The 57,106-nt window shown below is 36.6% G+C and overlaps 3 protein-coding genes across 3 annotated transcripts; 1 reads left to right on the plus strand and 2 right to left on the minus strand.

Moving 5' to 3' along the window:
• Window positions 1-1,286: 1,286 nt before the first annotated feature.
• LOC125666343 (uncharacterized) lies at window positions 1,287-3,473 on the minus strand. Its single transcript, XM_048899517.2, has one exon. It carries the CDS (start codon window positions 3,471-3,473, stop codon window positions 1,287-1,289), a length of 2,187 nt encoding a protein of 728 aa, XP_048755474.2.
• Window positions 3,474-10,236: 6,763 nt separating this feature from the next.
• On the minus strand, window positions 10,237-25,972 carry LOC130047370 (probable transport accessory protein MmpS3). The gene is made up of 4 exons (XM_056142133.1): window positions 25,945-25,972; window positions 23,270-23,419; window positions 15,955-16,193; window positions 10,237-14,947 (listed from the first exon to the last, which is right to left on the minus strand). Exons 1-4 carry the CDS (start codon window positions 25,970-25,972, stop codon window positions 14,684-14,686), a joined length of 681 nt encoding a protein of 226 aa, XP_055998108.1. The 3' UTR covers window positions 10,237-14,683.
• A 12,937-nt stretch (window positions 25,973-38,909) lies between these two features.
• LOC130051191 (tripartite motif-containing protein 3-like) lies at window positions 38,910-41,587 on the plus strand. The gene is made up of 2 exons (XM_056152601.1): window positions 38,910-39,153; window positions 39,433-41,587. Exon 2 carries the CDS (start codon window positions 39,463-39,465, stop codon window positions 41,125-41,127), a length of 1,665 nt encoding a protein of 554 aa, XP_056008576.1. The 5' UTR covers window positions 38,910-39,153; window positions 39,433-39,462; the 3' UTR covers window positions 41,128-41,587.
• The last annotated feature ends 15,519 nt before the right edge of the window (window positions 41,588-57,106 follow it).

Raw genomic sequence — 57,106 nt, forward strand, 5'->3', positions numbered from 1 at the left:
CATTAATCTAACAAAACGCGTACACATGTTCGACTACACATGTATACTGGGTGCAAAAGCTTTCCTATGTGTAAAAGCCAATAACTGAATGAAATGAAATGGTAGGAAAACCAACATAAGATAAAACTAACAAAATGATAAAAACGTGAACAAATGGTTTTACTCCAAACTGCTTTTGTGTCTACAAATAATAAATAATGTAGTTTTCTCGCGTTTCGAAGAATAACGGGAAAACGTTGTACATGTATGATAGGAACGTGTTCGAATGCCTAGATGCGTAGTAATACAAGGCGTGGTCATAGGAAGGCCTATATAAAGTGTCGATACATGTACATGTATCATGAGTAATGTCATTCTAAGCCAGTCTCACGAAGTGCACGTAGCACAATTCTTTTTATTATATTTAATTATGGATAAGGTCTGATATTAACCCTTAGACGTTACTTAATTAACACTTGCTTTCGGAAAGATGTTTCCATAGTTTTTTCAAATATTCTATCTATATAGTTTTCCCTGGGCGGTTTTTAACGTCAATGATGAGAGGTTTCTTGACACTTTGTTATTTAATCCAGTTATTCTGCCATTACTTTTGCAGATAGTATAACCAAAGACACAATAGGACGGTGCGTAGTCTTTATTATGTACTTCATGTGTGGTAAAAGACTGAAACAAGCAAATGGAGTAATAAATATACTGTTAAATTACAAATGAATAAATAAATAATCAAAAATAAACTTAAGAAATGTTACAAAAAGAAAATAGTCAAAATTTGGATTTAATTTTATCACAAACTTGTTTCCGTAGAAAAATTTCTTATGTACGTACACTTATGTGAAAGATACATATGACACTAACGGCGTTCCATAGAAAATATTCAGATGTATGCCACTTCTAAATATAATATACAAGAATAGCTAACGAACCAAAATAAAGTAAATATGTATTCAAAGGCTAAGAGAATCATGATAATGAACTGCAAAAGACTACTTACAGTGTGTGCTATCTCTAAGTAGAAAATGAATGATTGGAACAGTCGACCGATGCGTGAAACACACTCACAGGTAAACAGGAAGTACGTGCTCGAATTAAGAATGGTAACTCTAAACGGGTTTGAAGTCCAAGTCGTAAAGAAAGATAATTCAATATAAAAAAAGGGAAATATTTTAACAAATAACGATAACTCTTCACACTCCCCGTCTGATATCGGGAGATATCACTATATGTCTCTTGTAAAGAATTTCAATAATTCAAAGGAAATACATATGCAAATCAAAATGTCATGATGTTCACACGGGTAACAAAAGAACCAGTTCTGTAACAGGACGAGTATAATACACAGCTTGTCCATCTCGAATCACACGTAACTCCACGGTACGTACTCTTTTGTCTGAATGGCTAGGAAATGTACGTTCAACTACAGCCATTTTCCAGTCGCAACGATGAGCACCGTCATCTTTCAGAAGAACAACATCACGAACAGTTATGTTTCTCTGGTTTGTTGGCCATCGTTTCCGATTTTGTAGGGTTACGAGATATTCTTTTCTCCAACGTTGCCAAAATATATCAGCTAAATGTTGAGCTCTTTTCCATTGGGCCGTGTATGCATCTTTTTCACTGAAAGGTCCAAGAGGTTCCCCTCCCTTGTCTGTTTGAAGGGTAAGAAGTGTATAGGGTGTAAGGATCAGAGGGTATTCAGGATCTGATGAGGTAGGTACCAGTGGTCGCGAGTTGATGATTGCGCTAGCCTCTGCAAGAAAGGTGGTGAGTATTTCATGGGTTAATGCCTTGACTGCTTTGTCCATCGACATGGTATCCAGTATGCGTCGTGTCAGGCATATCATGCGTTCCCATGCTCCGCCCATGTGCGAAGCATGAGGTGGATTGAAGATCCATACTGATCTTTGATCGAGGAGAAATATCTTGATAGGTCCATCTTCAATGTTGATGACATCTACCCCTAGGTGTTCTGTTGATCCGATAAAATTTGTCCCTCGATCGGATCGAAATCCCTTTACATGTCCTCTGATGGCAATGAACCTCCTTAAAGCGTTGATGAATGAAGATGAGGTCATATATTCGATCACTTCCATGTGTACAGCACGAGAGGTAAGGCATGAAAACATAATTGCCCAACGTTTTCCATGGGCTTGACCTCCTCTGGTGCGACGGGTGACTATTTGCCATGGTCCAAATGTGTCGACACCAACGCTTGAAAATGGAGGACCTGGTGTTAAACGGTCCTTTGGCAAATCTGCCATTATCTGATGCTCTACACACCGTCTCAGCTTTCTACAGATCACACAGTGAAAATTGATGGATGACACTTGGCGCTTTCCACCAATTATCCAAAAACCTGCAGCTCGTACCGCCCCCTCTGTGTAATGACGTCCTTGATGTTTCATGAGGTCATGGTAGTGTCGTATAATCAATTTTGCAATGTGATGTTTACCCGATATGATGATTGGATTCTTTGCTGTAACATCAAGGGAAGCCTTGTTGAGCCTGCCTCCAATACGCAAGATACCATCCGAATCGATGAAAGGATTGAGTTTCAATATGGTACTCCCTTTTTTGATTGGTTGTCCTGTTTGTAATTGTTCAATTTCTTCAGTAAAACTTTCCTTCTGGACTTCCCTGGTGATCACTTTTTCAGCTTCCTGTAGAAGATGTATATCTTTAGCTTTAGAACAAGCATGCCAGCCTTTACATGGCGGTTGCCCACTCCAGCTTCTGGCGATGTGTTTCAGATGAGCTATTCCTCCAACCAAGCCTTTCCAAGTTGAGTAATTTTTGAATCCAGATACAAAAGTTGTCAGATCTACGCATGATTTGATGTCTGATATCACTGGTCTAATTTCTTTATCCAACTCTGAATTCACAAGTTTATAATTTGGACCAAGGTTCTCTGGTTCAGAATATTCCGTATCATCTGGATCTAAACGTTTGGTAAACCAGCGGGTTGGTCCTTTGAGCCATGTGGTGTCTGTCAGAATTCTGTTTGATGATGACCTGGTTGCTTCATCAGCTGGGTTATATTCAGATGGAACATAATTCCATTGTTCTGGGACAGAAGCTTTACGAATTTTTTCCACTCTGTTGCTTACGTAAGTGTAAAACCGTCTAGTGTTGTTACAGATGTAGCCGAGTACCACTTTGCTATCTGTATGGAAGTGAAATTCGTCTGTTGGGATACTCATTTGTTTCTTTATGATATTGGCGATTTCAATGCCAAGAACTGCTGCACATAAATCTAAGCGTGGTATTGTCACAGCACTCTTAGGAGCAACTTTAGCCTTTCCAAGTAAGAAACCTTGTTGTTGGTTGCCATCGGCGTCCGTTAATTTGATATAGGCAACTGCAGCAATCGCTTCCTCAGAAGCATCAGTAAAAAGATGCACTTCTCGTCTGATGGAACAGGTTAACGGCAAAGTAGTATACTGTCGAGGAATATACAAAGTCTCAAGGCTTTGCATCTGTTCTTTCCAATCAGTCCATTGTTTTTCATATTCTTTGGGTAAGACCTGGTCCCAATCAGTTGTTTCAGCATTCAGTTTTCTCCAAAGCAACTTGCTTTTGATAAGAACAGGAGCTAAAAATCCTAGAGGATCGTAGAAGCTATTCAAGGTTGAAAGTTACCCACGACGTGTAAATGGTTTTTCATCAGCTGAGATTCTGAATGTAAACGAATCGGATTTTAAATCCCAACTCATCCCCAAACGTCGCTGGATAGGGAGCACATCTGTTGTGAGATCTAAAGACATTAGATCTTTTGCAAGGTCTTCTAAAGGAAAACTGTTCATTACGTCGCTGTTGTTTGATACAATTTTGTGTAATCGTAGTCCACCTTCTTGAATCAAGGCTTGTTGTGTCCTCTTCATCAAACTCACTGCTTGCTTGACTGATGGTAGGGAGACAAGGCCATCATCCACGTAGAAATTATGCTCTACAAAGCTACGAGCATCATGTCAAAATGTAGTTTCGCATTTTGTGCAGTTCTTCGCAAGCCATATGTGGCAACAGCAGGTGAGGGGCTGTTACCAAACACATGAACGCACATCCTATAGTCCACTAACTCTTTTTGAGGGTTGTTATCTTCATACCACAGAAATCGCAAGTAGTTCCTATGGTCTTCCTTTACTTTGAAGCAATGGAACATCTGCTGGATGTCCGCCATGATACCTATTTTTTCAACTCTAAATCGCATCAACACTCCAAGTAAGCTATTTGTAAGATCGGGTCCAGAGAGCAAGACATTGTTCAATGAAACACCATTAAACTGAGCGGACGAGTCAAAAACCATTCTGATCTGATTTGGCTTTTTGGAATGGTACACACTGAAAATAGGTAAGTACCAGAACTCCTCCCTTTCATTGACTGGTGGTGCACGTTCAGCATGACCAGAATCAATTATCTGCTGCATAAATGTGGTGGCATGCAGACATTTTTCTGGGTTTCTCTTTAGATTCACGTCCAAAATATGAGCTCTTTTAACAGCTAGTTGCTTGTTATCTGGGAGTCTCCGTCTTGGTTCCTTGAACGGTAACGGTGCAACCCATTGTCCACTGTCATTTCGATAGAGCTCTCGATCCATCATAGACAAAAACAATCTATCATCTATGGATAGTCCAGGTTGGTCATCGTATTCAGTTGTATGAAATACAGAGTCTCCAATAAGATCTGTTTCAGGAATGCATGGTATTTCCTTAACAGCGATGTTACTTGTACACGGATCACATACAGTAGTTCTACCGTTTGGTAAAATAGTTACTTTGTTTGCGATAACAATCTCTGGTCTGTGAGTTCTGCCTAGACACACCTCTCCGATGGCAAACCATCCAAGACCAAGTTTCTGCGCATATGGTGACTTTGATGGGCCTATTCTTTGCTCAATAATATGGTGCGCATCTCCAAGATCACGTCCAATTAAGAGAAGAATTTCCATATCGATCTCAAGAGGGTGTAGTTCACTAGCAATTTCTGACAAATGAGGATATGCATTTGCCACTTCTGGTGTTGGAATTTCCTGTCTGTTGTTCGGTATATCATCGCATTCTATGACAGTTGGAAGGTTTAGCTGATAGATGCCATCAATAGTAACAAAACCACATGCTCTTCTTCACTACAGATAGAACGTCCGCTGCATGAGAACAATGTGTACGTTTGGGTTTCATTGTGCGTGTCGAAAAGATTGAAGAATTCTGATCTGGCTAGTGTTCTATTGCTCTGCTCGTCTATAATGGCGTACATCCGGACAGCGCTATCTTTATTTCCTAAAGGATACACTCGTACGGGAACAACTTTTGCACAAGAGCGTCCACTGAGTGTTTGTTCACAGAGTTTAGTACATTTACTATCCACTGTTGATTTTGTTGGTAATTTCCTCTCCTCGCCATCTGCAACTGTGCTGACGCTGATTGTCGCATTGCTGGGCCCTTGATTGGGGTGCATGGCTGTCGCATGACGCTTATTTCCACATATATCACATTTAATGGTCGCCTTACAATTTCTAGAAAGGTGCTTGGACATACAGCACTTGTAACAAAATCCATGCTCACGAAGAATATCCTTTCGTTCTTGGAGCGGTTTCGCACGGAAAGCTCTGCATGCATGCAATGTATGATCCGCTTTGTGTATTGGACATCTTGAATTAGTGTTAGTTTTGTTTTCTTCGTCTTTCCCTGCTAACTCCGTTTTACGGCTATGAACAGAAAGAGATCCTGTAGTTCCTTTACTTTCTTGTTGTCGTTTTTTCGATGTAGAAGATGATTCTGAACATTCATATTGAAGAGCTGGATCATTTTTCATCGTGCTGAGCTCTCGGATGAAGTTGACTAAGAATCCAAAAGGTGGAAAAGGAACATTAAACTGTTTCTTGTATCTGGCAGCTTGGGAAACCCACTTCTCTTGCAGTCCATGAGGGAGCTTATTGATGATGGGAATAACTCCAGACGATGAGTCGAAATATGAGAGAAGAATCGCATATGTCGGATTTTCTTTGACAGACTCAATTTCTGTAAGAATATCTAAGAGATCGTACAGTTTCTTTGGCTTTTTGGATGAAATTTTGGGGGAAACTATCCAGTTTTTGCTTCAAGGCAGTTTCTATCATTTCGGGTCTGCCATATCTCTCTTCAAGGCGATCCCATATTCGACGTAATCCTGTGAATGGGTTGTTGATATTTGAAGCTCTCATACTGCTGGCAAACTTTCGTGATTCGGGTCCCAACCATTTCACCAATAAATCCATTTCTTCAAATGGCGTCACATTCAGCTCTTTAGTGATGTTTTTAATGGTGGCTTTCCAGGTTTCATATGTTTCTGGTCGATCATTGAAGGAACTAAAACGGGAAAGAAGAAGATCTTTCTTCAGAAGAAATTGCGTTAAGTCTGTGAACATGGTCTGAATTCGGATGCATACGGATTCAACGGTTCACGTCTAGGTGGTGATAGGATGTTATCATGAATGTCAATTTTCTTTTCTTGTTTACTTTCAACATCACTGAAACGTGTTTGTCCATTTACAAAGTCAGCTGTAAATTTCTCTTTTGAAGACACCTTTAGTTCTGTATATCTCGATGGAGAGTATTCTAGCCCACGCGACGAATCATTATCTTCTAGCACCTGGATCTCCGCCTCCAAGGTAGCTACTTCCTTTTGTTGCTCAAGAAGATCTAATTTTGCTTCAAGTAAATTCTTTTCCTTTTGTAGTTCTGTTTGTTTTTCGGCAAAGGCGAGTCGTGTCTGTTGAGCTTTGGCTTGCATGCGTTTTTTCCTCAATTCCGATTTTATACTGCTGTGTCGGTTAGAAATGGTAGCTTCGGATCTAGTTTCATATCTTTCGGAAAGTAATTCAGCCGCATCAAGAAGTAGATTTTTAATCTTTTCCCTGAAATTATCCATCACTGTATGACATCTTTCATTTTTCACTAAATGTTTCTCCATTTCCACTTCACTCTCTTCCGTGTGAGAACGATTAAAAAAGGAAAACAGTACATCTGTATCTATGACATAATGCTTTTTTGCCTTCTCTAGATCTGTCTAAATTTTTCGGAGGTATTTAATGTATGTGGAAGATTCATCGAAATTCACTAGAATGTCTTCAAACTCCTTCCAGGACTTATCGACTTCCCAAACGTAAGACTCTAGTTTACTGTAGAAAAACTCTCGTCCTTTCTTTGTTAGAGTTCTCATTCTGCTTAGCCGGTCTTCTGCGTCAGACATCTTGATAAGAACACTTCTTTTACTATTCTGCCATTACTTTTGCAGATAGTATAACCAAAGACACAATAGGACGGTGCGTAGTCTTTATTATGTACTTCATGTGTGGCAAAAGACTGAAACAAGCAAATGGAGTAATAAATATACTGTTAAATTACAAATGAATAAATAAATAATCAAAAATAAACTTAAGAAATGTTACAAAAAGAAAATAGTCAAAATTTGGATTTAATTTTATCACAAACTTGTTTCCGTAGAAAAAATTGTTAAGTGCGTATATTTATGTGAAAGATACATATGACACTAACGGCGTTCCATAGAAAATATTCAGATGTATGCCACTTCTAAATATAATATACAAGAATAGCTAACAAACCAAAATAAAGTAAATATGTATTCAAAAGCTAAGAGAATCATGATAATGAACTGCAAAAGACTACTTACAGTGTGTGCTATCTCTAACTAGAAAATGAATGATTGGAACAATCGACCGATGCGTGAAACACACTCACAGGTAAACAGGAAGTACGTGCTCGAATTAAGAATGGTAACTCTAAACGGGTTTGAAGTCTAAGTCGTAAAGAAAGATAATGCAATATAAAAAAAAAGGGAAATATTTTAACAAATAACGATAACTCTTCACACCAGTTCTTGCATAAAACTTGTTCAAGTCATTTACCATGTAGTATAGTTGTTGTAAAGTTATTAAACGCCGGCTGCCCGACAAGCTTGCATGCCTTAATTACACCATAGCTGTGTATGTTATCTTGTACGCTAAAGGATTGCATTCACAGAAGCGTATATTATACGTGGTATTTGAATGCGTTTACTTGTGACCACATAGCAGCTAAGAAGCTCGTGCGCATGCGCTCAGAAAAATCGGTGTCAAAAGATTGAAGGTGGCTCACTACACTCAGATATAGTTTCTCAAATCAGTACGAATTGATTTAATTATAAAAGATATGATGATATACAATAAGTATATATGCCAAAATATTCAAATTTGGATAAAACATGATTTTCAAATAGAAAATATTTCAACACATATGAATAAAGACTCTGGAAGATTTGAAATCGAGATCTGTGGTCCACTAGTCCAGTGCTTTAACCACTGAACTACGATCGATACAAATTATTTCACAAAACATTTAAATCGCCATCTGTGACGTGGTGTCATACAGAGTATAAGCTTTAGTGTAGTGAGCTACCTTAAAATGCCAATAAAACGACGTCCATAATTTTTAGCTGCTGAGATATCAGTATTGTTTGAAGAGGTGGAGAAAACAAAACTACAGTTCCAATGCTATGAAATCACTTCTAGAGTCATTGCTGTAAATTTAATAGATTATGTCCGGTCGAGGGGGAAAAAATGAAGAAAAAGTGGACCTTTCTAAGCTGTGACAGTAGGAAAAGGTTGTCTATGGGATATTCTAAACAAATATTAAATTCATCATAAAGATCACATGTCGTGGTATACGAAGCTCATCACTGATATCCACATCCTCCATAGTCTAATAATTCAAGTCCATTTTACTTGTAACGCGCAATTTGATTGGCTGAGACTGATGGAGGAACATACATTATTAATATAACTTGCTATGGGAACATGATAAAGGTGTGATATTAATGCGCGGGTATTTTAAACTGTCATTTGCAAAAGGGGTCGTTTCCAATTAAAACAAATTGGAAACTTTACAAATGAGTTAGTTTTGTGTTTTTGCATTAAATTATAAGAAATGAAGCTAATTTTGACCTATGTTATACGATATATTGTAACTTGGTGCAGTTTACACTTCTTATAACCCGCCTCCTATAACATAGGTCAAAATTAGCTTCATTTCTTAAATACTTTGTTTCAGTCCCCGAAACCACGTTCCCCCGAATAAGCTACCTACCTCTTAGCAAAACATACTTCACTATAGACTTGAGACAAGTATCTGGATGTCTTAAGATTTCTAACAATCTTTTGACAGTTTTGTGAAACATCTATGATGGATCTTATGATAAATTTTGGTCTTACGACAGATCTTATTCGAAGGATAGTTTTGTGAAACTGTCCCCAGATTAAAATAAGATCCGCTCATGTAGATCACTACACTAGGATCCGAAGTAACCCAATAGAGGGTCACATCTGTATGGCTTACTTTCTATCCCATCAAATACATGTCAGATTTTCGCCAGCAATGTCTTGACTGCGTCTAATGATCGGAGGCTTCACACCTGTCAAAACGTGCAATGTAAACAATATCTGAATTCCACGGAAGCAAATTAGGGCCGCAGCAGTATCTTTTTTAGTAATTGTTATAACAAATTAATATTTTTTTCATAACAGATTGATAATTTGTTAGAACAAATTACTAATTTGTTATTTCAAATTACTAACTTGTTATAACAAATTACTAACTGTTGCAACAAACTATTAATTTGTTAAAACAAATTATCAATCTGTTATAACAAATTATTAATTTGTTATAAAAGATCAGCATTTTGTTATTTCAAATTATTATTTAAAATCGTTGATTTCACATTCATTTTAACACAAACCATACTTACTCCTAGTGCACCTCAGTTCAGGTTGGATTTTTCCCCTCATCATTTTTTATCACATTCGTAAAGAACTTTTCTGCGATTTTTCGACCCAATGTTCAGACCATATACAGCTAGGATTACTTATGGATTTGTATTTTGAAAAAAAAAAAACCACCTTTGTGCCGCTGTCAAAAAATCCTTACTATCTATGTTTTGTCAAATATCAATTATTATCAATATTTTTCTATCCTTCCACGGGCGGATCCAGGGATTTTTGACAGGGGGAGTTCTATCATTAATTTTTGGTTTTCAAAGCGACGACCTTACCCTCAAAATGCGTTATCTTTACCTTCTTTTAGTAAACTTTTCTGATGAAAGGGGGGGGGGTGTTTCCAACCCCGAAACTCCCACCCCTCTGGATCCGCAATTGCCTTCCAAGGGTATTGATAACTTGAAAAAAATCTTTAAAATGAAAAACAGTAACGTGAATTGAATTAAAAAGTTTATTGAGTAAAAAGCATGCTAAAGAATATAATCAAATAATTCAACTTAATGTAATCCAACAAGAGGCTTCCAAGAGCCTGAACTGCTCACCTGGATGCACATGGTAAACACTGTATTTGTCAGGTGAGAAATGACTGGTGATGTCTGATAGAGTAGATATAAGCAATTAATAGGTTAGCCTAATTATGCTAAAAAAATTCACCCAAATTAATATAAATATGATAATCTTTGCCACTCCCCCTTTAATCTGGGTTAGCCTAATTATGCTAAAAACATTTCACTCAAATATAAATACGTTAATCTTTGCCCCTCCCCCTTTAATCTGGGTTAGCCTAATTATGCTACAAAAACATTTCACCCAAAAATAAATACGATAATATTTGCCCCTCCCCTAGCTATAATATAGCAACATATATTTTGTAATGACTATCATCTTAAATGGTCAAAATGCTTCAGTACACATTTTCTAAAGACACTAAACGTACTAGATGACTATTCACCAATATTGTTTTAGCCTACATTCTACAGAACTATGTTTGTTGGATAGAGAAGTCTAAATTTTTACTTCATGAAAGACAAAAAATGTTGATTCCAGTGGTTTATGATGAAGAACATTTTTAAAAGTAGGAAATGTACAACAAATCACAACAAACACCTCGTGATGGCAGACATGTTTAAATCACACTAGTGCTATCCAAATACTACCCCCACCCCTGGGTTTTTTTTCCAGAGAAGATTAAATTGCTACCACATCACTAACAAACAACGCGAAGTACAGTGTATACAAATGCCAGACCTGCTACACTTAGGGGAAATGTGTGATGGCTTTGTTTTGATACAGATCTACGATATTGAGTATTCTCTATACCTCTGGAATGAGTTCACAATGTTAACATTAACAGTCAAACACAAGTAAAATGCAGAAATCTCCAATTATGATAAAAATATCAGTTATGCATCTTTATATGGTGGAGAAAGAGTGTATGAGATTTAAGAAAACTCTCTACAGACAGATAGGCATGCTGTGTACAATATACAATATGTACCCTGCCATAACTTTGTTTGCGGAGGCCATAATAAACACATACACTGAAAAACACAAAGATTCATGTATAACAACAAAATAACTAAACTTTATGAATACACTGACAACATCTTCCAGAGTACCACAATGCATCTACATTAACATGTGTTGTACCACAATACATTTACATTAGCATGTGTTGTACCACAATACATTTACATTAGGTGTTGTACCACAATACATTCACATTAGGTATTGTACCACAATACATTTACATTAATTAGCTCCACAGCATGTGTTGAAAAGATACAAGAAAGTTCGATTTCATTTACTTTGCCAAAGGGTTACAACATTCACTTCCTCGGAATATTGATTCCTTAGAACATTTTTGTAGCCCAAACATTTTTTAACAATACAAAACAAATACATTTAACATATATTATTATTTGCAATATTTCAGATAAAAATGACAGATAGTTTCATAAATTTAGAGAAATTCCCATCAGTCTTTCACAGTTTCCCTATCTAGTGAGTGTATTCCCCCAGGGTTTATACATTCCCTAGGGGAAACACAATAGAAACTAAATGTACCAAATAAAAAAGTGGACTATGTCAGTGACATCAGTATTTCTGTTGCTTTTTGATTTGTTCCTTAAAAGTCTTGTCCTGGAAAATTTTAAAATTTCAGTTTTGTAGAAGCAAAGGTGGGGTTGTTCACCATGCTTTGTCTCCTCTTTTAAGGAGATACATCATCAACTTAATTTCTAGGAACCTTCTTACCTGTAATATATTGGGGAGGGGGGGGGGGGAGTAGATTTAGAAAAATGTTTATTGAAGAAAATTTTCAACCAATCCAAACTGTATATATTATCCTTATATCAACCTTTAGAACTGACAGGTAGTGTAACAAGACCAATTGTTTATAGGATACAATTCCTATCATGGCTACTCACCGGTAGTTAAACAAGACATTTCAAACTTCTGATTAATGGTGGTACATAAATACACGTAATTAAAGTGAATCACTGCTCAAAGATTCAAATGCAAACATTGTTTTTGTTTATGACAAATCAGATAAAAGTTGTGTATAAGCTTTCCCAATCTGAATCCATCAATATATTCATCCTATAAAACAAACCTTCAAAATATCAAATATAATTCTGACAATTCTCAAAGTTTAAAAAACACACAACCTGCAAGTGGATTTGAATCCAAACATTATAGAGGAATAAAGAAAACGTAAATTGTAGAAAAAGCCACGTACTTACACAAGGTAATCTATAAATGGGGGTGGGAGTCAACATTTAAAGAAGCACAGAAATAATTAAAAATATCTACTGAATATAAATGTACAGGTACTATCAAACTGTCAGTGGAAATTATAAATCTTAAATTTTAACTATGCTTTTACTATTACTGACAATGTTATTACAACAAATTCAATGTCAAAGTACATGTAATAAACAGAATATATCATCATATTATAACAACTAGAATTACAGGGCGCAATAACACGGAAAGCTGTAGTACTACAGGAACATATCTATATATAGTTTTTGATGACCAACATATCTATATATAGTTTTTGATGACCAACATATCTATATATAGTTTTTGATGACCAACATATCTATATATAGTTTTTGATTCAACTTTCACCATTTCAATATACCCTTTAACAACAAAAAAAGCAACACATTAAAATTAAACATGCCTAGTATAAAATGTCAGTCAATACAAAACATGTATATGTAAACATCTCACAAGTGAACACAGTGAAACGGAAATCAAAATGTTTTCTTATACACATATTTATCACAACACACTCGGCTACTTGCAAAGATGAAAGACAATCAATTTTCGCTGTATAAATACATAACATAAGTTTCCAAAGCATCAATATTCATTGCAGATGTGCAACTTATACGACTTGTATCAGAACATGTTGTGATGATTCTAAAGCCATTCCTGTAAAAGGAAGAAACGGAATAGAATGGGAGGTTTTCTTTGGAATCACAGCATGGATACAATACACTATTTATTCTTTAGTTCACTTTTCTTCGTTGAAAACTTTTGAATGAAACAATCTGAACGTAATCTCAATGTGTTATCTGACACTGAACATCACACCTGCAGTTATACGATAGATTAAATATCATAAATAACCCAAAACTAACTAAGAGTACCTGTCAATCATCTCCTGTTTTGATGTACATACTCTGATAATTTGTGTGAGAATCATATCAAGAATGATTTGTATATAAATACTAATTTTTGAAATAAATTTCTGTGAGCTATTGAGTGTCCACCGACGTAAATACTGGATGTATGCTGTTTTCCTCCTGATCATGCTTTGTGTGGAGACAATTTACATCTGACAATCACCAATATTTTGTGTGGAACTGCCTGAAGGGAGATAATTTATATCTGACAATCACCGATATCTGCCGAGTGAAGATCTTTGATACTCACTTAATTTAGAAAACCAACTGCAGTCATATTCAACAATATCAACAACAAAAATCAACATGGTGGGTTTTCTAAAATTCCCTTTCTGTAAACATTGCAATCATATTCACACTCCCTGGATTAATCTTATTCATATTCCCCTGGATTAATCATATTCACATTCCCTGGGTTAATCATATTCATATTCCCTGGGTCAATCATATCCACACTCTCTGGGTTAATCATACATCACACTTCCTGGGTCATTCTCAAACAAGACTGGTAATAGGATCCTTATTTTCCATTATAATACCAGCTTTTCCTGACCTTGATTACTGGGCTTATGGACAAACAGATGGAGATAATGTGTCTACCATCAATGTCCTCATCAAATCATTCATTGTAAATGATCAACTCTGATGAATATCAATAGTTATCATAAAATAAACAACCATTTAGAACCATTCAAAGTAAGCCATGTGATCGGTGACAACTATAAGCCACTCTTGACCACAATCAGACTACACTTTAGACTGTACTCTGTATTATGATGTAGTCCATAAAATCTATTTCTAATATCTCTATCAATTTTTGGAAATGCTTGAAAAGATATCAGTGAATAGAAACACATTGCTGTAATACATCACTAAATGAATTTGAATAATGACATCCTATATTGAATTCAGACAAATATTGCATGTGTTTGAGGGCTCACATACAGAGAGAGGCTTACACAAGCCGTGTAACAAAAACATTATATAAACTCCCCCGTGCAAAAATAATCATGAACCAATCAAATTGATTCAAAAAGATCACAAAGATATAGTTCTCTTCAGCAGGCTAAACAGGCAAGAATAAATCAGATCTTTTTTCTTCATATAACCAATGAACATCTAAAAACAAAAGACTTTAAGACATCCGAGATGTCTATCAACAGAGACCTCAAAAACTACAACTTCATTATTGCGCAGTAGGGGCTCCATAGGGATAGGGATTTGTAGCTGGAGGGTAACCAGGCTGTTGTTGCTCAGGATAGGGTGGTGGGTAAGCGGTATTCTGTGGGGGGTAGCCTTGGGGAGGTGGTGCTGGCCCCTGGGGGTAATACCCAGGAGCGGTGCCCGGCTGTTGGTAGGGAGGGTTCACCACCGGCTGTGGGTAGGGCGTATTCACCCCTGGTTGTTGGTATGTAGGTACTGATGTTACCTGCTGTGGTGGAGAAGAGTACTGAAAAACATACAGTTCATAAATTACTTACAGATAAAGATGCAAGCATTAACATTCATTACAATACAAAAAACAATTCATTATCATAGGTGGCATGATGTACAAAATAGTATCACGCTTAAATATTCAATCAACGACTACTGAAGTTTGGAAATTTTATACAATGCAAAAGAAAATAATTAATTTTAGAAAATGAGATGCAATAATGTAGCCCCACTCCTACTTGGCGAGGGGGGGGGGATAAAGAGGGCTACATTACAATAATTGCAACTACAACAAGAGGTACTGTGAGCAATGCTCACTAAGAATACCCCCCGCTTACCCCAATCTCCCAAAGGATGTTGGTAATAGGTATAAACTACCTCTTTCTGAGTGTAAAAAACAAATGGCATGACACACCGAACCGCATTGCTACTTCGATGTCCAGTGTGCGTGACCTTTGACCTTTTGACCCCAAAATCGATAGGGAACATCTTCATCCCATGGGTAGTGCATATGTATGATATGGTGACTGTAGGTGGAAAGGATAACGCTTTAGAGCCCAGAAACCATATTGCTACTTCGATGTCCAGTGCGCTTGACCTTTGACCCCAAAATCGATAGGGAACATCTTCATCCCATGGGTAGTCCATATATATGATATGGTGACGGTAGGTGGAAAGGATAACGCTTTAGAGCCCAGAAACCATATTGCTACTTCGATGTCCAGTGCGCTTGACCTTTGACCCCAAAATCGATAGGGAACATCTTCATCCCATGGGTAGTCCATATATATGATATGGTGACGGTAGGTGGAAAGGATAATGCTTTAAAGCCCGGAAACCATTGCGTCTACAGACGGACGGACAGACAGATGGACAACCCGATTCCAGTATACCCCCACAACTTGTTGAGGGGGGTAAAAAATGTGTTTGTGACGTGTCTGTTTTGAAGTTGGAACAATTAGTCACTGAAGTCAATAAAGATAACACCCACAATAATGATAAATGATCTTTCATCCCCTTTACCTTGACCACGCCCCCAGAACTCCGGCGATTAATAAAGTGTCTCCTGATGCAGAAAACAGCTATGCCGATTACAGCTATAACTGCAATGACACCCACAACTACGCCAGCAATCCAGGAGGTGGTTCTGGTGATCTTGCACTCGTCTGCATACTCTCCGCACTGTCGGTAACCGTCACATTTCTTTCTACTGTTTATACACTGCCCAGCATTACAGCGATATTCAGAGCTTGTGCATGTTCCTGTATAATAAATATTTTCAAGGTTAAGATGATATTTTCAAGGTTGGTTAAGACAATATTTTCATGATTTATGCAATACTTTTCAAGGTCAAGATGATTTTCTATCCATCAAAGTAAATGTGTAGTGACATCATGAAAAAACACTGCGATTTTGGTTTTTTCCCTTTGAAATGTCAACAGTCAGTGTTCATATGCTGCTTGTAAACCACAGAATTACGAGATTAACGGTGTACAATTACTGCTCATTAATTACATAAAGGACACAGAGCAGCTGAGGTCTACACAGAATCACATACAATCTGTATCTCTGACAGATACACAAAATCACATACAATCTGTATCTCTGACAAATATACAAAATCACATACAATCTGTATCTCTGACAGATCTCCACAAAATCACATACAATCTGTATCTCTGACAGATCTCCACAAAATCACATACAATCTGTATCTCTGACAAATCTCCACAAAATCACATACAATCTGTATCTTTGACAAATACACAAAATCACATACAATTGTATCTCTGACAGATACACAAAATCACATACAATCTGTATCTCTGACAGATCTCCACAAAATCACATACAATCTGTATCTCTGACAGATCTCCACAAAATCACATACAATCTGTATCTCTGACAGATACACAAAATTTTATACCCATAAAAACTGGATTGATTGATTGATGTTTTCCGCCACACTCAACAATTTTTCAGTTATCTGGTGGCGCCCAGTTTTTATTGGTGGAAGAGAGAACCCAGATACAATGTACCTGGGAAGAGACCACCGACCTTCCGAAAGTAAACTGTGAAACTTTCTCACTTCCCGGCATGAGCGGGATTCGAACCCGCGCCGACAGAAGTAAGAGGCCGTGTGATTTTGAGCGCGATGTTCTAACCACTTGGCCAAGGAGGCCCCCTGAAAACTGGAAGTAAGAACACAGTAATACCAATCACAACTTTACAGGTTTTTCCAGCAGGCTTAGGAGAGGTTCCTTACATGTACAACACTCATTAGAAGTACAAAATTAGTACAAAATGGATTCTTCCAACCATTCTGTGCATGGTGACAAATTAGTGATTATTAACATGTTTTAGATGTACCATGAGGAGATTTCATCATTTCTAGGGAATATTTACTGAAAAAAACCTAATAAATATTTTTTTTATTATTGCATTTTGATTTGATATAAAAATGGAGGTTAATATACTACACGTGAAATTGTTTTTCTGCTTTCCATGAAGTCCAGAGAATGTACAACTGACAGTAACACTGTATGTGTGGCAACTAGCAATGGAATGGTGTGATTTAAAGAAAGAATTCTTAAAAAATATCAACTGATTAACAATTGAAGTGTTAGTAAACATTCATACAAAACAATACTCCCCATGGTGACCGATTCAGTCCCCATTACTCTAGAGTCCATCACGCAAAATGTAAAATCCCAACTACTCCAGAATCCATTATACACAAGAACTATGTCCATATGAATGCCCCGCCCAATCTAACGTTTGTAATGCAATATGGAAACAAGAGGCTCATGGGCCATATCGCTCACCTGAGTCATCTTGGACCATATTTAAAAATTTTCCCTATATGTTTGCATGCAAAATTTTGATCCCCTATTGGGGCTCAAATCTATCCCCTGGGGCCATGATTGTTTACAAACATGAATCTGCACCATGTCAGAAAGCTGCCATGCAAAGAACTAAGTTCGTTTGGTATCATATTTGGCCCCCTGAATTATTCAAAAATGAAGTACATGTTGAATCAAACTTCTACATTGCAAAATACTGACGGAGATACACACACACTTGTCTCAAAAATAAAACGAAACTTTGAAAATGTGTCACATTTCTACTACATTGACGTAGCCAAAATACGTACGGAACACAAATTTCCGGAAAATTTCATAAAATTTAACCACTTTTAAAGATATATGAATAGGTCCGCATAATATCACCACTTTAAAATTTTCACACATGAAACATTTATGGTTAAGCATTTCATATATACAAAAAATTACAATGGTGATATTGTGCGGACCATACTTATTTCTTATTTTAACGTTCATATTTTTAGCGTTTTTACAGCATGGAAATACATGTCATATTTATGGATGTTGTTATATATGTGTTGTTACATAAGTTTACCTATATTTTGTTTACAAAAGAAAATACTCGCCTAACACCGCATCAAATGATAAAATTCCTAACACCAATTTAACGGGGCAATGTCACGATACGATATTTACATGTCTTCCTTTGTCAGGCTTGTGTTGTGTATTATATATTAATCATGCCATCTTACTTCCGTGTCCTGTAACTAAGCGAAATGTACACTAGTTAGGAATACTTTGATATCAATTACTTTTAATCAATGGAAAATGCATTATATGAAATATTTTGCCAAACACAAAATGCTACTATTTCTTATTAATCTATATGGCTAAATGCTTGGCAGAGCACGAGGCCGATTTATACATGTACAATGCATTTCGGTATATAGACGTCACTTTTCAAAAGTGACGTCATGATGGGTTGATAGATCATTTTGTCAACTTACATACTACGTTACCTCAGCCGGTAGAGTGTAGTATGAAGATATTTTTCTTTTTTCATTTAAAGTAGAGCTATTTCAATGTAATTCTTATCTACTTTTTATTTAACTTTACAGTGCATATACCGTCGTGCTATACGACTATATTTAGCCCTAGGCCTATATCTGCAGGATTTGTATTGTTATAATTTTTTAATTACCCCAGGATTCGTAACGTGTTACCCTTTCGTGAATATTAGTATATTACCTATTTTATTACAGACATGTAGGATCGTTTTTTCAAGGGGGAGCGGGAAGCCGGAAAAGTTGACTTCACTATGTCTAAAAATAATACTTGTAAAATTCAGTGAAACAAAAAGCCAACATGTTCTTCAAAATCCTAATTTGTGGGGTGGGGGAGGGTTAGGGTTGACATACATCAAATATATTTTCATTAAATATAATATTGATTAAAGTTTACGTTTTCCCTAACTTCTAGTTCTTCATTCCGGGGGTTGGGGTTGGGGGGGGGGGGTGCTCCCTTCTATATATGAATTCATTTCATAACTCCTATTAGTACTACTTCGAAACTGCATTCTTACCATTCACTATTATTTTTTAAAAAGTGGCCAAGGGAAGTCACCAAATATATCTTTACTACAAAAATATACGTTGTTAAGAAAGCACTCCCTATTCTATGTGCCTGTATCATACATCGCTTTGTGTTATACACGGATAAATATTATAAATTAATATATTTTGTTATTTCGGTTGAGCATCACTGAGGAGACATAATTTGTCGAAATGCGCATATGGTGCATCAAAATTGGAACCGTATAAGTTTTACATTATAAAGTTATTTTCTGTCATATATGTACATTCGTGACAAATTATCGTTACACTGTGCATACCTTCGCCATTTCTGCCATTGTATGTAACATACCCTCTCGTTATTATATACCGTGCCGTATCAGTGCACTTTTATTTTTGCCAAAAAATAATATTAATAAGACACAGCCTTCTTGTTCATGACGTCGCATAAAGTAACGTCAAAATGGCACAAAGTTATCGTAAACTATACTGTATTTATGTATGTATTATATGAAAATAAAGCTTCTTACGGACATATGATAATCATTTTATAATATCATATAGCTTATTAAAGAACTTTGGGGGATATCTTTTAATTTGAACACGGGGCCAAATTTGGCCCCAAACGCACTAAGTCCTTTGAACTTGTCTGAACAAATGGTTCTTGAGAAAATTTATAAAGATTTTTTTCCTATATATTCACATGTTAAATTTTGATTCCCTATTGTGGCCCCACTATACCCCCAGGGACCCTGAATCTAACAAACTTGAATCTGCAGAATGTCAGGAAGCATCCATGTAAATTTGAACTTTTCTGACCCAGTGGTTCTTAAACAGATTTTTAAATGACCACACTCTATTTTGCATTTTTGTGATTATCTCCCTTTAGAAAGGGTCATAGCATGTTCAAGTTAGATCACAAATTATACAATATAAACAGAACCTTTGAAACACTCTTGTCTATTGTTATTTACTCAAAGCTTTATAACATTTAAATCTCAGTTGTTTACAAGTGATATCACACATAGATAAGATAGAAAACCTTTCTAACACTCCCTTATCAATATGCACTATTTCTGTGGTAAAATGTTCTAATAAAAGATGTGACTTTTTTCAAAATGTTTTTATCTTTAAACTTTTTGATTCAAGTATCACACATTCATTTCAACCTAGATATTATTCACATTTAACAAAATTCTAAGAAAATTGCTATAAATTAATATAATGGGCAATTTTGCATTGGTTAAATGTTGCCTAGCTATCAATATAAAAGTTATCATTATTCAAAATTACTTCTAACAAAAGAAAAAAAATTCTTGCATGAAATGCTGATCCTCATTATATACATGGATATCATAACTGATATGAAAAACACCAGTCTAACTGAAATTAGACTAGTCAATCTGCTCTTCTTCTATATACCCTGGACATATTCCGAAAGGGGCAAAAAATTCTTCATTAATTGCTTTGAAACTGAGCTAACCACCAAATAGGAAATAGTGAGGTAAAGGTCACAGGAAAGGTCAAGGTAAAAAAATAATGTCACAGTCGAATAGCTACCACTAACTTATATCAGTGTAAGAGTTTTCATAAAAAATATTGTCAATAGTGACTTTAAAACTGAGCTAAACACCAAATATGGAAAAGTGAGGTCAAGGTCAAAGGAAATGTGACCTGTAACACCCCCTCTCAACAAGCTTTACACCAGTAGCTTTCCAGTCCAAAATTATTGTCACGAATCACAATTTGTCAGATCAGAATATCTCTATTCTGAATCTACATCTGTATATGCAAGGCGAAGATAACGAACAGTGATCAATCTCATAACTCCTACAAGCAATACAAAATAGATAGTTGGGCAAACACGGACCCCTGGACACACCAGAGGTGGGATCAGGTGCCTAGGAGGAGTAAGCATCCCCTGTTGACCGGTCACACCCGCCGTGAACCCCATATCCTGATCAGGTAAACGGAGTTATCCGCAGTCAAAATCAGTGTGCCAAGAACGGCTTAACAATCGATATGAAACACGTCATACAGCATTTGACCCAATGCGAGGTTGTATTGACGAACTAGATCGTTATAACGACCATAGAATTTGCGAAATGCTGACTTCAATCGAGACTGTTGAAATCCCTGTACCATCAACTTGTTTGTCAGTAGCTTACCTCTATTTAAAAAAACTGACTATACCCAGAACAAGCTCTTGCATATCGAATCAGTTGAGATATATAAACACCATATGCTGGTGATAATGGAATATTGCTACATAAATGTGGGAAGTTGACGATGGAGAAGCTAAAATCATCCCGTTTGTCATACAGTTGAGTTGTTAGTTTGCCGTTAATGTCTACTTTCAATAAAATATCTAAGTATGAAGCAGAAGTGGACGACTCTGTGGTGTCCTTTATTTCCAGCTCACAGGGATATATCAAATCGACATATGAATGAAAGCTATCATTGTTAATAGACAAAACGTCATCGATATATCTAAAAGTCGAATTGAAGGTCACAGCGAGAGATTTTTTCTTCTTACGTAGAAGTTTTTGAATAAATTCTGCTTCATATGAATATAAAAACAGGTCAGCTAACAAACGAGCACAATTCGTGCCCATGGGAATTCCAATAGACTGTTGGAAGACCTGATCACCAAAGACCACGAAGATATTGTCAATGAGGAACTGAAGCATGTTTTTTATTTCAACTTCAGAGTACTTGTGCGTGGAATCAGAGTGGTGTTTAACAAAGTAAGTTTTTGAATGACTGATCACTAGATATGAATATTTCCGTTTTCCGTTTTTGTTGAAGAAGCAACTGTCTATGATGTCAAAAAGTCTAGTCTTTAATTTATCGTGAGGAATGGTCGTGTATAGTGTTGAAAAGTCATAGGTTTTAATGCTATTGATTTGGGAAAAATTCTGTGATTTCAAGTTTACTAAAAGTTCTTTAGAATTTTTTAGAATCCACATTTGATTAACACCACTTCTGGCATATGTAGTCGCACAGTAAGTTTGAAGTTTCTCCTTCACAGCTGTTAACATTTTCGTGAGGAGCAAAGATAGGGGCTTGGTAGAGCACTTATATCTCTAATCAATCCCACTTGCGCCGGTAAGTGAGAAAGTTTCCCAGTTTACTTTTGGAAGATCGGTGGTCTCTTCCCAGGTACATTATATCTGGGTTCTCTCTTCCACCAATAAAAACTGGGCGCCACCAGATAACTGAAAAATTGTTGAGTGTGGCGGAAAACATCAATCAATCAATGAATCTAATCAAGCTTCAGGTGGAACGGCATCAGAGGAATGTTGTCATTTTACTAACCTTTGTGAGGTACAAACCTTTATGGAATGTTGTCATTTTACTAACCTTTGTGAGGAACAAACTTTTATGGAAAGTTGTCATTTTACTAAACTTTGTGAGGTACAAACCTTTATGGAATGTTGTCATTTTACTAACCTTTGTGAGGTACAAACCTTTATGGAATGTTGTCATTTTACTAACCTTTGTGAGGTACAAACCTTTATGGAATGTTGTCATTTCACTAACCTTTGTGAGGTACAAACCTTTATGGAATGTTGTCATTTACTAACCTTTGTGAGGTACAAACCTTTATGGAATGTTGACAGATGTACCATCTTTGTGAAACATGATGATTGATTCATTTTATGTTGTTTAACGTCCCTCCCGAGAATTTTCCTCTCATATGGAGATGTCACCATTGCTGGTGAAAGGCTGTACAATTTAGGCCTATGCTCGACGCTTACGACCTTTGAGCAGCGAAAGATTTTTATCGTGCTACACCTGCTGTGACATGGGACCTCTGTTTTTGTGGTCTCATCCGAAGGACCGCCCCATTTAATTGCCTCTTACGACAAGAAAAGGGTACTGAGGATCTATTCTAACCCGGATCCCCGCAGGAATGGAATATCGTGACATGCTACTAACCTTTTTGGAATGGTGTCAGAAGCAGATTGAATCCATCATCTGTTTTGTAAAAGTTTGATTTGGATCTGAAAGTCAATGAATCTCCTCGAGAAATATAGGCCCCTCTTGGTTCCCTCTCTCCACAAAAGGTCTTTGACAGCAGTGCTCCCACTGGACCAAAATTCCCTTTCGCCACTTTTTCGGGGTGCGGCGCGGCGCAAATAATCTCATGCTTTACAATTATTTCCATTATATTATTTTATTCATTACATTGCACTGATTTTGAATCAGTTACATTACTTAATCATATCCAGCTACCATACCTAAACACTTCTTTCTGAAATAATAAGAAGTTGATTTGTTTGATAAATTCTATTATGGAAATCAAAAATCAGATAATAAATCATAATGATATAAATATAAACTCCATGATGCTACACCCCTCAGTGAAAACATTGTGTACATTGCCCAAAATGGAGATGTCACAAAACATCAAGCCGAATTTAGAGTCGTATCTCAACCATTCCCTATTAAATTTCCGTTTTTGGTATGGAAAATTTTGCAATTTGGACAGAATCAGATGTTTGAGCAGGTGGGGTTGACAGTAAAGCCAAACAGATATTTTTTTTAATTTTAGACTGACTAGGGTCAGAAGCTACAAGTTTAGTGTCAAAGTAGAATGGGGTGCATAGTCTTGTGAGATTAGCATTTTTATATTGTTGCGCACCGAACTTCAGAACTTCAAAAAAATTATTTATTAAAATTGCTATGTCCATATCAATGGTGACCGACCGCATTGTTTATGAAATCAAACACATCACAATCAAAACATTGTAATTAACGAGCTTGGCCGCAAAAACAAACAATTGATGTATATACATTATTAGCTGCAGAAGTGTAGCTCTCTGAAAAAATATGTCAAAATATTTTTTCAGAGAGCTACAGTTCTGCAGCTAATACATTATGCACAATAATACGGCCAATTTAATTACCGGTCGGTTCTGTGGTTAAGAATTGACATTAATGTGGAGATGATAACACGATAATGAATAAGAATTTAAATGTTAAACAATTGACCACAGCAGGGTACACAGCTGTCCGATGTACTTTATTACATAATCACCGACTTTTTTGCAGCCATACATTACCTGCGGCTATTATCTGGCCTTCGTGACCAGCTCTGTGTGCACTGGAGCAACGCGAGATTTCCGGTCGCGCGCGTTGACTGAATAAAAAGATTTTGACTGACTGCATAAACAAATAGGTGATAATGTGTCACTGACAAAGAAAATTTTAAAATACAATTTATTGCAAAAAGGGATTTTCGCCACTTTAAATTTTTTTTCGCCATTTTTGAAAAAAATTCGCCATTGGCGAAAATGGCGAAGCCCAGCTCGAGCACTGTTTGACAGTCCTAAAATATATTTCACAGTCAAAAGTAATGCTGCAAATCATTAATCTGTTCAATATGTACGAGATGCTTTAACCTAGATGCACCATTTACATTATACATGTTATTGTACATTACAAGAGCCAATTAAGCATTCAATTAGTTTCAATCATGAGATAAAGTTTGGACACATCATTCACATAAATAAATTCCCTTTGCTTTAAAACATTAAATTAAAAATTTGTCTCCCTCTCGTGGTATTGGATACCAGAAAAAGGCCTTCTAAAACACTTGCAGTAAATTTTGTATTGATTTTCTGTGTAGTCATATTTTTTACAGTCAAAGTGGAGGAGGGGGTAAGTCCAATGGTGCATACAATAAATGATTGCTGTAGCCTTTGAAGGCAGTCAAACTTGACTCATCATCTAAAACTAGATCGGAAAAAAACTCTTCGAAATATCCGAGATTTCGAGATATCAAGGGTAAATTACTTATCATGCATTTAGGTTTTCTTGTACATGTATTGAAAGTGATATATAAGAAGATTTTTTTAAGATTTTTAAAACATATCTTTAATAAATGGTGATATTGGTCCCATCCTAGAGACTGAACTCCCGACCAAGCGGTCGTGATTTTCATAATTTAGATAGAGAGCTTCATGGACATTATAACCATGCATTTATCCCCCCCCCCCCCCACCACATGTCTGAGAGTATAGAATATTTTATCTTCACTATATGGCCACCCTAAAGACTGAACCCCGACTTAGAGGTCATGGATTTCAAAATTTTGGTAAAGGGTTTGCTAAATGGACATCATAAACGTACATTTGGATTCTCTCCCACATGCACACGTGGGAATAGAGAAGATTTTTTCTTCTTCAAATTTAGCATTTGTTTGCAATTTTTGTCCCACCCACAGAGAAGTTATATAATAAATTTCACTATTTACATTCCTCTTATCCTAAAGAAGCCTTACATCGAAAATGGTAACCATAATTCGCCTAAAACTGTTAACGGAAGATGTGCGACAACAGATGAAGACAGTCACTTGGGTGACTCAGGTGACCTAAAATATGGTGGAACAATAACTTTTAATTGACATGGATAGTTGTCCCCAATATATGTTTATGTTGTGTAATATTCTCAGACATTCCTAATGCACACAGTAAGGAACATATGATTTATGATGTTTTACAATCGAAATTCTGATAAACACGGTAAAAATCATCGATGAAAGCAATAACAAAGCCACTGACCCAAGCAATACTCGTGTACGATTGTTTAAAAATCGAACCGATATGTACCCATGTCAAGGTCTTTGATAGCAATCATTCTACAATCGTTTTCCCGACACAAATCAAACCGGTCTGAATTTGATTTGTGATTTGTGGGTATTAGTGTATTATCGTGAGTAAGAAGAGGAATCCAAATTTTTCAGTGAGTAGAATTTTAATTTTGAAACCATTCGAAGGCTCTTTTTATTGCAGATAACTTATGCCCCACCCACACCCCTTGACTAGGAAAATCCAAGTTCTACTTGATGAGGTAGGAGAAAAAAGACATCCTAATTCTGGAGAATGATCTAAAAAATATGTAAAATAATTAAGTTCTCTCTCATTCTATCATTCAAACTTTTAACTATATTAAAATAATGATTTCAAAATATTCATAAATTAATGTAATAGATAAATATTTACCAATAGAGTAAATTCAAACTCTTACCATAAACTCGGAAGACTAGAAACTGTAGTAAAACTTAGCAACTTAAAAATTAAGTAACCTAGCGGGTTGTCAATGTTCTTTTAAGAAAAGAGATACTTAGGTCACGTCTTAGTCCTGAGATAGCCTCGTGAACACGCCTGCAGGTTTTTAAATGAGTACCACGTACACGGTATAAATGCGTTTGCAAATTCAACCTGAAACTTGGCCAAATTGAAGGCGCACCCTCCCCCCCCCCCCCCACTCCTCTTATATTAAGAATTGCTACTTATTCTGTCATTCATCTTTCATTTATTGCAAAGTAAAAAAAAAATAAAAATGAAATAAAATTGCTAAGATCCAAGTCTTCGATAAATCAAACCCACTAAATTCACATAGTTTTTACCAAGAGCCCCCCCCCCCCCCCCCCCCATAAATTAAATATGATGATTATTGAAACTAATCAATTAACAAGTAAGGACAAACTAGTATAAATAACACTCTGTATACCTTTTCCACTGTTTATTCACAAAAGAATCATGTAGTTTTTACCAGACACTTGTTTTTTTTGGATGTTGGATGACAGAAACTTACGGAAGTTTTCATTCCCCCTTCCCCCTAAGCTAACTCTAACTATTTGAGTTTAGATTTTTATCCGACATCGATGTTTAAATCTCGCCCTTTACATATATACTTCATTTTGCCAATCATTTCATTTAAAATCTATTAAAATGTTAGACTTCGTGTCCATTACTGACTTCATTTGTTGCGGTAAATTTTTATGTAATATGATTTTTTTAAGGTTTGCGTAATCTGTGCGTCCAAGTTTTGAAAGGCACGGTCTCTTTATCAACACTACAAATGACCAAATTGAAAATGTACACACATTTCCTCTCTCGTTTAAAATAAGAATGTTGCTGTGTCAACCTTGTAGGAGAATACATATCCATATATCTTTTAAAAAACATTTCCCCCATTTTTTAATACTTTGTTTGATATACATAACTTATGCATACCACAAAATTCATGATGTAATTTGTGTTGGATTCCCCCCCCCCTTTTTTTCTGATGCTACTTTTAAATAAAATTACCATTTTCCTGACGATCAGTAATATTCATAACCCTGTAGGTTTATAATAAATTGAAATAATCAAACAAAATAATAAAACCAAACACGAATATTTTCTCTACAATACCGCTTTAGATTTTCCCGTCAGTAAACAATGGAGCTGCGTTGCAGTAGTGTATCCCCTAATCTATCTCTTTGCTACTGTTGGAACTATCAAATAAATCTGGCAAATGGCTCATTTTATCATTAGTTTGTCTTACAACCCAAGATATTAATAAAAAGTAACACTTTTCGCTGTATCAACGATAAAACGCAGTAAAAACAACTGCGCATTGAAAGTGCGTTATATTGCGTGATTGTGGGGCAAAGGTTTATGCGTTAAAGTGAGTGATTGTGGGGCAAAGGTATATGCGTTAAAGTGCGTGATTGTGGGGAAGGGGGTTAAAGCTTTTTGAAATTGTCACCAGTACAATAAATTAGATACATTTTAGCGGTAGATTGTCAATTTTGCATAAAGTTGGTTTCGAAGTGAATTATTAGTTGGGGGAAAGGGAACATTTTTACGTGAGAGCATTGCAAACTTCGGAACTCTAAATGGTATACTCAGAATACACTAATCAAAGTTAAAACAGACAAATGCATGAAAACATGCATAAACATAAAACAGATTTTTCAGGCAATGGTGTTTTCGAAGGAAATTTATCATTGATAATTTGGTTAAGATTTTTTTTTAAATGCTATAAAAATTTGATATGATATAGGTCATAAAAAGCCATTTCGATTAAGACATACATGAAAATGTTTTTATTAAAAAAGTGTCAAAAATAAAATTAAAAACAAAGATGGGTTTAATATAAATGTCTAATACACCATGGCACAAAGCTGTTTTTATAGCGATTTGTCCTGCATTTCGGAAGAGCATATTTTGATGAGTTTCGTAGATGGTATTTGTTTCCCTGTACATGAAGTTCGTGGAGGCGATGTGATGGATTTTTCATTTCACTGAAAAGTTTTGGACATATTTTTCCTTCTGGTAGCAAGCTTTTCAAGATTGGTATTTTCCATTGCATTTTTATATGAGTCACATGGTCGTACAATTTTTAAAGCCCTCTTTTGGGTTGATTCTATTTGGTTACATTGGGAAGTCGTAAGTCCTGTTGACCACACAGGGCACGCATATTCACAAATCGGTCTTATGAATGATTTGTAAACCTGTATAAGGTCACTTTCAGATAATCCTAAATATTTGAGTTGTCGTAGGTAAATTAAGTGTTTCGATGCTTTTTCAGTTACATAATTCACATGTTGACCCCATCTGAGATCGTCACTAATAATGAATCCAAGTAATTTACTCCCATACACTAGTTCTGTTTCTGTTCCATTCATAGAAAGATTTTCCACTCCAGGGTCTTTGTCAAAAGATACAATGATTTCTTTGGTTTTGGGTGCATTTATGCCCAGTTGGTTTACAGCTTGGAAATTAGATAGCCTCGAGTATTAAGAAACACGACAATACCAACTATAATTTGTAATATGAAAACAACATGACATTGTTGGACCAATGTTGTCACGTGACGCTGGCGCACCATCCACTCAGGCAAGTAGCAGTCTATGCGTACATGTCAGAGAGAGAGAGAGAGAGAGAGAGAGAGAGAGAGATAAACATTCAGTCAGTGGTACCGATGGTACGGTCGGCAGGCCTGGGGTATAGCTAATGTTATGGCAGCCAATTTCAGTGTAATGGGCCATTTATTTGCATTACAAGTAATGTAATGCATTACTTGTATAAAATATATACTGTTTAGTGTTATGCACATTACATTCCATTATATTTACATTACTTCAAATATTTGATATTTTGGAGGTTTAGATTAATTATGCCCCCTTTAAAGAAGAGGGACATATTTACACCTGTTGGTCTGACGGTAGACCGCATGTTGTCCGCTCAATATCTTGAGAACCATTCACTTGATCGTAATGATATTTCACATGTGGGTTGGTTATGAGTAGAAGAGGACCCCTATTGTTTTTCAGGTCAAAAGACAATCTACTCTGGACATAGGAAGACACTGTCCGCTCAATATCAATATCTTGAAAACACTTTGCTTGACAGACATCAGACTTGGTACACTGGTACATCTTCAGAGTATGACTCCTATTAATTTTAAGGTCACATGGTCAAAGGTCAAACGGGACATAGGAATATACATGTACTGTCCGCAGTGGCGGATTTAAGGAAAGCGCAGGCGCCCCCCCCCCCACCCCCTCCCCCGTAAATTTTTTCAAATTTAAGGTAAATCGTGGTATCTTGTTTAGAAAAATGTACTAAACGAAGCAAAGAAGCGATAATTTCTTCCACTTCCGGAGTAATAAATGACAAAATCTTTTGATTTCTTGTATTACTTTATTGGGAGAACTTTTTTTTTCTCCCCAAAACCCTTAAAGTTTGCGTCATTTTATTATTTTCACGTTGTAAATAATGATAGAAAATAGTATAAATGACTAAATAGGAGACATATTTCAAGCCCTATAAAATACGTAAAATCCAGACCCCCTGTCTCATAAAGTGACGCCCCCCGTAACCACAATTCCCGGATACGCTCAATATCTTGAGAACCCTTTGCTTGTCAGATACATCTTCAGGAGCAGATGACCCCAATTGATTTTGAGGTCACATGGTCAATGTCAAGGGTGAAACTGGATCTACTAATATATTGTCTCCTATATTTTAAGAATTATTTGCTGGATCGATACCAAACTTGGAACACAGGTACAGCATAACGAGTAGATGATCCCTACCCTATTGATTTTAGGTCACGTGGTCCATCCACTCCTGACATAGAAAGATATTGTCTGCTCAATATTTTGAATGGTGATACTACTATCAATTATATGTTGCAAATGTATAACCCTTTTCAATTTGGGTACCTGTAAAGTGCAAAACGAAACAGATTGTATAGCCGAACTCTTCTAATTATATTAATTAGAAATGGTATATCAGGCCCCTGTGAAAGTTACCATACATAAATAAAATTCGCCTCCCCTTTGATGTAGGCTTTCGAGTTGACTGATACAAAGTTTTAAAAGTTGGAAGGAGGTGGGGTGAGTAAGCACTTGTAAAGTATATATTCGAAGTTGATTAAATTATAAATATCATGTGCAATTAGTTTCGGATCCACAAAGGTTACAGATTCAAAGGTCAAGGTCTGGGGAAACACAATAAACGAGGGGGGGGGGTGTAGCTGGCGTTGGATCCGCCTTTGGGCATAAATACATGTTTCAGTATTTTTTGCTCTAAAGACAAATCTTTGTATACATGTGGATATTGTGTATTTGTATATCAAACAATGGATTCTGAGTATGTCCTCCAGTTCTCTTTGTAATTTCTACTTCCCTTGTTCATAAGCCTTTTGATTATACAAAATGCTGACCTTCTCCTGATATTATTGCATAAAATATTTTCCGATTTCCATTCCGTTCCGAACTCCCAGTTTTAGCAACACTCCAAATATACAGAGTTATCTTTAGACTTACTACATATCGATAATCGTTTTTAATTATTAAAAGTACTCGCACCTCAGCAGTTAGAGATAAAACAAGAGTTTTTGAAAACGTCATCCTGCTTTCAATTTTCTCAGACATCAGCTTCTACAAACAATGTTTGATGTTAACCGATGGGCCGCTTAAAAATGTATCAGTCAACCCGAAATACCACATCAACAGGGAAGAGAATTTCATTTATATGTTGTAACTTTCACAGGGACCTGAGATGTCATTTTTTATCATCATGATTACACAATTCGGTTCTACAATCTGTTTTGTTTCGGTAGGTTTTGTTCCGTTTCGGCAGATTTCGTTTCGCATTTTACAGGTACCCTTTTCAATTTTGCACCATGAGGTGCATATGTATGTTTTACAAACATCGCTTGTTAATCCTTGTTCATTATAATAAAGTATTAATGATTGGGTTATAGACCGTATGAACAAAACTATTTTAATGAACAACATTTAAGTTCTAATACCTATGATATAGCAAGTCAACACTACCAGGCTAAGTCAACAATTGAAATGTTTACTGAATGTTTCTTAGGGCTATTTCTAAGGTTTTAAGTAAACTGTTTTCAGAAATTGGTTTTTTTTTCAGACAGATATTCTCTGAAAGATGAAACTTTTGAAACATTGATGATAATCAAATACAATAACTTAGATGCGTTTCCTAACATTGATGAATACTTTGCGTGCTTATGTTTATATATATTTAAAATTTATCAATCATTATAAAAAAAAAATTCTGCCATTTCTTTAATATCAGTATGTGATGTAATGCACTCTCAAGTAATAAAATGCAATGCATTTTAAACAAGAAACCCAAGGGCCACATCGCTCACCTGAGTCACCTTGGCTCATATTTAAATATTTTCCCTATATATTTGTATGCAAACTTTGATCTCCCCTTGTGACCCCATCCTACCCCTGGGGCCATAATTTGAACAAACTTGAATCTACATTATGTCAGGAAGCTTTGATGTAAATATAAGCTTTGCTGGCTCAGTAGTTCTTGAGAAGATTTTTCCTACATATTTGTATGTAAAACTTTGATCCCCTATTGTGGCCCCATCTAACCCCCGGGAGCCATAATTTGAACTTGAATCTGCATTATGTCAGGAAGCTTTCATGTAAATTTCAGCTTTTCTGGCCCAGTAGTTCTTCAGAAGATTTTTCCTATATATTAGTATGTAAAACTGAGATCCCCTATTGTGGCCTCATCATACCCCACGGGCCATGATTTGAACAAACTTGAATCTGCATTATGTCAGGAAGCTTTGATGTAAATCTCAGCTTTTCTGGGTCAGTGGTTCTTGAGAAGAATTTTTTTTAAAGATTTATCCTATATTTTAGTATGTAAAACTTTGATCCCCTATTGTGGCCCCATCCAACCCCCGGGGGCCATGATTTGAACAAACTTGAATCTGCACTATGCCAGGAAGCTTTCAAGTAAATTTCAGCTTTTCTGGCCCAGTGGTTTTTGAGAAGATTTTTAAATAACACCACCCTATTTTTGTGATTATATCCCCTTTAAAAGGGACATGACCCTTCATTTGAACAAACCTGAAAGCCCCTCAGCCAAGGATGCTTTGTGGCAAGTTTAGTTGAAATTGGCCCAGCGGTTCTTGAGAAGAAGTCGAAAATGTGAAAAGTTTACGACGCCGACGACGAGAGACAACGGACAAATTTTGATCAGAAAAACTCACTTGAGCCTTCGGCTCAGGTGAGCTAAAAATTCAAATAGGGGTAATGGTAATATCAAATTTTTCAAAGTAATGGTAATGTAATGCATTGCTGCGTAGCTGACCCCAGGTCTAAGGGTCGGGTAAGTTAAGATTATCGTCTCACTGCTTAGTTATTGAAACCGGTAGATACAAAAATGTTCTAATCGAAAGACGTCTGTGTCCTTTATGTACCTTAGATGTAGAAGATGAGTTTCATTTTTTTCTTTAAGTGTACCTATTACAGTCATTTAAAGACCCAACTTTAAGTTAACGCCCCCAAATTTTACCTGTGTCGCGATCAATGATAAGCCGCTGGTCAATCAAACTTTTAACAATAGAGCTTAGGTTGATTGACGTTTGCAGAGACGGTGGTCTACAGCTACTTGAAAAAGATGTTTTGATAACAATCATGGCTAATGATGACCGGCAGTCTTCAGATCTTGAGGAAAGCCCTGGTATACCTGAGTTTTGATAGCATTGACTCGCACCTAGAATATTTTAATTTCTAACGTCCCCTATACAATGCAATTTATCCTCGTATTTTCTCTCTCCATCTTTATACATGTATTATAGATTAAACAATCAGAAATCAAACAATAATAATAATAAAAAAAAAAAAACAAACATATTAAGTTATTGGAATATTTTCTATTAATGATTTGTTGTGGCTTTATATTTATAAAAATATGAACAATTGTTTATTAGCGCAGCACATCAACATGCATAATGGTTATATTGCCCGGGTACCTGTAAAGTGCGAAACGAAATCAAAACGAAACGAAACCTACCGAAACGAAACGAAACCTACCAAAACGAAACGAAACAGATTGTATAACCGAACTCTTTTAATTATGATAATTAAAAATGGTATCTTAGGCCCCTGTGAAAGTTACAAATAAATAAAATTCGCCTCCCCTATGATGTAGGCTTTCGGCTTGACTGTTACAAGGTTTTAAAAGTTGGAAGGAGGGGGGGGGGGAGTAAGCACAAAGTACATATCCGTAGTTGATTAAATGACATGTACAATTAGTTTCGGATCCATAAATTTCAGAACCGAGGGTTACAGTCTCAGAGATCTGTGGAAACACACTATACGAGGAGTGGGGTCGCCGACGTTGGATCCGCCTTTGGGCATAGATACATTGTTTGAAGAAGCTGGTGTCTGAGAAAATTGAAAGCAGGAAAAGCTCTTAACCTCTTATTTTATCTCTAACTGCTGAAGTGCGAGTACTTTCAATAATGGAAAAACTCTATACATTTGGGCAATCTCTACCCAGAGTTATCGTTGAGCTAATTGCACGTGGTATTTATGTGCTTTGTGCTTACCCCCCCCCCCTTCCAACTTTTAAAACTTTGTATCAGTCAAGCCGAAAGTCTTCATCAAAGGGGAGGCGAATTTTATTTATATGTGTAAACTTTAACAGGGGCCTGAGATACCATTTTTAATTATTATAATTAAAAGAGTTCGATTATACAATCTGTTTCGTTTCGTTTCGGTAGGTTTCGTTTCGTTTCGGTGGGTTTCGTTTCGTTTCGGTAGATTTCGTTTCGTTTCGGTATATTTCGTTTCGTTTCGTTTCGATTTCGTTTCGCACTTTACAGGTACCCTATATTGCCCATGCGTAAAACTGTTACAGTAGTTTTTTAAAAAAAAAATGCTTCTGTTTGAGATACCACATGGATTATAAATTACACAATCAGAAATCAAGCAATAGTGAAAAAGCATCAATAAGTTATTGAGATATTTCTATTTATAATTTATCACGGCTTTATATTGATATTGAGAGAGAGAGAGAGAGAGAGAGAGAGAGAGAGAGAGAGTGTGTTACTGAGATATTTCTATTTATAATTTATCAGACTTTATATTGAGAGAGAGAGAGAGAGAGAGAGAGAGAGAGAGAGAGAGAGAGAGAGAGTTATTGAGATATTTCTATTTATAATTTATCCCGGTTTTATATTTATAAAGATAAAGAGAGAGGGGGGGGGGAGAGAGAGAGAGTTACTGAGCTATTTATAATTTATCACGGTTTTATATTTATAAAGAGAGAGAGAGAGAGGTGTAAAACTGTAGCAATAATATAGATGAAATAGTATGGCATGGCAATAGTGTTGCATACGTATGACAATAATTACTCATTTAGTGAATGATTGAGAGTAAGGGAGAGAGAGAAAGTGGGGGGGGGTAGACAAGCTATGTGTCAGCTTCTGTTTGGGATACCATCGTTACACAAACACTACGCGCACAGAAACCCTAAAGAGAGAGAGAGGAGGGGGTGTAGACTTCGTGTCAGCTTCTATTTGGGATGCCATCGTTACACAAACACTACGTCCACAGAAACCCTAAAGAGAGAGAGAGAGAGAGGAGGGGGTAGACTTCATGTCAGCTTCTGTTTGGGATACCACCATTACGCAAACACTACAGCTACAGAAACCCTACAGACGGCCCATATTGAGGGGTATCTTGATCATTCTTCATTTGGTTGTACATGTACACAGATCTCCTTGGATTTATTCATTCTCTCGAAACATGGATATTTTACCTACTACACCCACGACACCGTGAACTCACAGGACACCAGGAAGTGCCAGGAAACGCCGGGTAATATTATATTTAGGAAATATATAACAATTTAATTAGAAGTTTTAAAAAGCAAAGGTTTAGAAATGGGCTAAACCTGTCATTTGCAATACATAAATATGACCAAGTTTGAAGGTTTATGGGAAATAGAAATGCGGTATGCATGTAGGTATAGAAATTTTTATTTTTATTTTTTTGCACAAATCAAGACACTAAGCATAATTTGTAATAACCTGAGAAATTTCCTGTGTATATCATAAAAATATACACAACAACCGATCTCTTGGCCAGGTAAATAACATTGACCATGGATAAGCTCCGCCCACATTCAGTGATCCGTGGAGCAACCGTACGGTGTTTTTTTTTTTTTTGGGGGGGGGGGGGTCTTTAAGAATCAAATTTTTGAAAAAGTATAATTATATCAGACCCTCGGTCTTTAAATTAATTCAAATTTTATCGACACAGAATGTAAAGGAATTACATGTATGTAACTTGGGTAAATGTATTAAGAATTCCTTTGAAATTAAAAATACCAATGTATAAGCACAATTTCTATTCTTTCTTGACCTTTATATGAATTTAGATTTATTACATTGTATACTATGTCTATAAGCTGTATTTGCTTTTGACTAATAAACAACAACTACACAACACAAAAAAAAAAAGTTCTGTGTTCGATATACAAAAGTGTTATTTTCATTGAAACCAAACGGCCAATCGATGAGTAATACGGTAATCAGGGTCAGAAAATTGAAGCGAACTGTCATGTTGTTTGGATGATAATACAGAGAAGTTTCATGACGAGTGGCGGCTAGAGGTGAATACCGGAATTACATTTCTATGTAAAGGTCCACGGGCCTCTATCAGTTCTTTCTTTCACAGAATGGTCAATTTGAGGCTTATATCCTACTTAAAACATTACATATTTTATTCTAAGAATGGACAGGCTGAGGTAAATCCATTGACAATGAAAATTATGAATAAAGCTATTTTTAAATAGTCTGGCAATATAACCAGCCCGTGTCAGGTGAGTAAATTATCAAGTATTGTGCTGGGCGAGGAAGTTACGGAGCCAGATTTTGATCTGAAAAGCATTGCGTTTTTAATACATTGGATGAGAAAATGATTAACGCCATTTAGCCAAAAGAATCAAAGATGCCCATTTCGAGAAATTGTTTATGGAATGAGAAAATAATAATTTAGAATAGGATATACTTTTTGTTTCGGATTTTGAGGCATTATCTTATACATTCCAGTCGATAGACAGATATTGATCAACACACGCCCCTTTCGGAATAACCCAGTACCAAAAAGTTTTGAATTTCAAAATATTGTTGTACACATCCTCCACTTTTCATCCATATCAAATTTCCTCTGTGTAGCAGTCCTCTTTAAGGGGGGTGGGTGGCGGTCAGACCACCGGTCGGGTTCGAATCCCTGTCTGATCCGTTGCATTTTCCCTTTTGTTTTTATTACAGTATATAATGACAGCACTCTATCTAACAACTGGACCGGAAAATATGGATTTCTTAAAAACAATATAACGTCTCATGTGCAAGAGAGAGCAAGAAATTTTATTACGTAATATTTAGAGTATCCTTGAACGAGTGCATCTTCCAATACCAGTCGAAGGGGTGGATATACAATACACACTCTTCTGATCAACATCGACATTCTACAAATAAAAAAGTAGTATTAAGCTCAAGTATCAACAAAATCTTAGAACATTGATATACTAAGGGGGGGGGGGGGGGTAAGTATATTGCACGAAAGGCAGCGAAGCCTCGAATGACTTAAAATTCTTATTACCTTACACCAAAAAAAAAAACAAAACAAAAAAACCCCATATAAATGTTATATTTATGCCCTTCTTCACTAATTCAAACAAAAATATCATTTATCAAATGAAACTCAAACACTTGCAGAAAGGAACGGTTCGCATGCGCATATGCAACAGACACAACAGTTTAACAACAGAATACACATCTCCCCTCTATATACCCCCCCCCCCCCCCCCGTTTTCGTTACGGAAAACTGTTGCGTAATAATTTCTTCTACACAGTCATTTTTGGTGGACTCCTATTTACAGCATCCAATGGGAGGGGGGGGGGGGTGTCATTTAACACACATCTACACAGCCTGATTAGCTGTGCGGCAGTAGCGATTATGTAGACAAAACCTATGTGTATGTGAAGCGTGTGTAACGCGCCCTCATGGATTTGTCTCCCCTTGATGAGGCGCCACAAGAACTAACCCCCCCCCCCCCCAAATTCTGCATTATTCCGACTATGGCTAAAAACTTAACTCTGAGCTGAGAGAGAGAGAGAGAGAGAGAGAGAGAGAGAGAATTTTTTATTTTTTCAAAACAAGAGGTACTGTGAGCAATGCTCACTAAGAATACCCCCCGCTTACCCCAATCTCCCAAAGGGTGTTGGTAATAGGTATAAACTACCTCTTTTCTGAGTGTAAAAAACAAATGGCATGACAAACCGAACCATATTGCTACTTCGATGTCCAGTGCGCGTGACCTTTGACCTTTTGACCCCAAAATCGATAGGGAACATCTTCATCCCATAGGTAGTCCATATGTATGATATGGTGACTGTAGGTGGAAAGGATAACGCTTTAGAGCCCGGAAACCATATTGCTACTTCGATGTTCAGTGCGCGTGACCTTTGACCTTTTGACCCCAAAATCGATAGGGAACATCTTCATCCCATGGGTAGTCCATATGTATGATATGGTGACTGTAGGTGGAAAGAATAACGCTTTAGAGCCCGGAAACCATATTGCTTCTTCGATGTCCAGTGCGCTTGACCTTTGACCTTCTGACCCCAAAATCGATAAGGAACATCTTCATCCCATGGGTAGTCCATATGTATGATATGGTGACGGTAGGTGGAAAGGATAATGCTTTAGAGTCCGGAAACCATTGCGTCTACAGACGGACGGACGGACGGACGGACAACCCGATTCCAGTATACCCCCCCCCCCCCCCACAACTTGTTGCGGGGGGTATAACTAAGTACATTTTCTCTACTTGAATCGTCTAAGTAGGTTTCAATACTATCATCATAATTGGATATCGCATGTTTGTTTTGTTTTCATATAGTTCACTGAATTACGAACTTTTCTGTATGCGGACCCATCAGAGTCTTTATTCGTTTTGAATGCTTTACTGCGAAGTGGATCTCTCATTCTCTGAATGTTTTTTTTTATCATTGAATCTTACCATGGTTTTGTCTCGCAGACGATCTGTTATGATTTGTTCAGTGGCGGATTTAGAGGGGGGCGCAGCCAATTTTGAAATTTAAGGTAAATCGCTGTATCTTGTTTTGGAAAATGTACTAAACAATAAAAGAAGCAATAATTTCTTCAACTCCCAAAGAAATAAATGACAAAATCCTTTGATTTCTTGGATTACTTTATTGGGAGAACTTAATTTAAAAAAAAAAAAAAACCTTAAAATTTGGGTCATTTTATTTAAAATGATAGAAAATAGTACAAATGACTAAATAGGAGAAATATTTCAAGCCCCATAAAATCTGTAAAATCCAGGAGCTTTGCCTCCCCCTCCCCCTCCTCCCTCGGGCTTCGCCTTGCACCCTCTGCCTCGTAAAGTGCCCCCCCCCCGTAACCACAATTCCTGGATCCGCTCCTGTACAATGAGATTTTACAAACATGTTTTATACTTAGTATATTATCTGAATGAGAACAGCACTGCTATATCACAAACTGGGTCAATATGAACTTTAAATCTATTCAAACAGGAGCGTCTACAGGTCTACTAGCTGGTGTAGATATCGATGTATATATAGAGCCGATCACACCACACACAGGTAAAGCACGGGACTACACTGAAGGTCGAAATATCACGGAGGCCATTTTGGATTTAGAGGTGAGACAAAATTATATACACATTGCAGTGTCACCAAAATGTTATAAATGTACAAGCTATGAAGTTTGAACGATTGAACGCATTGATAAGATAGTTTTGCTGAATTGCTTAATTTTTTTTATTGGAATAGAATATAATAGAAGATAAAGCTGACGTACAATTCTAACTGTAAATTGTTTGTTTCCCCGGTTACATGTAACATGTTTATTGAAATCCACATCTATATTCTGCAATGGTAAACTAACACTGAAAATTAAATATTCGTCTTTTTATTGACAGTGAACTACTAATGTGAACCCGACACCAGAAATGCTGCACCCCCGGCGCAGTGCGCAGGAAGTCCTACTGTGCGACTCCTGTGAAACTGCTCCGCTACAGAGTCACTGTGAACTGTGTAATATAAATCTCTGTACTAACTGTGTAGGTAAACATCTCTTGGATTCGTCTAGAAAACACCGAGTCATACCGTTCACAGAGAAAAGTTTTGCCCCTAAAGTCTACCCAAAATGTCCGACACACGCCGACAAACAGAGCGAACTTTACTGCGAGGAATGTGACGTTCCTGTCTGTTCTACCTGTGTCTCAAAAAAACATAGAGGGCACAATTTATGTGATGTTCTGGAAAAACTCAGCTCAAAAACGGAAAGTTTACAAAAAGATTTAGAGGAACTAGAGAGCAGAATTTATCCCCGATATGAAGAAATGGCCTCCGATGTCCAAACTGAGAAATCCGAGTTAGAAACGAATTACGGGAAACTGACAACAGCTGCCGACCAACAAGGAGAAGTCTTACACCGGGAGGTCACCGCCATTATCAACCAGCGGAAATCCGACATCCAGGAGATGAAACACAAACACCTATCTACCCTGAATAAAAATACAGAAGAAATCACACAGAAAATGGCGGAACTCAAACAAATCATTTCCGACTTGAAATCAATCCTAAAATCAAATGACGTCTCTCTAACGTCAACGTACAAATCTAGGAATGGCGAGTTCCGACAATTACCTCCGAAAGTCCGAGTCACATTACCGAGTTTATCTCCTCAGAAAATTAACACAGAAAAGCTCCGTGAAATGTTTGGTTCTCTGTTACCATTATCCATTAACACAGAACAAGGCTACACAATGAAGTCAGCAGAAGCTGTATCGTCTCCTCCAGTCAAACCACTGCTTGATGAGCCGCGCGTCACCGCCACCATAGACACTGGGTATGATAGATACGAACTACGCAGTGTTAGCTGTCTGAGTGAAGATCAAGTCTGGACATGCGGGGGTAACGAAACCATGAAGCTGCTCAACCTCCAGAGTAAACTACTGACATCAATACAAACCAAGTCAGGGGACACACCGGGGGACATAGCAGTGACACGGGACGGAGATCTTGTTTATACTGATAGTAACAATATAAACCTAATTAAGAATGAAAAGATACAGACCGTGATCACACTACAGGGGTGGGGACCTTGCTATGTCTGCTGTACCGCGGATAACGATCTTCTGGTTACCATGGACAGTGATGATGGAGAACCATCCAAAGTCGTGCGTTACTCCGGCTCCACAGAGAAACAAAGCATTCAGTTTGATGATCAGGGTCGTCCTCTCTACTCATCTGGTGGTTACAATAAATACCTCAGTGAGAACAAGAACCTGGATATCTGTGTGGCTGACTGTAACGCTAGTGCAGTAGTGGTGGTCAATCAGTCAGGAAAACTCCGATTTAGATACACTGGTCATCCCTCTAATACCAAGCAATCATTTAATCCACGCGGCATCACTACAGACAGCCAGAGTCACATCCTGACAGCAGACTGGGGCAATCACCGTATCCACATCCTAGATCAGGACGGACAGTTCCTCCGTTACATTCACTGTGATTTAGATCTTCCATGGGGTTTATGTGTGGACATCAGAGACAACCTCTTTGTGGCTGAGTTAGGCACTGCTAAAGTGAAGAAAATCCAATATCTATAATCACGGTGTTAATTACACATCTCTACAGTGTTAATTACATCTACCAACACAGTGTTAATTACATCTACCAACACAGTGTTAATTACATCTACCAACACAGTGTTAATTACATCTCTGAGTGGATTACCAGTGTTAATTACATCTACAAAATCTGTCAATTACATCTCTAAACAGTGTTAATTACAGCTGTGTGTTAATTACAGCCATGTTTTGTGGTGCGTAACTATCCTGTGTATTGACAGTGTATGTTTGGATTGTTTGTATATACACTACCACCATAAATTGCCATTCCTTTGAGGATTAAATGATGACCAATAGATATATTTGTATCATTGCCTATGTCATATGTTCTCGAGTGTCTTTTGTCTTTGTGTTGTATTTGTCCTTGTGTGTTTTTATTGTTGTTATAGGGTTGTTTCATTGATTTGTTTCCCACTATTAAACGAATCTACGACCTTAACCATCTTGTGGATTATCTTTACACCCAAGACCGGTTACATAAGTATACACACAATTTTTATACACATGTTGGCATGAAATATATTCAATATAATGAAAAAGAGCTGACTTCACTGTGTATATAAACTTCAATTTATCTCAGAAAATTATTCAGGGGTAAAACCTCAATATATGTGAAACAATAATGGACATTCAATATTTTTGGCATAGTGTGTTAAAATGTGATATTGATTTATTTAAGGTGAAAAAACAAAGGATCTTGTAAAGGTACACATTAAATACACAATGATGTGTATTAGTAATTAGTTTGAAACGGTTTTAAGTTGAGGTTTGCATAATAGGTCTTTTTAGAGAATTAAAAAATTCAAAAAATCAAGTACTTTAAATAGATATAAAAAGTTCAAAGCTTAACGTCAGCTATCTATTTGCAAGAGTTATGCATTTGGCATTGAAAGATCTGGATGATTAACCAATTTTTTTTTATGTGCAAGTAACTTATTTTGGCGAGTGTATGCTCATTTTTGGTGGGCAGTGTATTGATTGTTTAATGTATTTTCCTCTCGAGAATTTTCCACTCATATGGAGATGTCACCATTGCTGGTGAAGGGCTGCAAATTTTCGGCCTATGCTGGGTGCTTTTGGCCTTTCTTTATCGTGCCACACCTGCTGTGACACCTGGCCTCTGCATGCGGTCTCATCCAAGGGACCACCCAATTTAGTCACCTCTTACAACAAGCAAGGGGTACATCCTATATATTGTGTATATACATGTACATGTACTAGGTGTATTCTGATGAGTTGGATAACTCTAGGACAATAAAGAATTGAAGTTAGTCTTTTGTGATTACGTATCCACCACACAAACCCTTGACGAATGTAGCTATTTACATTTCGGGCTCAGGAGTCCGCATTTCATTGGGTCCAAGCCACACGGTCACTAAGGGTTTGTGTGGAGGGCATGTAATCACAAAACCTTGACTTGTGAGGATGGAAAGGGGTACTGAGGACCTACTTTAGAATTGACAATGTAGATTTCTGGTTGTTTACTCGTGTCTGATAGAACATTATTCTATTTGTTTATTATGTATTTCAATATCTGTATTATTACATAAACATTTTCTCGAGTACAGTCTTACATTATTACTGAGTACTTGCTTAAATTTGTAGAACATCTGATCTTTGTCACAGATCTTCAGATACAAGGCCCCAGTCTTCTGTTTACCATCAATAACATCACAATCCTACAAAATCAACACAGATAATAGAAATTGTATCAAACTGGGTCATATCAAGAATTGTTTGCATTTTTAAAAGACTTATATATATTATTAACCTCAACAAAGTTCAGACATTTTTTGTTTGTTTTTACGTCCCGTTGAATTTGTTTTTACTTGTATTGAGACGTCACCTGCTGTAGGTGAAGTACAACAAATTAATCCTGTGCTTAAGTGTTCTGAGCAATAACTGTAAGAGTTCTTAAACGTGCCAAAGCCTGCTGCAACACAATACCACCATAATTTTGGACATTTTCTAGATGTCATATTTTATAAGATAGAAATACCCACACACAAGTGTTTACCTTTAAATATAATCTATGCCCTATATATTCTTGCTCCATATGTCAATATGCCTGGAGTATTCTGAGGGCAATTGCCTCGAGGTCGGGATGACCCACCATCATTTTTATACGCCTGCATATTATGCTATACCAGTGTTGTCTGTCTGTCCATTTAACTTTGTCTTCACAACTCCTACTAAACCCTTTGGGGGATTTTAAAGAAACTTGGTACAAAGAAAGATCACAATGTGGAGATGTGCATATTACAAGGGGAATGCTGTTCCACTATTTTTGAAGGAGTTAGAGCCCTTGGACATAGATTTGTTTAAAATACAAAATACATTGTTATTACAACTCCAAAGAAATCAGTAATCCTTTCTTACTTGTTCAAATTCATTGGTCAATAATGTATGTGGGTGGATCATGTACCAGTTCGGCGGTGCCCTATTTTTGATCATATAACCCAAGGATAATAGGTAAATAGTTTTCTGACAAAAGTCACTAAATGTACAATAATAATAATGATATACATGTATTTATAACACAAATAGAAAATAAACAAATGGCTCTCCCAGTCATTCAAAGTCATTTCATAAATGTCAAGGTCATTCAACATATACCTTTACTGATATTCTTGTTGTAGGAAAACGTCATTTTTACCCCTTTTTGTCCCAGGGTAAATGCAAAGTTCCAAAAACCTTAATGCAAATGTACAGGACACCACCACCACCTATCATATCCCTAACGATTAGTTGGGAACTGCTTAAATGATTGAATATTGTTTAACGTCACTCTCGAGAAATTCCACTCATAGAGAGATGTCACCACTGCCGGTGAAGGGATGCAAAATTTAGGCCTATGTTGGCGCTTATGGCTATTGAGCAGGGAGGGATCTTTATCGTGCCACACCTGCTGTGACACGGGAGCTCAGTGTTTGCAATCTCATCTGAAGGACCACCCCATTTAATCACCTCTTACGACAAGCAAGGGGGTACCGAGGACCTATTCTAACCTGGATCCCTAAGGTAACTGCTTTAAAAATCAAACAGGAGTTTAATGAAGAGGAAAGTGTAACAGACAGACGGACGGACCAAGGTAACAATAATCTATCTGAGATTTCTGTGGTGGTATGACAATTCAACGAACAGCAAAGTTATCTGATATAACTGAAAACTAAAGCTGTCCTATAATTCAAAATAAAATAAATACCCCCACCACTTGTGGGGCTAACCAATCATCTATCTGGCCCACAATGCTCATCAGTGAATTTGGTTGAATGGGCAGGGCGTTATTATGAATCAGTTGGAAGTACAGCAGACTGGCCTCAGTGTGGGTCCTGGGATTTGAGAAGAACTGCAACTTCAATCAGCTCCTCACAATTTTACTTTGTTCTTAATGCAGTCCAGTTTGACCATAATCCTTCACATCTATCAAAAGAAAAATTGTTCAGATATTATACAAGATAAAATCCTCAAAGGTTCCTTATAATGTAAAGATTTGTGACACAAGATCTTTTCAAGGTGCGAGTCCTTCGACTTGATCAAATATTATTCTATAATCATGGTATAATATATTCAAATAAATCATCGAGTTCTGATCACTGACAAAGAAACACATTAAATATCGTTTTTTCTTTGTTATGTATTGTTACATTGTATTCCAGTGTTTATTTATTAAAGCTGTATGACCCGATGTTCATATATTATTTTTGTACATAATTACTTTAAAGCAGATTAATTACTTTATAAAGTTATTAACTTTCCCTTAATTAAATGCTTGAAAACATCTGCATGTAAAAGAAAACAGTGCGCATATTATTTAGAAAGTAAATATAGTGGCTACATATATAAATCATCCCATAATAGACGTCTATAAATAGACCCACGCGCGTCAGGGGAATCCCAACATGATGTATTAACTCATAGCAACTGTCTAGTTTTAAGGCTGAAAGAACGTAAAAGAACGAATTACTAAGAGGTATTTGATATTTTCATTTCTATTAAACTTATGGTACGGTACTGTTATAACAAAATACATAGCTTTACACAGATAAGACCACCGACAGGGCTTGAAGCTAACTTTTTATGTCACCAGTCCAGCCGGATTGATGGGTATAATTTCAACCAGTCCGCAGAAACTTTACCAGTTCAACAGACTTTTCTAAATTATTAAAATGAAATTTAACTCAATATGTCTCTGACAATATTGTAACACTTATGTGATATTTATGTGTATTAATCGGGTTTTTCTGATATCTACAAAAGCATGCCAAATGTGTGTATAAGATTTCATAAGTATATTTTCCAAAATGATGCTTTAGAAAATTAACCAGTCCCATCAGACTGACTAAAACAAATTTCAGTCAGTCCGCCAGACTTTTAACCAGTCACAGACTGACGGGCATATGTTAATTTCGAGCCCTGCACCGATGATCTGAAAGTTTGAACTGGTCACGTGACTGTCACTTGAAATGGCAGTGACGCAGTTATTTGTAAACATCGATTTAAAATCAAATTATTTGGGTTAAAACAGGTGAAATAATTTATGATATGTCGTACAGTCTAATAACTACATACGTGCGATGATTTAATAGCGTTTTTACGAGATGGAAAAAATATTGTAATTCGGACCATACAGCTTTAACAACAACCTGTTTGTTGTCTGTTTTATGTACACAGCTTTTACTACCATGTCTATTGATAACATTACACAGACTTCCTCAGCTGGAGACAGTCCTTCTTACACAACATCAAGTTCCTACTGCACGGTAATGGAGGGGAGAAGGACACCCAGCCACAGTCAACAGGTCCTCCTGCACGGTGGACACCCAGCCACAGTCATTAGGTCCTCCTGCACGGTGGACACCCAGCCACAGTCAGTCTCCTCTATACAGCTTCTAGGTCCCAGGATCATGACTGTAATGCTGTTGTGATCTTGAATCTACAAAGAATGAGGATGTCTGCAAATCAGTTTGACAAATTTTGGACCTGTGTTTTTAGAGAAAAAGATTTTATTTTCCTATATATTCAGATGTGAAACAAACACTTCCCGATTCTGAAACAGTAGAATAGGCTTTAAAGTTTGAACACAATTCTACACTCATCAGTTTAATTTACTGCAGTTGTGTTGTGTTTTACCCTTCCAAGGTCAAATAATCCAGAAAAGGTAACAAGAGGCCCATCACTCACCTGAGTTACTTTGGCCCATACCTAAAGATTGTCCCTATATATTTGCATGTAAAACTTTAATCCCCTATTGTTGCCCCACCCAACCCGAGAGTCCGTGATGTTAACAAACTTGAATCTGCACTATGTCACAGAAAGCTTTCATGTAAATTTAAAGTTCTCGGGTCCAATGGTTCTTGAGAAGGAGATTTTTAAGATTTTCCCTTTATATTTGTATGTAAAACTTTGATCCCCATTTGTGGCCCCATCCTATCCCTGAGTGTCATGATTTTAACAAACTTGAATCTTGATTATGTCAGAAAGTTTTTATGTAAATTTGTACTTTCATTGCTCATGGTTCTTGAGAAGAATTTTCCTATGTATTTGTATGCAAAACTGTGACCCCCTATTGTGACCCCATCCTATCCCCGAGGGTCATGATTTTAACAAAATTGAATCTGTACTGTGTCAGGAAGCTTTTATGTAAATTTGTGCTTTTCCGGCCCAGTGGTTCTTGAAAAGAATTTTTAAAAAGATTTTCCCTATTTATTCCCATGTAAAACTTTGATTCCCTATTGTGGCCCCAACCTACCCCCAGGGGCCATGATTTGAACAAACTTGAATCTTCACTATGTCAGGAAGCTTTCATGTAAATTTCAGCTCTTCTGGCCCAGTGGTTCTTGAGAAGATTTTAAAATGACCCAATCCTATTCTTGCCTTTTTGTGATTATCTCCCCTTTGAAGGGGGCATGGCCCTTCATTTGAACATACTTGCATACCCTTCACCCAAGAATGCTTAATCATAAATCCAAGTTTGGTCCAGTGATTCTTGAGAAGAAGGTGAAAATGTGAAAAGTTTATGCCAATGCTGCTGACTGACAAATGTTGATTAGAAAAGCTCAGGTGAGCTAAAAGTCTAAAAAATGAGGTACAGCCATTTTAAGAATCACTGGGCTGGAAAAGATAAAAAAAATTGTGAAAACTTTCTAAAATACTGTACATTGTAAATTATTCAATTCAAGGAATAGGATGGGGTCATAATAGGTATTCAAAGTTTAACAAAAGAATGTACATATACAGGAAATAAATCTTAAATATAATCTTTCCAAGAACAGCAAGGTCATGATTAGTCACATTAATATGCATGGATCCTGAGGTAGTGCAGAATTTTGTTCAAATCATGAAACTATAGATTAGGGTGGTCCACATTATCAACTCCACAGGGTCTAAAAGAGGTTTTCTGATCAAGGCTAATTTCTATGACCCATATCACACAATATCTGAAATGCACGAGGTCCTTTTTTTCAAATAAAGGGATCATGCTCCCTTCCAGAGATCATTGGAATAAAACTTTGTATATAAAGTGATTTTAGTTCAAATCATGAACCCAAGGTTTTAAAATTTTACAAAGGACAGTGTGATTTTTTTTCTTCATAGAAACAGTTTTGAAATCCTTACGCCAAAGATGCTCTGTACCAAGTTTGGTTGAAATTGACTCAGTGGTTCTAGCAGAAGCAGAAAAGTGTTGTTTACAGAAACACACACAGATTACAGAGTATGGGTGATCAGAGAAGCTCACTTGATCTTATAGCTCAGGTGAGCGAAAAACATTTTACCAGTTTGATACCTGGAAGAATATCATCTAAAGTTAATTAACATTGTGCTGTGGGAGCATATTTCTCCATCTGTGATGATACCAGATTTGTCTCAGATGTGGCATTTCTGTTAATATTTTGACCAGACACATCATCATCACTCTGTTAATGTCATCACTCTGCAAATGTCTTCACCCTGTAAATCAACAACAGTGACATTAGAATTGAGACAAGAATTTTGACAATGAAGTTTAACATGTCCTATAAAGCATAAATTAGGTTGGACCCGTTTCTGATGCTGAACAGTCAGTGGTCTTTTTAAAGATTTAAATCAATCAGTTTATTTAAGAAGTATCTTGAAAGGTTTGGATGAAAGTAATGGAATTTAATTACTTTAAACACAGGAGTCGGGAATTTTATCAATGAAGTAGAAATATATGAGAAATGGGCATAAATACTACCACTGAGCTTCGCGAGCGTATAGCGAGCTCAGTCAGTCAGTGGTAGTATTTATGCCCATTTCTCATATATTTCTACTTTATTGATAAATTGCCGACTCCTGTGTTTTAAAGGTAGGTGTATTATTTAGTTATTTAATCCAAGTGATTAATGAGAAAATCACGGTTTATCATAATCTCAGCGAGATTCGTCGAGTATGGATATTTGGACTGACGCTGAGATTAGGTTTATCACTTAGGTCACCGAAACTGGTCAGGCGGATTAAAAAAAATTCAATTCAACTTCGAGGTTCAATCTGTCATCAGTATATAAATATATCATGAAATTACGATTCGTACCTTACAATCACAAGCTTAGTGTTCCCTTGGATGACCTGTATGACCTTGTAACCTACCTGATGCTGAAGAAGCGTCCACTTTTGCTGGAGATGACGCCTGTGTCGTCTGATTTATCAAGAAAGACAACTTTGGAATATTTGTGGTGACGTCATGCAGAAACTTCTTCCCAAGGTCGGATCCAAGGGGGGGGGGGGGGGGTGCGGACCAAACACACACCAAACAGTTTAAGATTTCTTCAATTTTAGTCTTTGAGTCAAAATTATGATATGAAAGGTGGATACTTACATGTAATTGCATCATTCAGATTTATCAACACCAATCATTGAATTCTAGAAGAAATAAGACGACACACTGATATATCTATTTAACGATATTTGTAAAATTTGATTAAGGTAACTCCATACTCGCAGTTTTATCTGATACAAGTTTAAAATGTGTATTTATTTCCATTCATTAGAGTTAAAACTAACAAATTATCAAATAAAATAATAAAATACATAGGTCATCACACCTGTTTTAAAAGATGTGAGACGTACATAAACAGAATCCTATATCACCGTCAGAAAACTGCAATTTTCCTTAAACAGCGTTATTAAAATTCCATACAAACTGGTTAGGACGATATAATAGCATTCATAACAATTTCATGAAACTGTATCTTCACAAAAATATACAAAATGTCTGTTAAATATACAGGAAATCATCGCATGATAGACTTGATAAAGAAATCAATAGAAACTGAGTTATTGCCCTCGGATTCATATTTTGAAACGTATCATTGATTATTCATCTATAACTTAGACTTTTGAAATATTTTATTTTTGACAAGATTTTTTACAATAACTATAGGAAAAGACTCCAACAAAATTGATGTTCCTATCATACATAAATCTAAATAAATCATTGATTTTGCAAAATCTGATGACATCACCGGAGGGTGGAATTACTTTAATAGGTCCGAAATCTTCCGCACTAGTCTAAATTTCGCTGCTGTAATAGGCGAGAAACCACCCGGTGACCTCACTGGCGGATTTAGAGGGTGTGTGTGTGTGAGGGGGGGGGGGTAGGTTACAAATCAGTTCGTACTATAAAAAGAGGGAAAATCAAATAATATCTATAATAATTTATTCTAAAAGGTGAATGTCAAAATACATAAAGTCACTTTCAGGAAAATCTGCGCAGTTTGTAAACGAATGTGATTATGACGTCATTTTTTTCCCATGCTGAAAATCTACAATGAAATGCCGATAAGTTATAGGTTGGGTTAGTTGGACGTAATACACACGAATGTGATACACGTTCTATTTAGTGGTGTTATATAAACCCGATAAGTGAACTTTTTGTTAATAATATACGTACTGTACTTAAAATAATGTTCAAGTTCATTACTAAGTGTAGCAAACAAGGAGAAAACAACAACAACAACAACACAATTCAGAAAGTTTCTCGTTTAAATATATACTGATATTGTGTGACGGAGTTTGGGTACTCGGAGATATATGTATAAAAAAATTATGTATAAAATTAAATAAGCATTATATCCTGCTCTAATATTTTACACACATAAATAAATAACTATATATATATATATATATATTATATAATTATATATATATTATATATACTTTACTAAACGTCTTCGTGTTTCATTTTTATTTTTTACCTATACTTTTACCGATCATTGCGAAAAGTAACCATTCTCTCTCTCTCTCTCTCTCTCTCTCTCTCTCTCTCTCTCTATATATATATATATATATATATATATATATATATATTGATATTGATTTTTTTTTATTGGCTATCATAATTTTAAAAAAAATTACTTCTTATTTCAAAAACGAGAAACATCTGTTGAGGCGAGGTTTGTGTGTAGGGGGGATTCAAATCTAAGAAATACAAATAGATGGGCTCAAATCACAACTCAATGACGAGCAAATAAGTTCGACTAGAAAGAATTTACTAGTGATAAATTTTGTCTCATTTGAGTAGTGTTGATAAAGATGTGTTTCTGTTTGTAAGAGGGGATGTAACTTCACCTATGAAGGCTAATTATATGGTTAAATTTTACTTTTAAAATCACTAAAATTCAGGAGCTTCCGGACAGGCCTTAGGACAGTCCCAGACCCCTTGCCTCTGGAAAAAAATTCCACTCATTTTTTTTTTAAGTTTCAATTTCACCGTGGTCCGTTGATTTTTCACTTAATTATGGCCCTTGGGCTTAGAAAACTAGCATGAATTATCAGTTTTCCAGAGTCTTTTTTTTTTTTTTTTTTTTGTGCTTGCAGATATTCATTTGATATTTGGTACATTGCTTTGCCAAAACACATTACAGATCAAGTTTATGTTATGGCGCTGTCCGTGCGTCTGTACGGCTGGTTGTCCGTCTCTCCGTCGGTCCAGGCTCATGTTTTCCGGACTTTTTTCCGTAACGGATGCATGTGCAACTTTGAAATTTGGTCACAATATCTCTCTCAAGAATTGTAAGAATGAGTTTAGGGCTATAAGTATGTTTAACAGTTTCCGGACATTTTTTCGTTACAGATACAGATATTGCCCTGAAATTTACAAATAAGTTTCCTTTTAGAGGAATACAAGTTCATTTTGTATTTCAGCTGGATTAGTCCCTCCGTCCGTGACCTACATTAGGACTAAAGTAGGCCAAACTGTTTTCCGGGCTTTTTTCATTATGGATACAAATATTGCCCTGAAATTTAGTCAAAGGCTTTCTCTTGGAGAAATACAAGTTCAGTTTGCATTTCAGCTCGATTGGTCAATCCTTGACCTACATTTCAGCTAAAATTAGGTCAAACAGTTTCCCAGGCTTTTTTCATTACAGATACACGTATTGCCCTGATATTTAGTCAAAAGCTTCCTCTTGGAAAAAAACAAGGCCAGATTGCATTTCAGATAGATTGGTTCATCCTTGACCTACATTTGAGCTAAAATTAGGTCAAACAGTTTTTCGGGCCTTTTTTCATTACGGATACAGGTATTACCCTGATATTTAGTCAAAGGCTTCCTCTTGGAGGAATGCAAGTTGAGTTTGCATTTCAGCTGGATTAGTCCATCCTTGACATACTTTTTAGAAAAAATAGGTCAGACAGTTTTCTGGACTTTTTGTTTTCATTATGGATACAGATATTGCCCTGATATCTAGTCAAAGGCTTCCTCTTGGAGGAAAACAAGTGCAGTTAACATTTTAGCTGGATTGGCGCACTACGACCTACAGTACTTTAGGGGTAAAAGTAGGTCAAACAGTTTTCCAGATTTTTAATGTAATGGTGACAGGTATTGGTCTGAAATTTAGTCACAACCTCTCCCTTTCAGAGAAATACATAATCAGTTCACATGTCAGATGGATTGGTGCACCATGACCCACTTTAAGCCTTTCCTATTAAGAATGTGTGTTGTATCAATTCAGAGTGCACAATATGCTTCCAGGTTGAATTTCAGTGTCCGACGGGCGTATTATTGTTTGAATTATGTGAACTTACACTTTGTTTTGTATTTCAAAAGTTACACTCGGTTTGTGTACTAGTTGATTTCAGAAATTGTGATACAATATTGAAAACATTGCAAGGGCGGATTCAGAGGGGGCAGGGGGTTTGGAACACCCCCCCCCCCCCCTTCTGCAAACCAAAAAAATTAAGTTATTCAATTTTAGCGAGACTTTGAGTCATAAAGATATGAAAGGTGGATACTTACATGCAATTACATTATCCAAATTTATCAACACCAGTATATCATTTAGTTCTATGATAAATAAGACGAAACACTGATATATATAAATTTACGATATTTTGTCAGATAGAAGTATGTGTAACATAAAAGTTTTGTTTTAGAAGCAGCCAATTTAAATGTGAAAAAGAAGTGTCAGGAAATACTCAAAATGCAGGATTTTGCACCATTTACCGTAGAGCCTATGGTGTCTACTCTGCCCCCAGCTTATTGGGAGTAACCTTTAAATCAGCTGCGCCCCCCCCCCCCCCCCCCCCCATTATTTAAAATAAGTTCCGAGTATAGCGATAACAACGATTAGAACTTGGGGAAACAAGTAGTAAATAACAAAAAGCATTTTCATGTATAAAACTCTCTCAAGATCTCCCTAAGATGTTATGTACACAAGCAAAAAGGTGTAAATGGGGGTGGGGTGGAGATTGTGAAAAGTGCTAGACAACCCCTCCCCCCTTTCACAAATTCCTGGATTCGCCTATGCATTGAATGATATTTTCTATAGAAACACTGTATCAAAACTCTGAAATATATAATTTTTATTTTCTCCATCATTCCTCTCCTCCGAATATAAAATATTTGCTTAACTAATTTGAAATATAAAGAAACAAGAGGCCCTTGGGCCACATCGCTCACCTGAGTCACCTTGGTCCATATCAGAAGATTTTCCATATCTATTTGCATGTAAAACCGTAGTCCCTATTATGGCCCCAAACCTACCCCTGGAGGCCATGGTTTTTGCAAACTTGAATCTACACTATGTCAGAAAGCTTTCATGTAAATGTGAACTTCTTTGGCCCAATGGTTCTGAGAAGAAGATTTTTAAAGATTTTCCCTATATATTTGTATGTAAAACTTTTATCCCCTATTGTGGCCCCATCCTACCCCAGGGGGCCATGATTTTAACAAACCTTAATCTGCACTATATCAGAAAACTTTCATATAAATCTCAGCTTTTCTGGCTCAGTGGTTCTTGAGAAGAAGATTTTCAAAGATTTTCCCTATATATTTGTATGTAAAACTTTGATCCCCTATTGTGGCCCCATCCGACCCCCGTGGGCCATGATTTTAACAATTTAGAATCTGCACTACCTAATAAAGCGTATCTATAAATTTCATCTTTTCTGGCCCTGTTGTTCTTGAGAAGAAGATTTTTTAATGACCCTACCCTATTTTTACCTTTTCTTGATTATCTCCCCTTGGAAGGTGGCCTGGCCCTTTATTTTAACAATTTAGAATTCCCTTTACCTAAGGATGTTTTGTGCCAACTTTGGTTGAAATTGGCCCAGTGGTTGTTGAGAAGAAGTTGAAAATGTGAAAAGTTTACAGACGGACAGACGGACGGACGGACGCCGGAATACGGGTGATCAAAAAAGCTCACTTGAGCTTTCAGCTCAGGTGAGCTAAAAAAAAAAGACAATAGGATTGAAGTGTTTGTTACAAGTTAGCAACGCCACACGTGTTTTATTCAACAAAATGATATACTGAATACAAAAAAAAAGCATTCCGTAAACAAGGGTGTGGATCGATGGATAGGGAAAACCCCATCGTCGGAAAACACGGTTGATTACGTTTCGTTCCTCTCTCCATCACCCGTGGGTCCATTCATTCCTAAAGTAAATTGAATTTATTTAAAGTCGGCACTTTGCCCATTCAACAAATCAAAACACAAGCTTTGTAGAGCTTTTTAACTGACTATCATATAATATCAAAGACAAAGACACCTAGCATGCATGTACACATATACACAGATTAACAAAAGAATACAAAATAAAAACAAAACATTTCATGCAAGAATATGCAGATCCGAAAGCATAAGATTTAGAGGAAGAAATTAAATACTCCAAGCAAGAGTAGATGAATATGAAAATCATCATTAAAATTCAAGCTAATTCGCAATTTTTGTTGCAAATATTGCGAAAAGTACAAGCTATTTCAAATAGAAAGCTGGATAAATAGTATAAGAATTTTGAAAATAATTTAAATATCATTAAAATCAATAATGGTAGTAATTTAATCGTATAAATATTTCAAATTCCTTTCAGAACTGGTTAGACTTTACCGGTTTTCTACATGTACTGCAAGGAAATCTAACTGTCCCTGGGTTAGGCGACACATCACCGCAAAGGAGTATGCATCTTAGTAGGGCGTAATCAAAGCGACTACTGTATGAAGCATATTGTATACGACTTCCGGTCACACATCTGATAGATAAAATAAGAAGCGCCTGTAAACTCGCTCGTGCTCATCAATAAATATTTAGAAATATCGTCCAATCAAAGTAATCGTATAGTAACGGAATTCTTCTGATTTTAAAGGTAGCATTATCCTAACTTTGCTATGACATCGATTGTATACCGAAATTGGGCTGAAAGCGTCTTGTTGATTGGACAAATTCGCTTAGGGTGCACTATGAGCGCCCAATCAAATTGCCTCCTTAATTATTTATGAGAACGAGCGAGTAGGAATGAATGGACCCACGGGTGATGGAGAAAGTCACGTTCGAAGCGTAATCAACTGTGGGTTTCCGACGATGGGTTGATTGAATATTGTTTAACGCCCCTCTCGAAAATAGTTCATTCATATGGAGACGTCACCACTGCCGGTGAAGGGCTGCAAAATTTAGGCCTATGCTCGGCGCTTATGGCCTTTGAGCAGGGAGGGGTCTTTATCGTGCCACACATGCTGTGACACGGGACCTCGGTTTTTGCGGTCTTATTCGAAGGACCGCCCCATTTAGTCGCCTCTTACGACAAGTAAGGGGGTACTGCCGACCTATTCTAACCCGGATCCCCACGGGAATACCATAGACACAGGTAATACTTACATCATACCGAACGTCTCATTAATCTAACAAAACGCGTACACATGTTCGACTACACATGTATACTGGGTGCAAAAGCTTTCCTATGTGTAAAAGCCAATAACTGAATGAAATGAAATGGTACGAAAACCAACATAAGATAAAACTAACAAAATGATAAAAACGTGAACAAATGGTTTTACCCCAAACTGCTTTTGTGTCTACAAATAATAAATAATGTAGTTTTCCCGCGTTTCGAAGAATAACGGGAAAATGTTGTACATGTATGATAGGAACGTGTTAGAATGCCTAGATGCGTAGTAATACAAGGCGTGGCCATAGGAAGGCCTATATAAAGTGTCGATACATGTACATGTATCATGAGTAAGGTCATTCTAAGCCAGTCTCACGAAGAGCACGTAGCACAATTTTTTAAATTATATTTAATTATGGATAAGGTCTGATATTAACCCTTAGACGTTACTTAATTAACACTTGCTTTCGGACACAGGTTTCCATAGTTTTTTTTTCAAATATTGTATCTATGGTTTTCCCTGGGCGGTTTTTAACGTCAATGATGAAAGGTTTCTTGACACTTTGTTATTAAATCCAGTTCTTGCATAAAACTTGTTCAAGTCATTTACCATGTAGTATAGTTGTTGTAAAGTTATTAAACGCCGGCTGCCCGACAAGCTTGCATGCCTTAATTACACCATAGCTGTGTATGTTATCTTGTACGCAAAAGGATTGCATTAACAGAAGCGTATATTATACGTGGTATTTGAATGCGTTTACTTGTGACCACATAGCAGCTAAGAAGCTCGTGCGCATGCACTCAGAAAAATCGGTGTCAAAAGATTGAAGGTAGCTCACTACACCCAGATATAGTTTCTCAAATCAGTACGAATTGATTTAATTATAAAAGATATGATGATATACAATAAGTATATATGCCAAAATATTCAAATTTTGATAAAACATGATTTTCAAATAGAAAATATTTCAACACATATGAATAAAGACTCTGGGAGATTTGAAATCGAGATCTGCGGTCCACTAGCCCAGTGCTTTAACCACTGAGCTACGATGATTGACAAACAAATCGTTCGATACAAATTATTTCACAAAACATTTAAATCGCCATCTGTGACGTGGTGTCATACAGAGTATAAGCTTTAGTGTAGTGAGCTACCTTAAAATGCCAGTAAAACGATGTCCATAATTTTTAGCTACTGAGATATCAGTATTGTTTGAAGAGGTGGAGAAAACAAAACTACAGTTCCAATGCTATGAAATCACTTCTAGAGTCAGTGCTGTAAATTCAATAGATTATGTCCGGTCGAGGGGGAAAAAATGAAGAAAAAGTGGACCTTTCTAAGCTTTGACAGTAGGACAAGGTTGTCTATGGGATATTCTAAACAAATATTAAATTCATCATAAAGATCACATGTCGTGGTATACGAAGCTCATCACTGATGTCCACATCCTCCATAGTCTAATAATTCAAGTTCACTTTACTTGTAACGCGCAATTTGATTGGCTGAGACTGATGGAGGAACATACATTATTTTGTATAATATAACTTGCTATGGGGACATGATAAAGGTGTGATATTAATGCGCGGGGATTTTAAACTGTCATTTGCAAAAGGGGTCGTTTCCAATTAAAACAAATTGGAAACTTTACAAATGAGTTAGTTTTGTGTTTTTGCATTAAATTATAAGAAATGAAGTTAATTTTGACCTATGTTATACGATATATTGTAACTTGGTGCAGTTTACACTTCTTATAACCCGCCTCCTATAACATAGGTCAAAATAAGCTTCATTTCTTAAATACTTTGTTTCAGCCCCGAAACCACGTTCCCCCGA

Source organism: Ostrea edulis, chromosome 1, assembly GCF_947568905.1.
Source record: "Ostrea edulis chromosome 1, xbOstEdul1.1, whole genome shotgun sequence".
NCBI classification, from domain to species: domain Eukaryota; kingdom Metazoa; phylum Mollusca; class Bivalvia; order Ostreida; family Ostreidae; genus Ostrea; species Ostrea edulis.

Excerpts from the sequence above, each read along its gene's own strand:
- LOC125666343 (XM_048899517.2), bottom strand. The coding sequence starts at position 3,473 with ATGCAAAGCCTTGAGACTTTGTATATTCCTCGACAGTATACTACTTTG.
- LOC130047370 (XM_056142133.1), bottom strand. The coding sequence starts at position 25,972 with ATGATTGCTATCAAAGACCTTGACATGG. Across the intron at positions 16,194-23,269 it reads TCTGACACCATTCCAAAAAG|GAACATGCACAAGCTCTGAA; the intron begins GTTAGTAGCATG and ends TTTATTATACAG. Across the intron at positions 14,948-15,954 it reads GTTCTGGGGGCGTGGTCAAG|TACTCTTCTCCACCACAGCA; the intron begins GTAAAGGGGATG and ends TATGTTTTTCAG.
- LOC130051191 (XM_056152601.1), top strand. The coding sequence starts at position 39,463 with ATGCTGCACCCCCGGCGCAGTGCGCAGGAAGTCCTACTGTGCGACTCC.